The 60,948-nt window shown below is 40.3% G+C and overlaps 7 protein-coding genes across 10 annotated transcripts; 3 read left to right on the top strand and 4 right to left on the bottom strand.

Annotated features, from left to right (window-relative positions):
- Positions 1 to 550: 550 nt before the first annotated feature.
- On the bottom strand, positions 551 to 4,675 carry LOC129782306 (uncharacterized protein K02A2.6-like). The gene has a single exon (XM_055789589.1). The coding sequence runs from the start codon at positions 4,673 to 4,675 to the stop codon at positions 551 to 553; it is 4,125 nt and encodes a 1,374-aa protein (XP_055645564.1).
- Positions 4,676 to 6,998: 2,323 nt separating this feature from the next.
- LOC129782290 (uncharacterized) lies at positions 6,999 to 11,345 on the bottom strand. Its single transcript, XM_055789588.1, has one exon. It carries the CDS (start codon positions 11,343 to 11,345, stop codon positions 6,999 to 7,001), a length of 4,347 nt encoding a protein of 1,448 aa, XP_055645563.1.
- A 7,038-nt stretch (positions 11,346 to 18,383) lies between these two features.
- Positions 18,384 to 20,000, top strand: LOC129782274 (uncharacterized protein K02A2.6-like). The gene has a single exon (XM_055789587.1). The coding sequence runs from the start codon at positions 18,384 to 18,386 to the stop codon at positions 19,998 to 20,000; it is 1,617 nt and encodes a 538-aa protein (XP_055645562.1).
- Positions 20,001 to 24,904: 4,904 nt separating this feature from the next.
- Positions 24,905 to 38,767, bottom strand: LOC129762315 (BMP-2-inducible protein kinase). The gene is made up of 2 exons (XM_055760482.1): positions 34,980 to 38,767; positions 24,905 to 25,767 (listed from the first exon to the last, which is right to left on the bottom strand). Exon 1 carries the CDS (start codon positions 38,101 to 38,103, stop codon positions 35,074 to 35,076), a length of 3,030 nt encoding a protein of 1,009 aa, XP_055616457.1. The 5' UTR covers positions 38,104 to 38,767; the 3' UTR covers positions 24,905 to 25,767; positions 34,980 to 35,073.
- LOC129782243 (uncharacterized protein K02A2.6-like) lies at positions 27,856 to 31,728 on the top strand. Its single transcript, XM_055789586.1, has 3 exons — positions 27,856 to 27,926; positions 27,976 to 29,289; positions 29,565 to 31,728. Exons 1-3 carry the CDS (start codon positions 27,856 to 27,858, stop codon positions 31,726 to 31,728), a joined length of 3,549 nt encoding a protein of 1,182 aa, XP_055645561.1.
- Positions 38,768 to 56,103: 17,336 nt separating the features above from the next.
- LOC129762317 (uncharacterized) lies at positions 56,104 to 57,483 on the top strand. 2 transcript variants are annotated; one of them, XM_055760486.1, is made up of 3 exons: positions 56,104 to 56,395; positions 56,449 to 57,244; positions 57,303 to 57,438. In XM_055760486.1, the coding sequence occupies exons 1-3, from the start codon at positions 56,228 to 56,230 to the stop codon at positions 57,308 to 57,310; spliced, it is 972 nt and encodes a 323-aa protein (XP_055616461.1). In that variant the 5' UTR covers positions 56,104 to 56,227; the 3' UTR covers positions 57,311 to 57,438. The 2 variants fall into 2 exon arrangements, with proteins under 2 accessions (XP_055616461.1, XP_055616460.1); XM_055760485.1 differs by having other exon boundaries at positions 56,449 to 57,483.
- On the bottom strand, positions 57,286 to 59,073 carry LOC129762319 (CCR4-NOT transcription complex subunit 11). 3 transcript variants are annotated; one of them, XM_055760490.1, is made up of 5 exons: positions 58,976 to 59,073; positions 58,525 to 58,614; positions 58,383 to 58,414; positions 57,993 to 58,322; positions 57,286 to 57,932 (listed from the first exon to the last, which is right to left on the bottom strand). In XM_055760490.1, the coding sequence occupies exons 2-5, from the start codon at positions 58,589 to 58,591 to the stop codon at positions 57,501 to 57,503; spliced, it is 861 nt and encodes a 286-aa protein (XP_055616465.1). In that variant the 5' UTR covers positions 58,592 to 58,614; positions 58,976 to 59,073; the 3' UTR covers positions 57,286 to 57,500. The 3 variants fall into 3 exon arrangements, with proteins under 3 accessions (XP_055616465.1, XP_055616464.1, XP_055616466.1); XM_055760489.1 differs by lacking the exon at positions 58,976 to 59,073 and having other exon boundaries at positions 57,287 to 57,932; positions 58,525 to 58,732; XM_055760491.1 differs by lacking the exon at positions 58,976 to 59,073 and having other exon boundaries at positions 57,460 to 57,932; positions 58,407 to 58,681.
- Between the last annotated feature and the right edge of the window lie 1,875 nt (positions 59,074 to 60,948).

Below are 60,948 nucleotides of genomic sequence, written 5' to 3'. Positions count from 1 at the left end.
TATTCGATAAAAATATATGCGAAAGGACAAAATCTACCAAAATCGGTTGAAATTTATGGAATTAAAGCTCGTTGTGAACCATATGTGTTTCCACTAAGAATTTGTTTCAAGTGTTGGAGGTACGGGCACACACAACATCATTGTAAGGCTAGTTCAGTGAAATGTTGTAAATGTGGTTCAGAACATGAAGAAAAAGAATGTAAAACAACAATATTGAAATGTATTAATTGTGGGGAAACACACAAGGCGTCAGACAGGGATTGTCCAGAAAGAAATAGACAGGATAAGATCAGTGCTATAACCAAACACTTCGCGCTAGAAATTCCGGATTGGTGATGAACAAAGTAAAACGCGTGTTACTTATTCGCTTGCTTACAACTTAGTGACAGTTTATTTCGTTTGCTCTCTTCTTGTACATCAATGACAATTAATGCTGGTAGACAGGTTGTGAAAATAGTATTGTGCTTTATGGGTTAAATCCCAACAGCTTTCCCCCTCTAGCAGGGTTGTGCCCTAACATGAACGAATGAATTGGTAGTTACATTGATCATTACAAATCAAGACGTTTTGGTGGCTTCCTAATTCTAGATGATCTACGGGGTGTTTCGTTTTTGTCTTGTGCGGGCCTGTCTATATATTCAGTCCCTGTCCGCGTTTCGCTCTGAACCCTTTCGATAACCTGACTTGAATGTGCCATAGGATTTACTGAAACTGGTGTTGGTGGAACGCTCGACGTTTGAAGATTCGTTGTTTGTTGACGGATAACAGAGCTATTACTTTCAACAACCGACTGGCTAGGGTGATAAGATACTGTATCAATGCGTGGTCTATCGAAAAACTCCATCCAGGAATCGTTTTCGTTATTCTGCTTCTTGGGTCCTGGTCTCATCTGGTCCACATGCCGCTTCCAGATTCTGCCGTCGTCTAACTCGATCATATAGTGGAGCTTACCCAATCGTTCAGTTACTGTCCCGAACTGCCATTTGGAAGATCCCAAGAAATCTCGCGCAGCAATTCTCTCGTTGATCGCAAAACGTCGTACACTCTCTCCTTCCTCGCGGATTGAATTCTCCTGGGCGCTAACAGGAACCAATAAATCAAGCCTGGACTTCATCTGTCTCCCAAACACTAGCATAGATGGTGACTTTCCAGTTGTTGGGTGTACTGTCCTTCGGTATGCCATCAAGATTTTGTAGAGTTCAAACTGTACGTCTTTTCGCTCGCATTTCAAAGCCTTCAGTTTATCTTTGAAGGTCAGAACGAACCGTTCGGCCTGGCCATTTGTAGCTGGGTGGTAAGGTGCTCCCATTTTGTGCACGATGTTGTTTCGTTTTAGGAATGCTTGGAATTGATCTGAAGTAAATTGAACTCCTCGATCACTGACGACAATTGACGGAACTCCATAAGTCACGAAGTACTCTCGCAGACGGTCGATGGTGGTATCTGTCGTCATATCGGGAATTATCTTAACCTCTGGCCACTTCGTATATGAATCTACTATCACAAAAAAGTATAGTCCTAGAAAAGGCCCAGCAAAGTCAATATGGATTCGCTGGAACGGCTCTGAAGCTCGTTCCCAGCAATGCGGCGCAACTTTCACGGGATTTTTCCGTACTCTGGCACACTCACAACAATCTCTTGACAATTCTTCTATGTCACGGTCAATGGTTTCCCACCAGCAATACGATCGGGCCAATGATTTCATTCTGGATACACCAAAATGTCCTGTGTGCAATTCTTCCAGTACTCGTCGTCGCAGCTTGGGCGGAATGTAAACTCGTATGCCTCTCATTAGGCAACCTTTCTGGATCGAGAACTCGCTCTGGTCGATTCCAAATCTGTCTCGCCCTTCAACGTTTCTACCAACTTTCAGACTTTGTAGCAATGTTTTCACATTAGAATCCTGCTTGGTGTATTCCGCCAACTCTTCTGCTGTAACAGGTAACGTTTCGATTTGATTCACCTCAATGAGATCTACTTCTTCAATCAGGCGCTGATTATTTTCATCGTGGATCGGTAATCTAGACATTCCGTCCGCATTTGCATTCTCCTTCGAAGACCGAAACCTTATTTCATAATCGAATGACTCGAGAAAAACAGCGTAATGTTGCATCCGTAAAGCACTCAGGGCTGGAAGTCCTTTGTGAGGCGCCAAAATTTGTGCAACAGCCTTGTTGTCAGTTACGAGAATGAATTTACGCCCATAGAGGTATTGGTAAAACTTTTTAACCCCAAATATAATTGCATACGCCTCTTTATCAACTTGAATGTAATTTTGTTGCGATTTATTCAATGTTTGAGACGCACAATGAATTGGCCTTTCTGTTCCATCCGGATACAGGTGGCTCAGCACTGCGCCAACACCATATGGTGAAGCATCGGTTGCCAAAACGAGCGGAAGTTTTGGATCATAGTGTACTAAAAATCTGTCGGATTGCATCTCCTTTCTAACCCACAGGAACGCCTTTTCACAATCTTCATTCCATTGAAATGAAACGTTCTCCTTCAGCAGGTTGTTGATTGGATAGATTCGTGTGCTCAAATTCTTCATAAATCGGCCATAATAATTTATTAACCCTACAAACGCTCTGACTTGTTCTCGGTTGCGTGGTCTTGGCATCTTCTGGATAGCGTCAACTTTGGTTTTCATCTTCCGTATACCTTCTCTATTAATAACGAACCCGCAGTATTCAATGCAGTCCGCGAAGAATTCACATTTCTCCACGTTCAATCGCATGCCGTGCTCGTCCAACCGTTGCAGAACTGTTCTCAGCCGTTGCAAGTGGGTTTCGTCATCCGCACCAGTCACCTTGATGTCGTCCAAGAATACTGAAACTCCGGGGATGTCCCCAAGCAGCTGCGAAATCTCACGTTGAAAAATCGCTGGCGCAGATGCCACGCCGTACATTAGGCGAGATGGTTGGTAGAGCCCAAGATGTGTGTTCAAGGTCAATATTTCACGGTCTTGCTCGCGAACTTCCATTTGTAAGTAAGCCTGCGCCAGGTCTAACTTCGTAAATTTCTGACCACCGGCCATGTTCGAAAACAACTCATCGATAGTCGGCAAAGGATGTTCATCAACCAAGAGACATTTGTTCACCGTTACCTTGTAGTCTCCGCACAAACGCACTCGATCCACTGACTTCATAACAGGTACCACTGGAGTAGCCCATGCACTACGCTCTACTTTCTTTAGTATACCGCTCTCCACCATGCTTCTTATTTCACGCTCTACGGTGTCACGAATTGCAAAAGGAATGGTACGCGCTTTTATGAAAACCGGTTTGCTGTTCGGCTTCAAATGTAGCGCAGCCTTAACGCCCTGAATCGTACCCACCGATGGATCAAACACCCGTGGAAAATATTCAATAAGTTTTCTCACGGACCTGGACAATATTTTTGTAGGGGGACGGGACATGATAGCTCCCACGCAAAAATCTGGGTTTCGTATTACTTCATTCCAGTCGACGTTCAACTCCCGCATCCACTCACGGCCCAGCAAAGGATGACGGCCTGCCTTCACAACAAACATCCGCAAATAATTCGTATCACCGTTATGCTGTACCTTCGTTTTCATGTAACCACAAACTTCTATCTTGTTTCCGCAATAGCTAATCAACTCTACGCCAGTCTTATACAGCGGCAGCTCGTTCAGGTAAAGTTTCTTGTCGTTAAGACTCATGAGCGAAACGGGAGACCCACAATCAACTTCGAATTTGATTACTCTTTCGTTTACATTCAACGGTAGAATAACTTTTGATAATGACTTTGACTCATCAACTTTGCAAATTTCGAGAGTAAGAACCTCATCTGCTCCTGACTCTTCATCTTCTTCCCTATAATCATCACTACTATTTCCATGATTTATCAAATTAGCATGCATTTTCTTTTTCATTTTCATTTTTCTGTTATCTTTGTTCTCCGAATGTTCTCCCTGCGATTTAAACTTAAGGCATACCCGCTGCAGATGCCCTACCTTCTTACAGAAACTGCAAATAGTTTCCTTGTGATGACATGTACTCGCCAAGTGTGCCTCTTTTCCACAACGATAACATTTCTTCTTAGTAGTGCTATTTACCTTCAATGGTCGTTTCTCCGTGTAGTTTACCTCGTGTGATCGCTTCTCGAAAATCTCTGCACCCTCTCCGGATGCTTCCATCGAGAGCGCTACTTCCAACGCCTTCTCGAACGTCAAGTCCTTTTCCTCAATAAGTCTCGACCGAATCCGTTTCGACCGCAATCCGAATACCAACTGATTTCGTAGTTCCTTCCTCAGGTAGTCACCGAATTTGCAAAACTTCGCAGCACGTTGCAGCTCTGTCACGAAATCCTTAACAATTTCTCCTTCCTTTTGCTTCCGGGTGCGGAACTTCCACACCTCAACCATCTCGAGTGGTTCTGGCTCGAAAAATGTGCCCAACGTAGAAACAATCTCGGCATAAGTTTTCGTCTCAGGCTCGACTGGGCCAATATGGTCGCATAGCAAATCGTACGTCGTGATCCCCATGTAGTGTAAGAGGTAGTCCTTCTGACGATTTTCCGGTACATTGAACATTCGAAAACTTCCTTCTAAGCGCTTCACCCATCTCGTCCACTTGCCTTTATCTTTGTCAAACGGTTCGATCGCGAAATTGGGCGCGACTGACGCAACAGCTTCTTCTATTGGCACACTCATTTTTCCGTGTAAGTGAGAACTAGCTCAAAAACAAAGTAGTCGTCACTGGTGAAACGGCAGCATTTATTTTTCTCTACACTCAACAAGAGTAAAGTGGGACGCCTCTCGTCCACACAACAGCAACCATCCGATTGTACACGCACTCTGACTTCTCGTATATGTAAATGTACATGTGTTGTATATGAATCAAACCACACCGTCGGCGGCCCCTTTTCGTAGCGCTAACAAGGTTATGAATAGCTTCTTTCCTTCTGCAAGCGGAATTCTCTTCTAGAATCTACTTCCTCGATGAAATTTCTTCTCCGGTACAGCAACTTTCGTTTCCGGTTATCTCCTTCGTATCCGCGTAGGTTTTTTCCGTATCGTCGCCAAACTGCTATAACCAAACACTTCGCGCTAGAAATTCCGGATTGGTGATGAACAAAGTAAAACGCGTGTTACTTATTCGCTTGCTTACAACTTAGTGACAGTTTATTTCGTTTGCTCTCTTCTTGTACATCAATGACAATTAATGCTGGTAGACAGGTTGTGAAAATAGTATTGTGCTTTATGGGTTAAATCCCAACAATCAGAGTGGAAGTGGCAATGAATAAAACATCTTTTTACGAAGCACAGCAAAAATATCCTAAAGGACAGAAACAGTACAAAGCAGAATAGACTCGATGAGGGGTTTTCCGAACCTACCGGATACAGATAACGATAGCGCAGACGCAGATAGCATCAATAAACACAATGGGGCTTGGGGATCCACTCGAGCTCACTCTTGGAGTAACAAAGTCAAGAATACTGAATACATTCAGAGAACGCACGATAGCCACACTCACGTGAAATCTAAACCACACCCACATAAATTCCCTCGTCTAGAACAACATGACGAAGAAACTCATGTTTTCAGCCCAAATCCATATAAAACCACTGAAATAGAAAGACTGACGCACCAAATTAAAAAGGAACTAATTACACAATTCTATTTGACAGGAATAGTAGAAAAAATTCAGGCTATTCAAAATTCTATCATAAATAACACAGACAAAACGGATACAATAGAACAAGATTTATTATTGATCAATATAAGTAATCAACTAGAATCAATAGTTAATCCGGAAATTTTCTATGAAACGGACACAGTATCAATCCCAAACTCAAATTATGCATCAGAATAAACACAGAAAGTTAACAATAATCCAGAATAATGTTAGTAGTATACGCCCTATGGACACACGAGAATTAATAAAAAAATTCCTCCACAATGAAATAGTTGACATTGCAATATTAAGCGAAATATGGCTTAAACCAGGGGAAAACTTTAATTTTCCAGGGTATAAGTTCTTGAAAGAAGTCAGGCCTAATGGTTACGGAGGAGTTGGCTTCCTTATTAAAAATGTTATAGCAATTAAGGAATTTAAATTACCTTTGCTTCATCCAATTGAAGCAATTGCAATAGAAACATTAAATACAACTCCCAATATGTTTATACTGTCAGTATACATACCACCATCGCCTATAAACAATAATGATATTAATAATGATATACCGTCTTAAAAAACTCTTAAAATAGAACAACGCAACAAACCCACAATATTAGCAGGAGACTTTAATGCTCACAACAAATTATGGAATCCGTGGCACTCTAATTGCCCAAGATAAGAATTGTTAGAACACTTGCTGGAAAGTAGAGACTTAACGTTGTTGAATGATGGAACAAGCACATTGATTAAACCGCCCGATACAATTTGTGGGAAATTTTTCGCTGTTTCCGATTTTATAACTTTATTATAATGCGTCGTTAAAAAATCCCTAGAATACACAGATACACATCATTACAATCATTACATTCAATACATTCATTCATGTTACTACATAGATTACATAATTCACTTCATATTCATTGTCTTCATCACAATAAGCTGTATCAGATAAGTTTCAATTTTTCAGGATCGCTATGTCTCAGGTAAGTATCTATTTTCTAGTATTATTGATCATGATAATCAAACATGTATTCAAACAATTCTTTCTTTTCAGGTTTATTCCTTGTCTTTGTTATGCAAAATAGTCTACTACTCACGTTTAATCTCTCGCTAAAATTCCCCAATTTATGCAGGCTGGGCTTCTAAGATTTTTGTTACCTATAAAAGCTTTCCTTTAGAGAGTTTGAATAATGTATAGATTTATACCTGTTACCTTTTTGGAAGGCTAAAATTGGCTCAATTTATATTTGATTATTGTATTCAATTCACTCTAACTTGTATTTCTTTCTATCGATGTTTTGTTATTCTTATGCTTCTCTTGTGACAATTCGCGATGCAATGTTATTCAAGTGAGGTTAGCCACACTTCGCAGGGGTGTGACACTCCCCCCCAGTACGACGCTGGTGCTGAAGCGGCTTACTCTCCTTAGAACTCACGTCCAGTACAGCGATCATGACCGCCGGTCTTTCCAAAAGGCCGTGCATAGTTTGCACTGTAACTCGACGAACCTGATTGTTATCTACCACAACAACAAGATCTCCTTCTTCAATTGGTTTCGTTGATTGGAACCACTTCGTCCTTCGTGTTAAAGTCGGCAAGTAATCCTTCACCCACTTCCTCCAAAACATGTCGGCGTACTGTTGCGACATCTTCCATGATTGCTTCAGGACGGTGGCTTTGTCATCAAATGCGATCGGGGGCTTACTTCCGTTTGAGCAACCCAATAGGAAATGGTTGGGTGTCAATGGTGACTCAGTATCAGTATCTAGTGGTACGTGAGTGAGCGGTCTTGAATTGATGATCATTTCGATTTCCATCAGCATTGACCGCAATATCTCGTCGGTTGGTAATCGTGGTGGGTTGAACTCATTTAATATTCTTTTTACGGATTGCACTAGTCGCTCCCAACAGCCTCCGAAGTGTGGAGCGGCCGGTGGGTTGAATATCCACTTCGTGTTTGGCTGGACGATCTCCGTCATAAGTCTACACATGTCTACCTGTTTCAGAGCTTCCCGTAATTCTTTTGAGGCACCGACGATATTTGTTCCATTATCGCTGATAATTTCGAGTGGAGCACCTCTTCTTGCGATGAAATTTCTCAGTGCCAGAATGCAAGAATCCGTGGTTAGTGTGTGTGCGATCTCGATGTGGATACCTCTTGTCCCCAGAGCTCCCCATCTTTTCTCTACATGTCTCCCCACTACAACCATTATTGGCCCAAAATAATCAATTCCGGTGTATGAAAATGGTCGTTGAAATGCCGCCAAGCGTGCAAGTGGAAGGTTTCCCATAGCAGGGGGTTTCGGAATCGCATGTCGGATTTTGCAATGCTGGCAATTTTTTCGAACGCGGTTATACTCCGATCTGAGCCGCGGAATGTGGTATTTGAGCCGTATCTCATTCATCACGGTCTGATGATTTAGATGACGGTACGCGTCGTGATAATGTGCGATCACTAAATCGGTCACATGATTCCGTCTTGGGAGAATGATCGGATGCTTAACGGATTCATCTACCCATTCACAAGCTGCAATACGTCCCTGCATTCGGAGAACTCCAAAATTGTCGATAGTCGGACACAAGGTGTACAATGAACTGGACTTCGGTAAAATACGCTCCCATGGCTGTGTTCCTGGAGCGATGTTATTCAGTATTTCGAATTCGTCAGAGTAGACTTGTCTTTGGGTTTGAGAATATATAATCTGCTCTGCACGATCTAATTCCTTTTGCTCGAGAGGTCTTTGTTTAGATGGCATGCGATTGACACTCTTCCGGAGATTTGTAATGAATCTATACACATATGCAACAGTTCTTAACAGTCGCTTCCATTTGGAGAAACGTTCGAAACACATCAATGGTGAAATGATATGGTGATGGAAAACGCTAGAACGTATCTCTTCTGCAGTCGTTCCTAGTTCACCAGAATCGCCTGGCCATTCACTGTCGGGCTTCCACAAAAAGGTCGGTCCATGAAACCAGCGACTTGTGGGTTGTAGGTCGGGCAACCTTTGCCACTTTGTCCCTTCATCAGCCACGTTCGCTCTTGTAGGAAGCCATCTCCACTCATCTACTACTGTTGTCTCGAGCAATTCACTGATCCTGAACGCTACAAATTGGTGATAACGTCGGTGATCAGATCGTAACCAGCATACCACATCACGGGAATCAGTCCAGAAAACGCGGCGTGAGATCTTTATTCTATGCGACCGTGTGATCCCATCTGCCATGCGCGCTCCGATGACTGCAGCTTGCAATTCCAACCGAGGGATCGAAAGAAATTTCAGAAGGGCTACACGGGTTTTTGATCCAACCATTGCACACTCTATCGTTTCATTTTGTTGGAATCTGAAGTATGCCACAGCAGCTACCCCGCTTTCGCTTGCATCGCAGAATATGTGCAGCTGCACCTCCGTGGAAGCATCAGAAGACGTTATCTGGCGATAACATCGAGGAACGCTCACTTTCCGGACTTCAGGGAGAACTTCGATCCAAACTCTCCATTTTTCGGCATGTTTTCCAGAAATTTGTTCATCCCAATCACAACCACTACGCCAGATTTCTTGCAAAAGGATTTTTAGATACATCAAGTAATTGGCGATGAGCCCCATGGGATCATACACCGCCATCAACGTTCTCAATACCTCTCGTTTCGTGGGCATTCTTGCTCCTGACAACAGATCTGCATCGTGCTTTGATGAGATTCTAAATGTGAACGCATCAGTTGCCGTATTCCACCACATTCCCAGAACCTTCTCTGTCGCCATCTCTATGTTCAAATTCTTCTCCGTTCTTTCTCCGATACACTCTGTAACCTTGGGTGAATTCGATAACCAATTTCGGATCTCGAATCCTCCTTGAGAATGCACGAAGCGCACTTCTTTGGCCAGCTTCAATGCCTCCTCTTCAGTCTCCACACTGGCTAACATATCATCGACGTAATGTTCGTATTTAATACAGTCGACCGCCCGGGGATACTGATCCGCAAATCTTTCGGCGTTCTGGTTTTTAATGAAGTGGGCACTACTCGGGGAACATGCTGCACCAAACGTCATGACGGTCACCACATACACGTCCGGATCTTCAATGGGACGTTCACCTCTCCATAGGATCATCTGACTACGCTGGTCTTGCGGTTTCATCATCACTTGGAAGAACATTTCGCGAATATCTCCGACAACCGCGATACGAAATTCACGAAACTTATGGAGAACTGCGAGCAACGATACCAGTTGATCTGGACCCGTGAGCAGAAAAGAATTCAGGGAAACTCCATTCACTTTCGCGGCCGCGTCAAATACGATCCGCATTTTCCCCGGTTTATTTGGGTTAACAATCGGGAATATTGGTAAATACCAGTCGTTCGGAAGCCTTTTCGTTTTCTCGGCAGGTGTAAGTCGCCGGATGTAACCTTTTGTCACATATTCAGACATTTTAGTGGCCATTTCCGTGGCTAACGCTGGCTCCCGCCTCAATCTTTTCTCTAGACAAGCATTGCGCTTCAACGCCATTGCTTTGTTGTCGGGCAACCGCACCTGATCGTACCGCCATAATAGACCTGTCTCATAACGATTTCCCTTTAAACGGGTCTCATCTGAGAGAATTTTTAGCGCACGTTCTTCGTCCTTGGATAGGATTTGTTTAGACGACCCCGTAATCCCCAATGAATCTACCATAAAATACTCTTTCAAAGCCACATTCAGCTCTTTATCTACTTCTTTATTACACTGACAGATGTGGAAACTATGGACACCACTGAAGCCTGCTTTCAATGGTCTAGATGTCATCGAGCAGGGCACGTACACGATCCAACCCAGGCGGGTCTTGGATGCTACTGGTTCATCATCGGTTCCTTCAGCGCTTCTGATCGTACGGCCAAGGCGACAGTTATCCATACCTATTAACAGTCTTGGTGACACGTTACTATAGGACTCAAGCGGTAGTCCTTTTAGGTAGGGGTATTTAGCTACTAACTGAACTACTGACAAGGACTGCTTTGGGAGCGCCAGGCTTCGAACTGTGTGGACCTTCGGTAACTCGTATACTTCACTAACGTCGCAATTGCCAGAAATCTTCACTCTCAGCTTCATCGACTCGTTTTCTTCCCTTTGTTGACCCCCGGTCCAATTCAGACACAGTGGATGCGATGTTCCTGTAAGATTCAGTTCCTTCATCAAGCTGTGCTCCATAAAGGTAGCTGACGAACCGTCGTCGAGAAAGGCGAAAGTCTTAATCGTTCGTCCTTTACCATAAAGAGTCACGGGTGCGTACCGAAACAGAATATTTCCAACCATACTGGAATGGATATGGCAATTCTGCGTTGTCGTGCGTCCACCCGAGGACGTCGATGGTTCTACCGCTTGATCGTTATATCTATGGTCGTCGTGCAGTAATTTGTTGTGCATAAACGAACAACCGTTCTTGCCGCATGGAGCTCTAATATGGCAGGCCCCGAAATGCTTCCGTAGACACTTCCTACATAGTCTCCAATCTTTGACAATCGCCCACCGTGAACCGATGTTCATGTTGAGAAACTCGTGACACGTTTCCAGGCTACTGCATTCTCCCTGACACACGAAACAATCTCGCGAACCGCCTTCTGCTCGAGTCTTCGGGGTGTGTTCTTCGACAGGGTTAACATCCGAATGGATATTTATGTAATTGTCGTCCCTTCGACCCCTTCGCTCTGGTTTCGGAACTACCATGGATGGAATAGTGACAACGCTGGCTGCTTCCACCAATTTCCCCAGCCAATCTCCAAGGTCAGACAAGGTTACTCTTTCTAGAGTTTGTCGATGATATGCCCAGTTCAATCTAATCGAGGGAGGTAATCGCTCCACCAACTCGTAGAGCTACGTTACACAAATACTCATCAAGACCGGACGCATTGATAGTAGCACAAACGTTTTGAACGGCTACTCCAAAATCGATTAACGTTTGTAGCTTCTCTGCTTTCGGTAGCGGCATTTCCCTGATCTTGTTAATAAGTGAATGCACGATCACCTCTGGTCTACCAAACAATGTTCTCAACGTGGCGATGGTTCCCGAAAGGTTTGTCGGATACAACAGACGGCAACGTACCGCTTCCAAGGCTTTCCCCTTAAGACTTCGTTGAAGACGCAATAAATTTTCTTCGTCGCTGTACCCGCAAATTCTAGTCGAGTTCTCATAGCTTGCAATGAAGAGCGGCCATTCTTCAGGGTTGCCGGAGAACGTCGGTAATTCTCGACTAATACATTGTCGTGCCGAAATTTGGCTTTCACTGAGCGTGGAAGCGCAAAACAAACTGCTGGGATTAATCGGTTGAGACCCACTCGCCTGAGGATTCAAATCTGCCGCATTTCCGTCTTGCACGCCAAATCGCAGCAATAGCTGCCTTCGCTCCTCCAAATGCCTTTTCTCTAATGATTGCCTCTCCTCCAAAAGCTGCAACTCCCTTGACAATAAGTCTCGCGCCTCCCTATCCTCGTTCGCAATACTCTGAGAGGGACGAAACCTCGTTGAATTTGCCGTTGGTTCACCGCAAAATGAGCCCAAGCCACGCTGAATAGCCTCCGCAGGCCCGTGCACTCGACGTTCCGTAAGTAGTTGACGTTCGTATATTTGCCGCTGGTCTGAGAGGGCCTTCCGATGTTGATCATCTTTTTCCATCATGATCTTCTCGAAGTTTTTCATCTGGCTGTTCAACTTCTCCTGCATTTCTGTTAATTGCATCTGTATATCCCGAACTGATGTAGGCTGTCCATCGTTTGTTGACATAGCCGTAGCACCTGTAGCGGTTGGCGTTGAAGTACCGGTTGGGATCTGAGCTGCCGCTCTAACCCAGCAAACATTAAATCGTATAATTTTGCACGTGCCAAGTCTTACAAGAAATCCGAATAAATCATAAAATATCAATCAAAGTATGTGTCGTGTATATTTGAAATCGCATAAAATGCAAAAACTCGATTTTATATACCATTATCAAATTAAGTCGCAATTCGGTATAACAAACAGCAGATTTATGATGTACATTGTCGTAAAATATATTTAATCCGCATTATATGCGTATATTACGCTGATGCAGTTTGTGTGTCGCATAAGCGTATAATTTAAATCGATTCAGTACTGCAGTAAATCGTGTTGCATGCTGAAGAAAATCATGAAACAGTAAATCATATTAAATCCTAATAAAGAACATATTACATCATATTGAAATGTCATTGAAATGCTGATGCACTCGAAAGTTTTAACCGTTTAACCGTTGAATTAAATTTCAGATAGCCGCGCGAGATAGCTGGTGGATGATAATCCAGACGACCGGAGTTCGAACCCACATAGGAGCAGTTTTCACCAAACATCATTCTGTGGCATTTTAAACATATTCCACTCCCAACACAAGTCAATCAAACAATTATTATTTCTACGAACATAAATACTCATATGTAAAAATGGCGATTCGTGAGGTTGTAATAAACGTTTCACGAAAATATTTTGCGCCATTAGTTTTTTTCTATGTCTGTAATAAATCGTATATAAGTATGGCAAAAGTCGTATTTGGTGCTTTGACAATTCATGAATATATTCATATTAGATCGCAATTCAATTCCAACATAATCGCTATTATAGCCGGTCAAAGTTGCATATTCATCCAAACAAATTCGGTAAGCATTTGCCATGTATGTATATGGCCTCCACTTTTGCATGCATATGCCAGTTAGGCGCATTATATGCCAACCAAATTTTAGGGCATATGATGTTATATATACGCTTGTTATGCGATTTAATGTTTGCTGGGAAGGCATTTCTCGCAGCTCCAATCACGATCCTGTATACTCGCATCCACACCAACGCACACGAAATGATACCACCGCTCGCACACATCACAAGCAACCATCCGACTATCATCTGGATTTCCGCAACATCCGCAGCTTATCTGCTGAGATTGATTTACAGGAGAAGTTTCCCGCCTTTGTACATCATTCATTTTAGACATAATGACTTTGCCTCCCGATCGCATAAACGGATTTTTTAAAATGTGGGAAATTTTTCGCTGTTTCCGATTTTATAACTTTATTATAATGCGTCGTTAAAAAATCCCTAGAATACACAGATACACATCATTACAATCATTACATTCACATCACTACATTCAATACATTCATTCATGTTACTACATAGATTACATAATTCACTTCATATTCATTGTCTTCATCACAATAAGCTGTATCAGATAAGTTTCAATTTTTCAGGATCGCTATGTCTCAGGTAAGTATCTATTTTCTAGTATTATTGATCATGATAATCAAACATGTATTCAAACAATTCTTTCTTTTCAGGTTTATTCCTTGTCTTTGTTATGCAAAATAGTCTACTACTCACGTTTAATCTCTCGCTAAAATTCCCCAATTTATGCGGGCTGGGCTTCTAAGATTTTTGTTACCTATAAAAGCTTTCCTTTAGAGAGTTTGAATAATGTATAGATTTATACCTGTTACCTTTTTGGAAGGCTAAAATTGGCTCAATTTATATTTGATTATTGTATTCAATTCACTCTAACTTGTATTTCTTTCTATCGATGTTTTGTTATTCTTATGCTTCTCTTGTGACAATTCGCGATGCAATGTTATTCAAGTGAGGTTAGCCACACTTCGCAGGGGTGTGACACAATTCCTTCGGCCATAGACCTCACTTTCGTATCACCCATACTAGCTTGTAAATCAGAATGGACAGCATTAAATCAAGATTTCTTCAGCAACCACAAAATAATCAAGATAGAAATACAAAACACGGCTTACAGTAGCAATTTAAATTTTGAATTCTTCAACAAGCCGTAGAAAAAATCAATATGCTCCAGCCACAAATGTTTTATACCATGGACAGACATACAACTGTACTAGCGCTGTACGTGTACAGCGTTGTACAGGTACCACGATAGCATGACACACATACTTTGGTTGTACATTGTACCGCATGTCAGACTGACAATCAGAAGTTTGAATTTATTGCATTGTATTTTCACCAATATTTCAATGAAAAAGGTTTTTATTTAGCGTCTAAACTATCGAACACAACAAATATGTTTCCAATCTGAGTTATTAACTCAAGAGAAAGTCAATGAAATGATTGTATACCAAATGTTTTGATTCGTTTTGTTCATGCTACCCACCACTAATCGTCTATGGCGCTGCGCCATGTACAGCGGTAAAATAGGTCGGTACAGGTACAGCGATTGTACCGAGTTGCTTGCATGGTTCTAGCGCTGTACATGGTGACAGACATACAATTTTCGAAGTACAACGCAAGTACAGCTGTATGTCTGTCATAAGTATTATACTCCAGAAGATATTTCTCTAATTATAACAGAACAAATAAATTCATCAACATATGGTTTAAAACAGGGAAATGTAAAAAGAATACCTAAACCTTGGTGGACCAAAGAGATTGAGGATTTATTAGAATCAAAAAATAATAGATTGAAAGAGTTCTACAAAAATCAAACATTCAGGAACTTCAAAGAATTCAAGAAAGAGAGGGCAAATCTAAAGAGGAAAATTAGAAGAGAAAAAAGAAAATGCTGGAATGAATTAATTAACTCGATAAATCCAGATATGTCCCCAAAAAAATTGTGGAATACAATAAGAATAATAGGGGGTGGACGTCCAGCTAAAAACAATTCAATCCTACTGAATGACCAACCACTAGCAACGCAATGACTTTAAATCGTACAGACCGTTATCCATGATGAACGTGCTATTAAAATTGATAAACTGTGTAGTAAAGAAGGAATTGACAAATTATATAACAAATAACGATATTCTGGCAGAAAACTCCTTTGGGTTCAAGAAAAATGTATCTGCCATTAATTGCGTCAATAACTTAGTTTCAATGGTTCAACAAACAAAAAGAGAAGGTCTGGTTATGATTGCTACTTTCATAGACTTGTCAAATGCCTTTGACAAAGTTGACATAAGGAAATTATTAGAAACGTTAAAAAAGGAAAAAATTCCAGATCACATAACAAATTGGATATTCCAATACCTGAAAAAAAGAAAAATAATTCTGAAAATAAATAACGGTACTATTATAACTCAAACAACAAACAATGGACTCCCTCAAGGTTGTTCATTGTCACCCATTTTGTTTAATCTTTGCACAAAAGTTGTACATCGAATAACTCAGGAAGATGAAATGTTAATACAGTTCGCAGACGACTTCACTGCAACTATTACAGCATTCAGTGTAACAGTTGCGGCTCATAAAATGAACATCTTTTTGACAAAACTAACAGTTGAATTCAAAAAACTAGGTTTTGAACTCAATCCAGATAAATCAGCCACACTGATATTCACAAACAAATTCAACCCGAATATCGATATTCGAATAAACAACCGATTAGTGCCAATAACACGAAGTCATAAGTTTTTAGGAATACACATAGATCACAAGCTACTATACAAAACACATATTGAATATACGAGTGTCAAAGTCAAGAACAAAATAAATATACTCAAAATGATATCAAAGAAACGAAGTGGAGCACATCCCGAGCAAATGCTTAGAATAACAAAAGCAATAATCAGACCACACTTAGATTATGGAATCACAATAGTAGCTGCAGCCTCCAAAACCAATTTCGAAAAACTAGAAACAGTCCATCTCCTGGCATTGAGAACTTCAATGGGATTATTGAAAACGAAGCCAAACCACGTAGTATTGTACGTGTCAGGTGAAATCCCATTAAAACTAAGAGCAGAAATTCTGGCATCAAAAGAAATATCTAAAACAGTATATTTCAGAAATAGTCCAATAACTAAAAATCTTACTGAATTGATGAAAATTAACTACCTTCCTAGACACCTTTTTTCCAACTAGCAAACAATATTAAATTAAAAAATATATACACCCTTGGAAGTAAACTTAAAGTGAATGACACAATAAATAACCTGAAGAAGTCTAATCTATCTATCACAACACAGAAACAATTAGTGACAGAGTTGATTAACACAAAATACAAAAACACTTATCAAATATATACAGATGGTTCATTGATAAACTCCATTCCTGGCTTTGATTTCTATGATTCTGTAGGGACCTACTACTACTAAGATATCAAAATAGAGTACTTACCTGAACGGGAGAGATCTTGGCTGGCGATGAGAGAGGCAATAGTGATGAAAAAGATAGATGGGATTATGAGGAGTACAGTGATACGCGAAGGTTGTGAATTAAAGAGTGGTGTAATAAAAGAGTCTATTACCGAGTTATAATTGATTAATTAATTTTTAATTTGAGTGTCCGAACGAGTCGATACATTTGGCGACGAGGTGAAGTAAAAAAGGGTATGTAGGATACAATTTTTTTTTAATTGGAAATTTACATGGTTTTTCGTTCGGCGACGAATTCAAGATGGCTGACAGAAAAGCGAACGAAAAAAGAAAATATATTTGTGGAATGTGCTAGAACGTATGCCGTTATAAACCTAACGGATGTCTTATAATGAAGTGTGTGTGTATGTGTGTTATTCATTGGAGGAATGAGAACATTGGGAACGGAACAGATGACAGTTCGGGAAAACAAAACAATTAATATGAATGTCTTCAAAATTAGTATTTTTCCAGTGATGAGAGAAGAAAATGTGTCTCAATGAGTTTATACAGGTAAGCTGAACAATTCTGTTAACTTTGTATTAGAGCGTGATACCGCTACTTTATTATGAAAAGGAACCATCGTGTTAAGAAAGATGATGATCGGTGTACTGTCTGATGGAAATCAGCTAACGGTGAATTGAATTTCTGATTTGGGAATCAGCTAACGGTGATCGGAGTGTCTGATTTGGGAATCAGCCTGTGGTGAGAAAAGTATCTGATTTGGGAATCAGCTAGCGGTGAATAGAATGTCTGATTTGGGAATCAGCTAACGGTGAATAGAATGCCTGATTTGGGAATCAGCTTGGGGTGAGCCGAAAGTCTGATTTGGGAATCAGTTATTGGTGCGTTTAGTGTATCATTTGAGAATCAGATGATATGGTGATATACAGTGAAATGATGCAATCGACGGTTTAACTAGATGCTCCTGCGTATGAGAAGCAGGCTCATGTTCCGATTTGGGAATCGGTATTCGAGTTGACTGGTCGGTGTGGAAAGAAATTTTAAAACAATAGTCAGCATTATATCATGTGTACCGGTTTGGGAATCGGTTATCCTCGAAGGATGAGATGTTTTATATTCAGATAATGGGTTGTATTGATATAATTGTTGTTTTTAATGCACTGTTTTATTAATTATTGATGTATAGGTGATACCTGAATACACACAAACACCCACTTATTTGGAATCACAAATGAATTGAATTGATGGAAAAGATAAATTATGTTTATTGGATTTAACAATATTGTTATGGTGTTTTATTTATTCTGTTCATCATACTTATATTGTTTTCAGATGGATTCGTCAAGGGTCATTCCGTCATTTAGATGCAATGAAATTGAAAAAACAAAATTGCATAAAGAATGGCAAATCTGGAAGCGATCATTGGATTATTATTTTGAAGCTGAGGACATAACTGACCAAAAACGAAAGCGTGCTAAACTTCTTCACCTTGGAGGTTCACAGCTGCAAGCGATATTTCAATCGTTACCTGACAGTGAAAAATTTGCGGTGGTATCTTAAGAGAAGGCTTATTATGATGTGGCGATTCAAGCATTGGACGATTTTTTTCAACCGGATCGGCAAGATGTACTCGAGCGCCATAACTTACGAAGAATGAAGCAACAAGAAGGCGAGAGGTTTGCGGAATTTGTTATCAGGATTAGACAACAAATTAGTGAATGTGGCGTCGATAAATATGAACAGAGCGTTTGTAAGATTCTTACAGACATCATGCTGACAGATACTATAATAGAGGGCTATATATCAGATGAACTACGGAAGCAGATTCTGCAGAAAGATCGATCAGTAGAAGAAATCGAAGAAATCGGAAAATCACTGGAAGGAGTTCAGAAACAAATGAAAGATTTTGGATCAAACCGCGAGGAGTTTAGGCAACATGAGCGCGTTTATGGTATTCAAACCAAACGACGGTATCAGCCATTGAAGCAGAAAGAAGACTTTCTACAGAAATTCAAAAATCCGGAGATGAACTGTTTCAAATGCGGGCTTTTCGGACACATTTCGAGTGACACACGATGTCCGGCCAGAGGAAAATGGTGCAAGCGATGCAAGAAAATAGGACATTTTGAAGCCCGATGTCGGATGCAAGTCAGACCTTTCTCACGTTGGAAGGAAGAAACAGTAGGAGCCAAGAAGATTCGAGCTGTAAAACGTACTGCTGCACAGGACCAGAAAGTCCAAGAATTAAATGTAATTGAGGCTACAGAACCGTCGTCGGATAATTCATCGAAAACATATTACGCTTTCTATTCTGGAAACGAGTCAAATACGGTAAAATGTGTGATCGGAGGTGTTTCTCACTCGATGTTGGTTGACTCAGGAGCAGAGGCAAATTTGATTACTAGTGATGCTTGGAAGGAATTTAAATCTGCGGGAATCGAAGTAATCAGCTGTAACAAAGGGAGCGATCGTATACTGAAAAGCTACGCCAACGACACTCCTCTCACGGTATTGGGCACGTTTACATCAGTTGTCCGGGCTGGAATAAGATCCGTAGAAGCCGAGTTTTTCGTGATCCAAGGAGGTCAACGGTGTCTGTTGGGAGATGCTACGTCCAAACAATTGGGAATATTAAAAATTGGCCTGGAGATCGATCGTATTTCAGAAAATATAGAGCAACTTTCAAAGATTGCTGGCGTTAGTGTTCATATTCATTTGGATCCAGATGCTAAACCGATTTTTCAACCTATGAGGAGAGTTCCCGTAGCACTGGAGGAAGCTGTGAACAGGAAACTTGAAGAGCTAATTGCGAGAGATATTATCGAGGAGAAAAAAGGTCCGGTGAGCTGGGTATCTCCATTGGTAGTAGTTGGAAAGGCGAACGGCGAACCTAGGATTTGTCTGGATCTAAGGAGAGTTAACGAAGCTGTACTGAGAGAAAGACATCCAATGCCAATGATCGATGACTTCCTAGCCAGAGTTGGACCGAATATGATACGTAGCAAATTGGACGTCAAAGATTCCTTCTTGCAACTCGAGTTGAATGAGTCTTCAAGAGATGCAATGGTATTCCTTACATCAAAAAGAAAGTACCGGTTCAAGCGCATGCCCTTCGGACTAGTGTCGGCTCCTGAAATTTTTCAAAAAACCATGGACGCAATATTGGCAGGTACTGAGGGCACTTGGTGGTACATCGATGATGTGTATATAGAAGGAAAGGACAAGGAGGAACATGATCAACGTGTAAAGAAGGTAGTAAAAATTATGTAATTCTATCATGGTTTTTTTTTCTTCCTTTTTCTATGCTTGGTTGCTTGAGATCATCTTATACACAAATAAAATTGAGTAAAAATAATTTTTTTTTTATATCTGATGATGATCCAGGTGCTAGCTAAATTGAAAGCAAGGAATATGCAGCTCAACTGGGATAAATGTATTTTTGGGGCCGCAGAGCTCGAGTTCCTAGGTCATAAAATAACTAGAACTGGAATAATACCATCGGATGCCAAAGTGGAAGCTCTAGTCTCTTTTCGACGACCTGAGAATGCTAATGAAGTGCGGAGTTTACTTGGGCTGGCCAACTACTTGAATCGGTTCATACCAAACTTGGCAACAGTAGATGCGCCACTAAGAGACATGATGAAGAAAGGAGTCTCTTTCAGTTGGCTGGTCGAACATGAAAAAGCCTTCCGCGAGATCAAGACAAAATTGGCTGATTCATCTACGTTGGGTTTTTATCAGAAGGGAGATAGAACATTGGTAATGGCTGATGCCAGTCCAATAGGATTAGTAGGCTTACTGATTCAAGTAGATAAGCATGGAAAACATCGAATTATAAGCTATGCGTCCAAATCATTAACTGAAACGGAAAAACGATATTGCCATACTGAAAAAGAGGCATTGGCACTTGTGTGGTGTGTTAAAAAGTTCTACATTTATTTGTATGGGATTGTCTTTGAGATTTTGACCGATTGCAAAGCACTTATCTATTTGTTTACACCGCGATCGAGACCTTGTGCTCGGATCGAAAGATGGGTTTTACGGCTCCAAGGATTTGATTACTTAGTAACGCATATTCCAGGGGAACAAAATCAGGCCGACGTTTTATCGAGATTGTCAACATTAAAACCTGTAGCTTTTGACCAGCGGGAAGAAATCATGATTAAGGAAATTGTAGACTTTGCTGCAAACGCGGTAGCTATTCCATGGGAAGAAATGGTGGAAGCAAGCAAATCGGATGTGGAAATACAAACTGTTCTAGAAATAATTGGAAGCGGTAAACGTGATGAACTACCAATCGAATTTCGGGTTTTTGGTAATGAACTATGTCGAGTAGGATACCTTCTGTTACGCGGGGATCGTATAGTTGTTCCACGTGCATTACGGTCTCGTGTTCTTCAAATTTCTCATGAAGGTCATCTAGGAACTTCAATGATGAAGTCATCATTGCGTATATCAGTGTGGTGGCCTAAAATGGATAGAGAAGTGGAGCACTTTGTAAAGAATTGCCGTGGCTGTATACTGGTATCAGCACCTGATGTACCAGTTCCTATGGCGAGAAAATTGTTGCCAGCTAGTCCTTGGCAGGAGATAGCTGTTGATTTCATGGGACCACTGCCAGAGGGTCAGTGGCTTTTTGTAGTAGTTGACTATTACAGTCGATTTGTAGAAGTTGTAGAAATGAAGAACGTTACTGTGGCCGACACAATAAGAGAGTTATCAACGATATTCGGCCGTTTTGGAGTTCCTATTACGATGAAAGCCGATAATGGACCGCAACTGAGCGGTGAGTGTAAAGAACTTAAGCAGTTCTGTGAGGAATTCAACATTGAATTGGTTAACACGATTCCGTACTGGCCGCAGGCGAATGGTGAAGTAGAGCGTCAAAACAGAAATATCTTGAAGCGGTTACGAATAGCGCAGGAATTAGGCAAGGATTGGCGTTTAGAATTGAGAAAATTTTTACTCGCATACCATTCGACAATTCACTCGACGACTGGGAAGTCTCCATCGGAGCTGATGTTTGGGCGCAGGATCAGGAATAAGCTGCCTTCAATTCCGGAGCACAAGGAAGATGAAGAGGTTAGGGATCGGGACAAAATTGTCAAAGAAAAAGGGAAGGGATACTCAGACAACAAACGTAGGGCTTATAGTAATGATGTTACGGAGGGGGATTTAGTATACATGAAACGACAAAGGAAAGAGCATAAGCTAGTCACAGATTTTTCTTCGGAGTTATTCAAGGTCATCAAACGAGTGGGATCGGAAGTTACTGTTAAGTCATTGAGATCAGGAAATGAATACAAACGCTATGTCTCACATCTTAAGAAAGCAGAAGATCGTGTTCAGGATAGAGACGTTCAAGAAGAATCATTAGAACAAGAGGAGGTTGGCAGCGAAAATAGATCAGAAGGCTCAGAAGGTCCTCAACATAATAATGATGAGAATATTGTTGTACCTGAGAAACGAAAATGTTTAGCTCCCAAGAAGTTTCAAGACTATGTGCCTTTTGGAAAATTAAAAACAAGGTGGGATGTAGGGACCTACTACTACTAAGATATCAAAATAGAGTACTTACCTGAACGGGAGAGATCTTGGCTGGCGATGAGAGAGGCAATAGTGAGGAAAAAGATAGATGGGATTACGAGGAGTACAGTGATACGCGAAGGTTGTGAATTAAAGAGTGGTGTAATAAAAGAGTCTATTACCGAGTTGTAATTGATTAATTAATTTTTAATTTGAGTGTCCGAACGAGTCGATACAGATTCAACAGAAAAATTTTCTGTCAGTCATAGATTGAAAACAGGATTTACAATCATGAACACAGAAATAGTCGCGATTATCAAAGCAATAGAATATGCGTAATCGAAATCTGTAAAGAAATTGACTATCTTAACAGACTCTAAAAGTGCTTGCACTCTGCTAAACAACTCCAAACAAACAGAAAACTATTTGATAAATTTATTAATCAACACAGTTGAGGAATCAGCAATAGAAATAGTTTATATACAATGGATTCCAGGTCACATTAATCTGGTAGGAAATGACAGAGCAGATAACGCAGCAAAGCTAGGAACCACAAGAAACGCCATACAACAGGTAAATTATACAATACAGGATCTAATGAACATATTTAAAACTGAAACTGAGAAAATATGGCAAGACAAATACTCACTGATTTCAAGTGACAAAGGAAAATTTCATTTTGAGCATGCAAGAAAAATTACTTGAAACCTTGGTTCAGAAATATGCAGCTCGAAACATTAGACACGATCATGCTATCCCGCATTAGATCTGGCCACACGGCTACAAAAGACAGACTGGCATTATGGAACTTAATACCCAATGACATTTGTGAACAATGCATAGTAACGGAAAACTTACAACATCTGTTGTTCGACTGTCCAATTTATCACCCAATCAGGTCTAAGTTTCCAAATTTAATGAATAAAACACCCATTAAAATAATTCTAGCTAAAAGGAATGAATCAGAATATACAGCATTAGCTTTGTATCTGAAAACAATAAAAAAAGATGTTTGATTTTTAAAGATCAAATCGATCACAATTCAATAATGAGATGTTAGCGGTAAATTATAAAAAAAAAAAAAACACTACTATAAAACACTTTTGGGGTATCAATTTCGTGTTCGATTAATTCAAACAAATTGGCAACACTATATCACAAGACTTGGCTTTATGACTTTATGGATCGATAGGTCTGAGCCAAGATGCTGAACTATAGTACAACGCCTTGGTCTGAGCCAGATGACATTTGGAGAAAAAAAAATATGGGAAATATTAATGTGTGCTTTTCATACAGTAAGTTACCTCTAATTCGACATACCAACGCACCACTCAGTGTCGCATTAGAATTGATTGTGATTTTAAAATGTCCCATGGTAGTTACGTTTCTGATGCAATTGTGTGAACAATCGAAAAATTCAACTCAGCTAAAGAGCTGTTCCAAATAATCACTCCATTTGTACGAGTTGAACGGCTCTGGGCCGCTCAACATGATGAGCCCATCTCTAATGAAAACCACTAGGAGATAAGGAGCACGCACGTCTGGTCTACGCGAACGTCAAACCCGAACCTGTATTTTCCACGAATTGGCCAACTGATGGATTCCGATAAATTTGCTAATAACACATTCAATTCCTCCGCGGGGAACAGGTTCCTGGAAATCATAACTGGGGTTGGTTGATCTTTCTGGCTGAATGAGTTTCAGTTATTCCCTACCTTAAGGAATGTTCGGAGTACAAAAATAATCCTGCGTTTTGCTCAAATAATTTATTATCCATACATATTGAGAATTGGTATCATAGCTGGTGTAGACTTTGTTTGCAGTTTTATAGTATTTTTCATTTTTTTAGAATTACTTCTACTTGCATGTTATCTTTCTCTGACAGCTCTGAATCGACTCAGAGATAAAGCGACTTCGTCTCCAACGTATTGCATTCGATAGTTCTCGCCTAGTTCGTTTATTGCGCTCAGACTTTTGCCATAGAAGCTTTGATTAGGATTAATCTTTGTAAAGATAATTTGGTTGCTATTTAAATTTCAAGCAATACAAGTGGGGATTAGCCAATCATTCCCTCATGGTGTGATAACTCGTTTTGGATTTTGTTAGATAGATTCCAATGATAGGTTCACGTTAGTGTTAGGAAATAGTAATTAACAAAGGCGGTTCAAAAGGTTACCATTATAATTACTTATAGTTGATACGATACAATGCAAATATTTGATGAATGAGTCGATTCACACCTGCGAACTTCAGCATAACATATTTCCATCGGTTTGTTTTATTGAGCTTTTTTAGTTTTGCAAAAAATATATAAATATATTCATGCAAAAACATGTTGCTGGTATGAGATGTTATAGTTAGAGCAGTAAAGAATTGTGACCATCAATACATAGTTAAAGAATGTAGTGATTGAACAAAATGCCTTGACTTCTTTAGAACAAATATTGGGAACAGACTACTTGTAAGAGACTAGATAAGAAGGGGATGATAAGATAAAGATGAATTACAAACAGAATTGCACAACGCTACTTCTCTAATCGTTGTTTTTTTTTCAAATGAAGTTATCCGATCATTGTTCGAGAAAGATAACTGAGCAACACTTGATTGCGGTCGATACGTGCTGAAAAAAATACAAAAGAAAATACAAATGCTCTTCGCATGAACATATATCTTTATTACTCCAATAACAATGAATTTGAGTTTGGACGATCCTTGTTGTAGACTTTTCATTTTGACACTTAAGAAAAACTTTTATGAACTTCGATAAAATGGTCTTTGATAATTTGTTATATGCTTGTATATTGATTTTGCTTACTAATATTTTATTATTAGAGAGAGGGGTAAAACAGGAACAACGAATATTTAAATACGTGTAAATATAATTTATGTTTCTTGCTGGAAATGGTGATATAAACGCCTATATACAACTATACTTTGTTCATTTTTTACTAATAAAAAATAATCATTATATTTTACAATCACTCATGTCACAGAATAATTTCCCTATATTGAAAAAAGTGATAAGAATTCCTATTAGAATACAAATTGAAATTCTTCGCTAGTGTTCTCTAAACTATTTAGGCGTGATCGGTCTCTCGTGTAAGGGTTCGTTTTGCTTTCGTGAGTCTAATCTGCGTGATCAATTACTGCTAGCAATTTGAAAACAACCACAAAAAGCACACAGATGCTTTCCACTCATTGCAGTTCCACCGCATGTTGTTCAACATAATCCGATCATTTCGTTGGACAGTTATAATTTTTTTCAAATTAAATTCGACACAAAATTATTTGTTTGCCGTGCAGTAATAACATTAGGTTTAGCTTAACCGTTTAGTGAAGCGGTACCTACCAGTTGCTAAATAATGTTTTTTCATTCTTCATTATGCGTTGTTGTCGTGTGTCAGCGGTCTATCGTATATACCCCAACTTGTACCATCGCTAGAGGGTTCGAATTTGACTATCATGCACTCGTGATTCGTAGTATTGTCAACTTGCAAACAATAGCAGGTGCCTGTAAGGAGATATGAACTTTATTTATCATGTATACATGGAAAGCACATATATTTGCTGAGACAGTTTTAACCTTTTGCGGTCGTATAAAATTTGGGCATGGGTGTCGTTGGAATGGTCGGATTTTTTTCCTTGAAAAAGCAGTAATATATTCAAGATTATGAGGAGATAATGAAAAATAAACATTTTTTTGTGAACTATATATATAGATTAACTTAACAATTTGTTTTAATGTGATGTTTTTATATAAAAATTATATTTTATACTAGCTGACCCGGCAAACTTCGTCCCACCCACAATTGCATTTCTAATTAATATAATTTCGAACACTCACGTTCCCGGAAATTATTTTTCTGTTCGCGATCTATATTCGCAGTATATAATTTCTTTTTCGACATATACACCTGACGCAGACTGAGACGGATCAATCCTAATACTGACTGTTCAAATCCGTTGCTCCGTTTTTGAGTTAAATCGTGAGTAACGGACACCAAATCATTCTTATTTATATAGATATACAAAACTTACCAAAAAATTACTTTCCAACTTTTTTCAACTTTCCGAATGGTTTTCATAATTTTCTTAGCATATAAACCTGACGCAGACTGAGACACTTCAATTCTGATACTGACTGTTCAAATTCGTTGCTCCGTTCTTGAGTTAAATCGTGAGGAACGGACACCAAATAATTTTTATTTATATAGATTTTGTCTTCGTGTGAAATCTTTCGAAACAGTCTCCAAAAGTAAATCATATGAAGTATAATCAATACATTATTATATTTTTATTATCCGTTGAATATGAAACACTTTTGCCATCGATGCAATAAATGTGTAATTATTGTTAGCAAATTGTATCCGAAAAGATCAGCCCTTTTCACTTTCAACAAACAAAATTTCTTTACAGATTTGAGATTATTCAGATGGTATAAGACACTTATGCAACTAATTATTCTGCTCTTTGAAAACAACTACTTCAACAAAATTTAAACCAGTAGTTACTCAAAAATGATTTCTGCTTATCCGAAATGATCAGAACTTTGCAGCAGCCTTTTTCAGATTACTTCCTGTCCAGATGATGAAGAAGAGCGAGGAGTGAGTGGACGAATGGATTGCTTCGAAACCAACATTTATTTGTCGCGATGGTATGGTCCAGCTGCAAGGAGGATGGGAAAGTATTTGAAAATACTTTCATAGGACCACATTGTAGGATTTTTTCTGTAATGAATAATTGTTCTCTGCATTTTCGAGCGGAAATTATGTTGAGGCCATAATACATCGTGGATGATTCGTCATTTGATGAACGCCATCATCAAATCTTGCTCTCATCCATAATCACGGATGTAAATCTATTTCAACGAGCTGCCAATTACCGGAGCAACAATTCTGACGTGTTGTAATATTCAATTTTATCTCATCACAGAAACCATTTAACGAAACATGGAACCTACTGCCAGAAGTATGGCGGATCTCGACACCGCCTCAGCTCACTTCCCTGAATAAACCTGATGCATCTAAGGGTGGGTTTAGACTAGTGATATATTCATGTGAAGAAATATGATGAGATTTATAAAAATCGCATCAACCGTTTACACTAGCGTGAACTTCTATAATGAATATATTCATATATTAGGTGAATTTATTCACCTGAAGTAGAACTGCATCCAACTTCAGTGATTTCTCACCAGTGAGAATTCACAAGCGTTTACATATGCTGAATTTATTCAAGTTATATATACCTCGTGTTGGGAACATGGACATCCCTAACAACCGGTATCAACATCAACACTGCTGAGCTCACTGGTGGCAGCTAAGCTGTCACCCGTAGATGCGCGCAACAGCATAATAAAGAGTGCAAGTCCGTCATCGTTCAATGTATATAGTATGTTTTTAGTCCGTTCAGTAATATAGTTTTAATTTGTTATGTTTACGTTCGTGCGTGTTTTATTTGTACATCATGTACACGGCCACCCCGAAACCGCGAACGTAAAACTGGCGACGAGGAAAACGGAAAAAAATTGAGAACATTTTGCGCGAGTGAGTGAGGGTTTTTCACTATAGGGAAGAGGAGGAAAATTACCGACGACGGTATGTTTTCGCCCGAGAGGGACCTGCAACAACAGTCAGTGTCGGGAAATGGATTGCAACAGGATCCAGCAGTGTAAAATAAGCAACAGCAGCCGCAGCTACCGACATTGATTCGTCCACAGATGTTTCCGCCAACACAACCTCTACCTAACCTCCCGCAACAGCAGCAGCAACAACAACAAAATTTCACGTCGATCGACCCCAACGATGTTGCAATTTTTGCAACAAATGCAACAGCAAATGCAGCAGCAGATGCAACAGTCATTGCAACAGCAGATGCAGCAACAATTTCAAGCGCAGGTACAGCAGCAGCAAGCATTTTTGAAGCAGCAAGAGCAGATGTTTCGAGCGGTGATGTCGGCCATCAATGTTCAGGTGCCGACGAACCCGGAGCAGATTCTTGATTCGCTGGCGAGCAATATCATCGAATTCCGGTACGATCCGGATCAACACATCACATTTGCTGGATGGTACGTGCGATACCAGGATTTGTTTGCGAAAGATGCCGTTCGACTCGACGATGAAGCAAACGTGAGATTGCTGCTGAGAAAACTGGGGCCGTCAGAGCACGAGCGATATACCAGCTATATCCTACCGAAAAGCCCCAACGAAGTGAAGTTCGACGACACGGTGAGTAAGCTGAAGAGTTTATTCGGCATCCCAGAATCCGTGATCAGCAAACGGTATCGGTGCTTGCAAGTCACGAAGCAAGCCACCGAAGACTACAAAACGTTCGCATGCCGGGTGAACAAACTGTGTGTCGAATTTGAACTGGGGAAGCTTTCGGAGGACCAGTTCAAATGCCTCGTGTTTGTATGTGGACTGAAGGCAGAAAGCGATGCGGAAGTCAGGACCAGGTTGCTGAGCAGAATCGAGGAGCGGAACGACATTACGTTGGAGCAGATTTCCGATGAATGTCAACGTCTTCTGAACCTTAGGCACGATACGGCGATGATAGAGGCAGCGTCTTCGTCGACAGCAGTGCAGGCAGTTAGACGAAAGCAGTTCGATGGGAAGCATTCCCGCGCAGGACGGGGATCGCCAGAGTCAAGATCTTCAAATCAGCGGGGTGCCGGTCCAGCAGCGCTTTGTTGGAACTGTGGTGCAATGCATTATTCGAGAGACTGTTCTTTCATCAGACATCGGTGCAAAGATTGCGGTCAAGTGGGCCACAAAGATGGGTACTGCGCTAGTGCCAAGAAGGTGAAGTCTCCAGGCAAGCGCCACCCATCCAAGCAGATCGTAATGAGAAGTGTGCAAGTAAAGAACGTTCGAAAGCGAAGGAGATTTGTGAAGGCGGAAGTAAACGGCCGGCAGATCAGTCTTCAACTCGACACTGCCTCGGACATCAGCGTCATTTCCGAACAGACATGGAGGCAGATTGGAATGCCAACAATGCGACAGGAATGCGACAGTCCAAGCTGCCACAGCCTCGGGCAAGCCCTTGAAGCTAGAATTCGAATGCTTATGTGAAGTTGTGATCAAGGGGGAGAGGCGTCATGGTCGATTCTTTGTGGTTAAGCAGAAACTCAATCTGCTTGGACTGGATCTAATCGACACGTTCAACCTCGGATCGTTGCCTATGGATCAGTTTTGTAATCAAATCAACATCTATCCAACATCAATCAGCGCGCTCCAAGCAGCTTTTCCAACGGTATTCAGCGACGATCCAGGGTTGTGCTCGAAGGTGAAAATGAAGTTCACGTTGAAGGAAATCCCCAGTGTTTCGACCGAAGCGACCAGTGGCTTATGCCATTTGCAACACAGTCGACACAGAGTTGGATCGACTTGAACGAGCCAACATCATTACACCGGTCGATTTCTCGGAGTGGGCAGCCCCAATCGTCGTTGTTCGCAAGGCAAGTGGCGCGATCCGTATATGTGGGGACTACTCTACAGGCCTCAATGACGCTCTGCAGCCGCATCAGTACCCACTTCCTCTGCCGCAGGACATTTTCGCTAGGCTGGCGAACTACAACGTCTACAGCCAGATCGACCTCTCAGATGCGTTCTTGCAGGTGGAGGTGGACGAAAGTTGTCGCGAGTTGCTCACAATCAACACACATCGAGGTCTTTATCGGTACAATAGGCTTCCACCAGGTGTCAAGGCGGCACCTGGAGCTTTTCAGCAGCTCGTAGATACGATGCTAGCTGAACAAAGCTGCACGTCTGGATATCTCGACGATGCTCTCGTTAGCGGGGTCGACGAAGCGGATCATTGGCGCAATCTTCAAGCCGTCCTTCGTCGAATCCAGGAGTTCGGATTCACCATTAAAGCGGAAAAGTGCTCGTTCGGTCAACATCAGATCAAATATCTGGGACATCTCATCGACGGGCAAGGTCTGCGTCCGGATCCGGCAAAAGTCGAAGCAATCTGCAACATGCCGGCCCCAAAAGATGTCACTGGAGTTCGATCGTTTCTGGGAGCGATAAATTACTACGGGAAGTTCGTCCCGAGTATGCGTACGCTGCGATATCCGCTAGATGAGCTCCTAAAAACCGACAAAAAGTTCGTCTGGTCATCGGAGTGCGACAAGGCCTTCTCCACGTTCAAGCAGATTCTCACCTCAGATTTGCTTCTGACGCACTATAACCCACAACGCGAGATGGTGGTAGCAGCGGATGCGTCATCGGTTGGAGTTGGAGCGACCATCAGCCACAAGTTTCCAGATGGGTCGATGAAAGTTGTTCAACACGCTTCCAGAGCACTAACAGCCGCTGAACAAGCCTACAGTCAGCCAGATCGTGAAGGACTGGCGATTATCTTCGCTGTTACCAAGTTCCACAAGATGTTGTTTGGACGGAAGTTCACACTGCAAACCGATCACGCTCCACTTCTTCGGATCTTCGGTTTGAAAAACGGCATCCCAGTTTACACGGCAAACCGGCTACAACGCTGGGCACTCCAGTTACTGTTATACGACTTCAATATCGTCTACATAAACGCAACGAAATTTGGTAACGCCGATATTCTGTCACGGTTGATCAATCAACACGTCAAGCCGGAAGAAGATTTTGTAGTAGCCAGCATCATAACTGAAAACGACGAAAGATCAATTGCATTAGATGCAGTTACCGCTCTTCCTCTCAAATTCAGAACAATACAGCACGCCACCCGTTCCGATCCTTTTCTTAGCAAGGTCTATCGTTTCGTCCAGCAAGGATGGCCGCAGTCAAAAACGGCCATTCGAGATCGTTCACTTCAACAGTTTTTCGATCGGAGTGGTTCACTGTCTACGGTTCAATGGTGCGTGATGTTTGCTGAACGTTTAGTGATCCCGAGCGAGTTTCGGGCGCGTTGCCTACAACATCTTCATCGAGGTCATCCTGGCATCCAGCGCATGAAGGCGATCGCGCGCAGCTTCGTCTACTGGCCGTCGATCGATTCGGATATCGCTGCGCATGTCAAAGCGTGTCGTAACTTCGCAGCTGCAGCCAAGAGTCCACCCAAAGTACCGCCGCTGTCGTGGCCCAAGTCAACGCATCCGTGGCAGCGCGTTCACATTGACTACGCAGGGCCTATCGAAGGAGACTATTTCTTGCTCAGCGTCGATTCATACTCCAAGTGGGTCGAAATCATCAGAACGAAGTCGATCACAGCATCTGCAACGATCGGAATTCTACAAAGTCTCTTCGCTCGCCTCGGTATGCCAGAAACGCTTGTAAGCGACAACGGTACGCAATTCACTAGTGCCGAGTTTGCACAGTTTTGTCTTGAGAACGGTGTCGACCACGTGACAACCGCACCGTTTCATCCGCAATCCAACGGGCAAGCTGAACGGTTCGTAGACACATTCAAGAGAGCGATCAAGAAGATTCGAGAGGGAAGAGGACCAATCCAGAACGCTTTGGATATTTTTCTGTTGACTTATTGAACAACACCAAACGTGTCAGCACCAGGATGCAAATCTCCGTCCGAAGTTATGTTTGGGTGCAGAATTCGTACCAGTTTGGACTTACTTCGTCCACCAGCTGTTCGGGAAACAATTAGTGAAACTGTTCCGAGGTCGTTCAAGAAAGGTGATGCGATCTACGCCAAGGTGCACTCCAAGAACTCATGGAGATGGGCACCAGGGGTCATTCTAGAGCGGGTTGGACAGGTGATGTTCAACGTGTGGATTGAGAGTAGCCGGATGATTCGTTCGCATATCAACCAGCTTCGAAGCCGAACAGAATCTGGCGCCAAAACTTCTAGCTCGATGCCTTCCAAGGTGGATACATGTCAGTTGCCTCTGGACATCATCATGGAACCTGCACAAGCCGAGCCAATCACAATCAACGGGTCCGTCTACACCACCAGTACCATTGCCGCAAGCCGCGCCGGTTGCATCAACGCCGTCCATGCTCACAACTCCGGCTGAACATTCAACACCATTGAAGAGCTTGCCATCCACGCCAACTTCACCAAGCTTAGTCTGGGTTACACCAGAATCAACAACAGATAGTCGTCAGCCTTCTTCCACCATGCCTACATCCAAATCTGTAGTTCCTTTGTCCCCTGCAACGACTGCTCTATCATCCAGACCTACTGAAGTGGAAACAGCTGTACAGGTACCTCGTCGCTCTTCACGTCTACGAAGACCGCCGAATTTCATCTAAAAGGAAATAAGTTCCTGAAAATGACAGAGGTAAGTACCGTTTTGAATTTCTTTCGTCGTATGATGCCATTTCGTTGAATGTTTTAGATCAGGGGTTCTCAAACTATTTTGGGCAAGAGACCCCTTTTCCAGAATGAAGTCCTTCCCCAGACCCCTATAGACAAATTTCTTTGAATATCCTATCTTTAGTTTTATTTTCTTACTGAATAACTATCAATTTAAAAAACATTGCAGTTGGTTAAATGAGTAAACTTTACATTATTTTCTCACGGAGGCGATCTGGCGTAGTGGTACCTCTCATGCAAAAGCTTACGAGTTTTATTCACACTCTCGACATTCTTCCAAAAATGGAAATGATATTACAAACCACCCAAAAGTGCTGTGAATATCAGGTGTAATTAATAATTATTAATGCGAATTACATACAAACTATAAAAACTTTCAAATGGCAAATCAAACTAAAAACAAGATGATTTTTTCAGCAATGTCCCACATCGCAGGATACCGTGTTTATTCCAGAACTTATGGCAACCTTGGTTGCACTCCTGCTTTAACTCCTCATCTGTGCTGATGATAATCAACTTTTCTTGCATTATCACCTTGGCTCATTCCATGGTTGTGATAGAGTACGGATTTATTATCCGCTGAGGAATTTGAAAATTTTGAAGATCCTTAAAAATCTTAGTAAAATCCTTGTGTAATGCGTCCAAGTGAGTGTCATATGATATAACATAACATGGTCTTGAAATTTTGTGATAATTTTGACAAATTCGGAAACTTTGAATATTCTTTTCTGCTTTTATATTGTTTTTAATATTTTGTCAGAAGGGCTAAATTATTGATATTGTTCGAATCAAGTTGAAATCGTCACCCTGCAGCTGAAACACAAATTCAAAAAAGCAGAAAGCTAATATGCCTCTTGCAATTCCACTTTTTTTGAAAGACGGTCCGGGAAAATCCAGTTTGGAGAAATGAAATCGAATGAAATTTACAATTGAAAGCAGTCATCGTCCTTTCACATTTTAAACTAAAAGCTACAGCCCATTCAAATGATAATGAATAGGACTATTTCAATTGTCAAGTGGAAGTGCCTGCTTTCAAATTCAAAAGAAATGACAGAAGAACGAGATAGGAAATTGAAGAACCGATGTTTCAGCATGCGTAGTAAATATACACAATCGAAATTAAAATTGACTGAAGAGAAATAAAAAATGTAAAAAAAATAATTTTAATATTTTAATTTCGAAATTGTCAAACCCTGATCTCAAGTTTTCTAAATAATTGAAAAAAAAATTTACGCCATACACATTGGAAACCAAGCATTTTGTAAATTCTTTTTTGAGCACATTATTTTAGTTCACATTTATTCAGTTATGTAAACATGTTGTAATCTCTTGAATTAATTTAAAAGATAAGTGTATTATTATTCAAGCTCCAACGTATTTCAGAACGCAAATGGACTTGCAACCTAAGGACAAGCTTGTTATACAGTAAAATATCAGAAGCAGGTTTGGACATCAATTTGAGAATGACTTCCTTCGTGTTAAAAATTGTCAAATTTTTCATCTTGTACTTTTTTCTTTTCATCTTGCGCACACTCATCGTCTTTTTGAGTTTTGAAATGTACAGCAATAATACTTTCTACTAAAATATTAGTCTTTCTTATAACAGAGTGGTTCACGTAATACAACTTATGCAGCATCTTGAATACTTCAAATAAGAACTTGTGTTATTTTATAGGGGTCGAATTAAAGACCTCGTCGACCTTCCACGTCAATTTTCGTTTATGCCGACCCCTAGGAAACTGAAATCGAGCCCAGTGGTCGATATCGACCACTTTGAGAAAGCTCGGCCGAACTTAGTGTTGCGTTACTTGTAAGCAATAATTTCAGTCGTGGGAACAAAAGTTATGCTTTAGCCACGTATGTCTTACGAGACGATCATTTTACCACCTGATATTTCTGGGAATACAACTCCTTGAATGATGGAATGTATTATTTTTTCCATTTCTACAGCTGAAATAAAACTTGCTGTTTTGGCTAGTATTCACTACGGCGTTATTAGCATCAGCAGTGCTCAGCTAGTTTAATGCCAAGAGGATCTACATTCATCGGGAAATCGGATGTTAGTTTCAGCATTGCATCTGCTTGCAGTTAACGTTAGCGTCCCTTGATTCTCTAAGTTATACTTTGAGATTCGCCATCCTAAATTTTCGAAGTGCTTCTGCTTGAACACAGTGTATCACCAGTAACGGTTAAATAGCGCTGCCTGCCGTTTTCTGGCTGTTTATATTTAATCGAGACCCATAATTAAAGTGTAGACGTGTACAAAATAAATATCAACAAATAGAAAATAGTGTCCGTTTACACTTCTACCAACTTGGATTGTTGTTGATACTAGGTATGAAAATACTGGAAACTGAAATTGTTCGCAGAAAAAGACGTTGTTTCCAACGAGCAACCAATTGAGGTTGGAAGCAAAAGTTACTAATGAAGCATGAAATAAGACAAATAAAAATAACAACCTACCCTTAGCAATTCAAACGGAACTGAACATTTCTCATCACAGCATTTCAACCGCTTCGCAACTGTTGTCGTCGTCGTCACTACCGGTGGCCGAATTCTAGGTACTGCGACCGCTGTATAGCCCTATCACTGTCTTCTTGATTCGTTTGATGTCTCTTGCATTGGTTCGACAACATCCGCCTACAAACCTAGCGCCCAGTTCAATCCACTGCGGAACATAAGTTTCCAGAGGAACGCAATCCTCCTGACCCGTCCACGATCCCGACTCCCACAGTTCACCCGAGTTGGGGTAAACGATCAGTGGTATCTTATCGTCATCTGGTCTTCTCTCGTTGACAGCCTTGAGGAGTTGGATAGCGTGCAGCGGATGGACGCAATTAACCCCCACTGCAAGAAGATTGGGATTTTTATAAGATCTCGCTTTCTTCCACAGAGCTGTAGCTGTTTCGGCAAAATTCTCGCCGTGCGCTGTATTGAAACCGTCCTTGCACTGAAACGATATCCAGAAACGTACCGATGGATACTCGGCAGTCATTAGTTCCAGTAAAGCATCCGCTTCCATCCGGCAAGGAATGGTTTCGATAGCTAACGCATCCACTCCGGCCTCTATCACAGCATTGATTCTTTGACGATGCCATTTCTGGATGCGTGCGAGTGGCAGCGTATCTGCGTAGCTGCCAGTGTACTCTGATCCGTCGTGAAGATGCGCCCCATAAGGACCAATCGATCCCACAACCCAAGGAATTTTGTGTGATTTGTTTTCCACCTTCTCTGCCAAATACTGCGCACGTGCTTTTTTAGCTAGCTCAACCGTAGCTTTGATCAGTTTCAAACTCTCCTCCTCATTCAGATTGAGGAAGTCCATGTAACCCTCGATAGATGCCTGGTACGTGTTGGTGAGAATGCAATCTGCGCCCGCTCTGAGAAATGACATGTGCGTCTCGATAACTGCATTGGGATTAGTAACATTATATCGAGAGCTCCAGAGGGGGTCCTTATCCGACGTTTGACCGACATGTATCTCCAGCTGCGTGGAGAATCCACCGTCGATGACGATGACTTTTTTCGAACCTAATTTAAGAGGTCGTGTCTTGTCCCGCACTGGCAAAGTAAAGGGGGCGGAACTGAACGGGTCGTCCTCAGGAGTATCTTCGGTAATATTTTCCGGAGAAAAAGGAGCCTGCGGAAGGGTGCTAGCAGATTGGAAAGACAGCACCTGTGGCAGCGACGGATGCCGTGATGTTAATTCCGGAGGGGTTTTCAGACTTCCTTGGGAGCCCTGCTTCCGGATTTTGTCAAATTCTTCTCCAAATATGTGATCTTCGGTCATTTGACTAAATGGTGTTGGATCGCCGAATGGATTCCAAGGCTGCTGTTGTTGATTGTGGACAGGGTTCAATTGGGGATTCGATGAACGTGACTCGAATGTCGAAGGAATGGAATGAAGGTTTTGCTCGGAGCCGGCATTTTCGGGGGATGTTCCTGAGGGCTGGTAATTGTTGGATGATACATCGTATGGCGCAAGAAACTGTGAAGTCTCTGTGGTGTACGCCTTGTTGAACGCTGAAGTATCACTCATGTTGCGCCGATGACCAACGACGAGTTGTTTAGGCAGTGCAAATGCTCCAGCAACATTAGAACCACTACCGGCGCCATGCAATGTCCCGGAATGTGACGATCCTGAAGCATGACTAGGGGATTGTATAATCGATGAAGATGACGAAGAATCAAGCGTTGTTGTGCCAGAATGCGTTACATCCACGTTTGTATGCGAAGTAACCTCCGATACACTGTCGGCTTCCCGAAATGGATCCGGATAGGTTGTTTGAAATAGGTTGGTTCCAAGCGCATCTTGTGCCGGAGGAGGAAAATTGGCGGTGAACTTAGCCACAAACGGTTCTGGTTGCGTAGGCTGTTCATGGGGAGCCGGTGGTGCGGATCCTGGGGTCGGCGATGACAGATTATTTTTTGGGGATGGATTGGGTGGTAGTCCTAGCGAAAAACTCGTATTGGCTGCGGTTGCCTGGGAGGCTTTAGGACGTTGACGTGGTGCAACCGAAGTTCCCCCTTCCAATGCCACGACGTTTGCTTTTGTTGTTTTGGAATTCGTTACCGTGGCCGATGGGATACGCTTAGTTTCGCTCTCCATCGGTGGAATGGCTAATGATTCCAAAGCAGGAACAGACGATTTGGTTAGATTTCTCACAGGATTCGTCTTCCCCGCAATTCTAAATGCCACATCACATACTTGATATATATTGGGACGATCTTCAATGCTTGGTTCCAGCATATAACGGATAAGTTGGTGTATCTCTTTGGAATACTTTGAGTTATCAGGAATACTGAATTGACCGCTTTGTATAGCAAGTGCACTCTCTCCGAAAGGAAGCGTAAAAAAGCATAATTTGTAGAGCAAACAACCGAGTGCCCAAATGTCTGCCTTGACGGTGATGTCCTGGCCCGAAAACAAATCAATCATCTCTGGAGCACGATAAGAGAGAGTTGTATACTTCTGAATTTCTTCCTCGACCACTGTTCGTCCGTGGGTATTCGGATTGAGAACCCGGGATGTTGCAGATCCGAAATCACACAGCACAAAATTGCCTATATCATTCTGTAGTATATTCTCTATCTTTAGATCACGATGTATAATTGGAGTTTGACATTGGTGTAGCCTAGCGACTGCCTCCGCAACATCACAGAATATTTGCAAAACATCTGATTCGTTGAATCCATTCGGTAATCTAGTATTCATCAGCATCAACAAATTTGTCTTGCAGTAAGGCATTAGCAGCAATATTTCATGCACTCCATTCCCTTTAGGATTGATACTATGGTCTACGTAGCCGATTATGTTTTTGTGGCCGCTCAGGTTACTGGCGATGGTTATTTCCCGCTTGCAAACACCCAGATCATGTTCGTTGTTAACATATAAACGTTTCAGAGCATATCTTTGTCCACTTTGCGTCTTGACTAGAAACACTATTGCAAAACCACCCTCAGCTAACACTTCCTCCACAGTTACATTCTCCCGGCTTAGTTTGAACGTTTTGCCAACGAAACTGTTAGTTTCTTTGCCTGGTGTAGCTTCATTTTTATTCTCGAATTTGGAGATAAACTTTTTCATTGCTGTTTTTTATATTGCGACTGTTTATTCTAACACCCTCCCCCCAAAGCGGCCACTGCGTCTTTGTCAAAATCAATCTCCGTTTGTGATTGCCCAGGCGGCTTGTTTCTCTTTTCCCAGTTTTCTGTTATTATTATTCTCCTGCTTTCAATTCAGCTGACCTTCTTTCTGTGGAATGGCAATCACTCGAACCTACTTTTGCACGGAGATATGTAGTGCGATACACTTTTTCTGCAATTCTATAGATTAGTTTTTTCCGTAACACTCAGTTATTCCGATGCATTCTTGCGATTTTTGTAAGTTGCACAAATTGCTAAAATTCGATACTGTGACAAATCCGAGAAGAAAATGAGTCACTTTTCAATATTTTTTTTCTGCTTTATCCTGACAAATTGTGTTTTCCGATGAATTTCGACAGCGGATTATCGTTGGAGTAACTCGTATTCTCAAGGCAATTCGCGATCTTGCAACCTGTATCACAACACAGGTACCGATTACTCGGACGTTTCCGAAAGTAGAGTAGCAAACAGTTTTCAGACTTTTTGTCTTTCAAATGCTTCGTGATAACACGGAATGGCAATCGCGAACAAGAGAGAGGAAAAAAAAAGCTAATAGAATATATTCAGCAGGGATACTGATATCTGAGTTATTGGAATGACAGCTTGTAATCTTCGAGCATTGGGTGACAGGGTGACAGTTTTCACGGACGATTCCGACAAAAATTATATGTTGCCATCTCAAGAAAAAAAATCTGAAAATGATACAGCAAGTTACCTCTAATTCGGCCGACTGAGGCACCTGTAATTAGAGATATGCCATCCGCTCATGAGGTGTTCATCCGAATCCTTTCATCAAATGAGCGGATTCTGATCGGCTCGCAATAAAAAAACGCAGCTCTTCAGCTCACATTGGAGCCGCAGAGCTGTTGAGCTGTTGAGATGCTGAGTGGCAGAGCGGCAGAGCTGCAGAGAGTGTGGTTGAGCACATAGTGAACGCGATGCGATGCGGGCGCGGGCGCGAGCTCGTTTGCGGAAAAGCTCATTCGTTCACGAATGCGGAAATCAAATGCAAACCGTCCGGACCTGACATCGTAAACGCGATGGGAACGCGATTTCAATGCGGCGACACTGTGTGGAGTGTTTTTCCGCGAGTGACGGTTGCCAGACGATTTATCTATAAATATCTTTACAACTAAACTCATCGAATAGAAATGAAAAATGAGTTGTTGAGAGAAAAAATAACCAAATGCCACTGACAAAAAATGTTTTTTTTGCCATATGCTGTACTTTCAATTTAGATTTTTGGTTAAGGTTTTTTTGAGAAAAATACAATTTATTATCAAATTAAATATTAAATATTAAAATTACAATTCAACAATGAAGATGTGTTATCATATCTGGCATCCTTATGCTGGGTTGTTTACACGGGGAATGGAGTGGAATGAAACATCGAAAAAGTTGATGGGTCTTAACCTAGGGGCACGGACGGGATCTTGACATAGGACTGTGATTGTGAGTAGTAATTGCATTTAAATTGCGTTTTTCATTGTTCAAAATGTGCATTTTTTTCTGATACATACATTGATACAAAAAATGGATGCCCTGGAAAATCCTTTTCCTGTATGTACGTGTATTCTTCAAACGGGTTAGATGACATAATGCGGTAGAATTCGGTACCGCACTCTGTTCAAAAATGTACACAAAAATACCATTAAAGCCATTACTATCCTTTTCATCTGTTTTTTCAATCATGCAGAAGAAGACAAAGAGTCATCATGTATCATTTTAAAAACAAGTCTAAATAATTGGTATACCTTTTCGATCTTCTAAATCAGCAGCCATTTAAATTCATTTATTGCATTTTCACATAACCAAACAACATACTCGATATTACGACATTCTGGACCAAATTGTCAACATACAATATAATATAAAATTAATGCCTATTATCGGTAAATGGAGAATAATTCATTTTACGCATCAAATCACGATAGATAGCGCAATCGAAAGAAAACATACCCAATTAAATCGTCAAATTGCTTACTTTTTTTTGACGTAGGATTACGTCTTTCGGGAACATATTGGGGTACAAATTGAAAAATGAAAATCGATCGCATCGTGAAAAATGTCCAATTTCAAACGCTTGTTACTCATTCATTTCATGATGGATTGATGAGATTTTTGCATCAAACGATTACGGCACTCCATAACAATTTTTCACATTGAATAAAATAGTATATATCATATAACTAACTATCGAACAATTGAAAAAATTCAACCCCTATCCAAACAGTGATACCCAGTCCTGATTGGTCGAAATTGACGTCATTTCTTTTTCGCGCCCGATTCGTTCTCTCACCGGCAAGCTGCATGGCAATCGAGTAGGAGGCGCCTACATCACACATACCAAATGATATAAAAGCAAGGAGCATTCGTGGATCTCATTCATTCTTACAACGGACGTGGAACGGACAACAACAAGTGGAGAGCAGCAGCAGTGAAAGCGGCTAATATATAGGCGAGCATAGAAGTTGAGCAGTCAAAATGCGAGCTGTGTCTCACATCGAGCTTCTATGGCAGCATAAGCAGCGGCAAACAGTAGCAACGGTTGTTGAAACCGGTCTACTACTAGTGGCAGCAGCAAGCATCACGAGCGGATCGTTTCAGGCACGCTCTCTCCGTCAGAAGTGCGAGAACGTTTCTTGGCATCGTGAAAGTGCAGCATCGAATCTGAGCGGCCAACAATTGAGCTGTGTCTCACATAAGGGGCTGTCCACATACCACGTGGACAGAAAAATCGTGTTTTTGAACCCCCCCTCCCCCTCCGTGGACAAACGTGGACATTTACTATACCCCTCCCCCTGTTGTCCACGTGGACATTACACCAATTATTTCTAAAAAAATCCAAATAAAATTGAACCTCTCTTAAATTTCATTTTGGGATTGATTCTATTTTGTGTTCTATAGTTTTATGGATAACAATGTTAGCTTAAATAATAATAGCGGTTTATTTTAAATTCGTTTATTCTCTATCCAGCATTCTCCGGGAAGTTATTTGTATCGCTCTTTAGTTTCTTCTAAATTCCATTTATGCTGTCAGGTTGTTTTTACCGCTGAAATCCATATAAAAAAATCACTTGAGAATCTATTCTCGGGAATTCTTTTTTTCTTATTCTTATTATCATTCTTTATAATCATATACAATTATTTGCCAATTTTATTTATTTGGTTGAGCTGTAACAGTTCGGCTGAAAAATTCATAAGGTTGACGTCTAGATGGAACCGCTTGCAAAAATATACTTGACAATCACAAAGCACCATCATGGATACGTGTCAAAATTTGACAGCAATCGGTCGATTGGTTCGTGAGTTACAGCATTGAGAGTGAAGCAACTTTTATTATTGTGAAAAAATTGAAAAATCACAAACGAATGAAAACTATGGCAACATTGCATGAATTGGGCTTCGAATTGCTTCCGCATCCACCGTATTCTACAGATCTGGCCCCCAGCGACTATTTTCTGTTCGCAGACCTGAAGAGAATGTACGCTGGCAAGAAACTTAAGACCGATGATGAAGTGATTACCGAAACCGAGGCCTATTTTGAGGAAAAACCGAAAGATTACTATAAAAATGGTATCGAAAAGTTGCAAATCGTTTTACTGTGTTACTTTTCAGCCGAACTGTTATATGTTTTCAAAAAAAAAATCAGACAATGAAATCTAGGGCTTCATTACGAAATCGTTATTGGAATCGCAAGACAAAGCAGCAGTGATAAAAAATCGATATCGGTATCATCATGATGTTCAAGTTATAAGAATGTCGTGTTAAATTATGTAGTGTTAGTTTGTTTAACACACAAATGGCGGCTCAAATGAACAATAAACCTGTATCGTGATCGCTGGCTTCATCTACCAATGATTTTTCTGTTCAACCTCGTAAGACTTGGAAAATATTAGGTTGTTCCCGAATTCGTGCCGACTTTAAGGGAAAAAAATCCAAAGTATCATTCTTACAAACACACAATTATTCGAATGTATTGGGTCATTTAAAAAGTATTCGCGTTTTTCTGTTTAATTTCTGAATGTTCTTTTTTTATGTAGGACTACGTCTAAAAATTTCGGACGCTTATATCTCGATCATTTCTTAATAGATCGCAATTATGTTTGCAAAGTCTGGGATAAACCATGGATGCATCAAAAATTCCCAACTAATCGCCCTAATTTTTTGGAGCGTCATCAAAAATTTATGTGACACTTTTCTGTTGATCGATTCTGGTGGTTTCTTCCATAATCGCCTCGTGAAATCTATCCAGTTGTGAACCGTACAACACGGAATTAACCTTTTGGTCATGTAACTCCTCATAATCGGAGATTCGCTTCCAGTTCCACCATACACACCGCGTCCCTTTTTGTGTAATCCTGGCTTTGAAGTTATTTGCAGTGGTTTGTCTTGCTTATCCCATGATCTTTGCAAACAATATCGTATTTTACCCATTTCTATACATCGTGATCGATTTTCTGATGAAAATTCAGTCCAAAATTTACAAAATGTAGCAAAAATTTACTATAATTCATGTGGCTTCCAAACATCGAGTTTCTTTACGAAGTTTTTTTTAATATTGATTGGTTAATTCTTATGCCTAGTTTACACAGTGTAAGGTATTGCTGAATCGATCCTTCCGCAATTTCAAAACCCAACCTCCCAACACTTGTTTGGTTTCTCGTAAAAAAAACTGGACAAGGTTCTTTTCCATGCTACCCAATGGGCCGAAATTATTGCGCTCAAGAAAAGTGGCCTGAAAAATTGATAACCGGAAAGTGCAATATCTGGTGATGATGGCGGGTGAAATAGCCCTTCTCAGGCAAACCTAACATTTTCGGCCAGGTTGTCAAAGAGAAGGAAGATTGACATTGTCCTGATGGATGTGATATGACGATGGATATGACGTCTATTTTATTGGCTAATTATGTTAGTTTATTCTGGACTTTAGTTTCGTTTAGTTATAAGCAGTTCTTGTTAGAATCTATCGAAGCTCTGTAGAAGCACATTAAACGGAATTCCTTTCCAATCTCACCAGACACAAGACGCAAAAGTATGGAACCGATATATTGTAGATTTATAGAAATCGCATCAACCGTTTACACTAGCGTGAACTTCTATAATGAATATATTCATATTTTCGGTGAATTTATTCACCTGAAGTAGAACTGCATCCAACTTTAGTGATTTCTCTCCAGTGAGAAATTCACAAGCGTTTACATATGGTGAATTTATTCAAGTTATATATACCTCGAATAAGTGTATCATATTTATTCTCATCTGTTTACACCTTTTTTCACGTGAATAAATTCATCTATAGCTATAGATCTCCCTAATGTAAATCCGTCATAACATACTTTAGTGGTATCTTCGTCCTGGCGGAATGTATGATCCTCTTCTGCCAATGTAAATAAATCCATCACTCTCAGTTCATGTGCGTTACTCTCAAAATACACATTTCAGCGAAACAGTTCAACAATATGAAAAAATATGGTCTCTTATTGATAAATACGGAGTACTCGCAAGGGGCGGCAAGATTGAAATTTGATAAAAATGCAGAGCAGATTTTATTCTTTATTGATTATGGATATTAATGTATTTTCAAAAATATTCATTTTATGTATCCACGTGGACATTATCTGAACCCCCTCCTCCCTCTCCATGGACAATCGTGGACATTTTCGTACCCCCTACCCCCCCTAAAGTTGTCCACGTGGTATGTGGACAGCCCCTAAGTGGCAGTAGCAGCAGCAGCGGCGGTAAACATCGAGGCTGAACCTCAACAATCGAGCTGTGTCTCGCATCGGTCCACTACTGTTGGCAACAACAAATATCATGAGTAGGGAGTTTCAGGCATTCTCTCTTTCTCTACTGCTGCTGCTACTCAGTCAGATTTCTCATTCTTGTTGGACGCTCAGATCGATAAACATATGTGTTTCTAGAGTGCATTGCTGGTACTCCTGTTCACATCAACCAATACCATTGGATGCGGTTATGGAGGTAAAGGAGACAAAGGACCCGGTTAAGGAATAGTGTATCGCAAGGTTCCACATGGCAACATCCAGTGTATCAAACCCGCTCTCCGTTGTTTAGCTCACCGTGATGGTGTCAACGAAACCCTTGCAAACCGACGCACAGAAGCCGAAGATGCCAAAGCCAAGGAAAGCAGCAGCGACTCCGAAAAAACTACCGCTGCCAAAAAGTTAACAACTACTACATCCGACTTAAACCTCATTACATTAGCACGCAGCAGATTCCATACAACCCATTTAACCATTCCAGTTCTTTTCTGGACTTTCGATATTGCTTTGAAAAGAAAGAGTTTAATTTATTGTTTTCCACTTATCATAAAAATGATATAAAACTACGATCAAAAATACTGTTTACTTTTACATTTTCTTTGATCATGTGCAACTAACAGGAAACTTATCACGTCAGAAACATACTTTCCATCAACCAACCTGACTGTATGCGGTAAGGGTGGCGAATGACATATGTATGCATATATATATAGCGAAACGGCTCCGGTCATACACAGCACGTTTCAGACAAATGCCTCAAGGAATGTTCTAAAATAATATTTTGCCGATGCCTTTGCGCGAACTACACAGGCGAGTAGCACCATAATAGCAAATCAAATGTCGAAGTTCGTGATATGGGTGCGTTCATCGCTATTCGGTTCGGCGTCGGTTTAACCCTTTCATTACGGCAGTGTGCTCCGCCGAAGTGCTACCCCTGTACGAAGCACTGCGCCGAAAAGTATGCACATCGCGCTGGTGTGATCGAAGAGCAGTATGAATTTCATGTCGTCTAAAGACGACGCTCGTACACACAGCTCGTCGCGTGGATGTCGTCTATAGACGACATTCGTTAACCATCAATAACTACGCTTGGCAACATTGACATCTGGCAATTTTCATATGAGATTTTTTCCCCGCATGTTAAAAGTGGTTTTTCATGTACATAAAAGCGCAGCGTAGTATGTCAACTGCTTCCCGGTTAGAAAATAAATGATCGTTAGAAAATAAATGAGCGACCCGTCCAATTTCAAACGCTTATTGCTCATTCATTTCATGATGGATTGATTAGATGTTTGCATCATACGTTGTCGGCACTCCATAATAATTTTTCACATTGAATAAAATAATATATATCATGTAACTAACAATCGAACGATTAAAAAATCTCAACCACTATCCAAACAGAAGATACCTAGGCCTGATTGATCGAAATTGACGTCATTTCTTTTTCGCGCCCGATACGTTCGTTCACCGGCAAGCTGCATGACAATCGAGGAGGAGGCGCCTACTTCACACATACCAAATGATATAAAAGGATGGAGCGTTCGTGGATTTTATTCATTTTTACAACGGACGTGGAACGGACAACAGTGGAGAGCAGCAGCAGTGGACGCGGCTAATATATAGACGAGCATCGAAGCTGTGTGGTCAATAGGCTAGCTGTGCCTCACATAAAGCTTCTATGGCAGTATAAGCAGCGACAAACTACTACTACTCTACTAGTGGCAGCAGCAAGCATCGCGAGCGGAGCATTTCGGGCACGCTCTCTCCATCAGAAGTGCGAGCACACGCTTCTTGGAATCGTGAAAGTGCAGCAGTGAACTTCAAGACGAGCATCGAATCTGAGCGGCCAACAATTGAGCTGTGTCTCATATCGAACTCAAGTGGCAGTAGCAGCAGCAGCGGCGGTAAACATCGAGGCCTAACATCAACAATCGAGCTGTGTCCCGCATCGGTCCAGTACTGATGGCAACAGCAAACATCATGAGCAGAAAGTTTCAGGCATGTTCTCTCTTTTTGCTGATGCTGCTGCTCAGTCAGATTTCTCATTTTGTTCGCGACGCTCAGGTCGGTAAACATATATGTTTTTAGTGTTTTAAGTGTGGTCACATCAGATCAACATCAACCAACATGACTTCATGCGGCAAGGAAGGCAAAGGAGGATCGAAGCGTATCGCAAGGTTCTACATGACAATATCCAGTGTATCAAATTCGCTATTCGCCGTTTAGCTCGACGTGGCGTGTCAACGAAAACCACCAAAATAAAAACAGAAATAAGCAGCAGCGGCTCCGAAAAAGCTACCGCTGCCAAAAAACAACAGAAGTGAATTGTTGTTTTTGTTGCTCCATAAAGTTTTACGCGAGTAAATATGTCGGAATATATGTTCACGCAATATGAGCGCCAATCTCGTAAACGTGCATCGGAGCTGAAACAACTTTCTATCACTGATACCGAAAGCTCGATTGTAACACTGGTGAAATGAACAAAAAATACCCAACAACCAAATCAAACGGCCTTTTTCAGGGCCATCAGATCATTATCAAAGAGTTTAACAATATCTTTTTTCAAACATCCAAAATCAGCATGCGACAGATAGCCTAACGTAATCCTACGTCAACTATGCGGTCGTGTCTCGGACACAACCTTCTGTGACTTTTTTACTATATTCTCTGTTCATGTTTCAAGCAAAAAAAAAGACTGGATAAATTTCCTGTCTTATGATATATGTATAACACATCATATGTCGCAATAACCATTTTGAGTAATATGCGTTTCAAAACTCTTAATAAATCGTTACATTTTTCGTAGAGTGACCGCCCTTGCTAGAAATCAAAGACATAGTCCTATGTCAAAACGCGCGATCTGAAACGATCAGTATGTCATAGCACGCGATGAACTCCAATTCATTGCTCCGCATCGCATCGCATCTCACCACACCGCGTTTACTATGTCCTCAGCCTGTGAGTTATGAGATGCGAGAGAATCAATTATTAAAGAATAATCTGTCTCCCTCTCTTGGTGATATGACGTCAGTTTGTTTCCATTTGTCTCTCTCCGTTCTTTAGCTGTAGCAGAGATGCCAGATAGGAAAAAGATTTCAATTTGAAAATATTATATCGCTCGTTTTTTTAATTATATTTTCTGAATGACGCATTACAAAAAAAAATATATCAATTGGCGATCTAACGTACAAATGTACACCTAGACGGCGCTGCGGTGAAAGTGATGATGGTTTTAAATTTTGCAATGTGAGCTTCTGGAAGGTTTGTAGTTCTTTCCATAAATTACAATGTTATAGTCATAAAAGATTATTTGATTGCGATTAGTTTGGAAGAAAATTAATTCTGCGCAATTTTCTATATAACATGTTATTTTCATTCCTCTTTCAGTAGTGAAAACTGTATAAATGTTGGCAATGGTTGAATAAAAAAAGGAAATTCGAGAGCACCATCAAAAACAAGTTGAAAAATGCATGGTTCCTGCATGTGAGAACTGCCTTGGAAAGTCCGTAAGTAAAATATACGTGATTTGTTTTTGAGTTTTAGGTTACATTATCATCATTTTCTTAATTCAAAAACAAAATCCAGATGTCTCACCGATCGTTTACGTTTTGCGTTAGATCGCCAATAACTGTTTGCAAATGAAATTAATATATTACAGTAATTTACATTTAATGCGACATTTTGCTAATTGGACAGACCTGTAATGTGGCATGTTTATTTGGACATTTTTACCTCTAATTGGACTTTTTTTTTGTAAACATTGAGTTTGGCGCCCAAATTATGACCCCACATTGAAAGTCGCCAGCTGAATGGTGCGCAGCGAATAGAATGACCTTAAATCCATCCAAATGTTCGGCTATTAAGTTTTCTCGAAAGCGCACATTGATAAGCTTTGAATATAGACTGCACGGTGAAATTTTGAGATGTGTGGACATTATCAAATACCTTGGAGTTATGTTAGACTCTAAAGTAACCTTTCGTGATCATATAGCTTACATTACTTCTAAAGTGTCCAAAGCCCTCCCCAGCAAACATTAAATCGTATAATTTTGCACGTGCCAAGTCTTACAAGAAATCAGAATAAATCATAATCGCATATAATATTAATCAAAGTATGTATCGTGTATATTTGAAATCGCATAAAATGTAAAAACTCAATTTTATATGCCATTATCGAATTAAGTCGCAATTCGGTATAATAAACATCAATTTTATGATGTACATTGTCGTAAAATATATTTAATCCACATCAAATGCGTATCCCAGCAAACATTAAATCGCATAACAAGCGTATATATAACATCATATGCCCTAAAATTTGGTTTTCATATAATGCGCCTAACTGGTATATGCATGCAAAAGTGGAGGTCATATACATACATGGCAAATACTTACCGAATTTGTTTGGATGAATATGCAACTTTGACCGGCTATAATAGTGATTATGTTGAAATTGAATTGCGATCTAATATGATTATATTCATGAATTGTCAAAGCACCAAATACGACTTTTGCCATACTCATATACGATTTATTGCAGACATAAAAAAAACAAATGGCGCAAAATATTTTCGTGAAATGTTCATTATAGTCTCACGAATCGCCATTTTTATATGAGTATTTATGTTTTTAGAAAGAATAATTGTTTGATTGACTTGTGTTGGGAGTGGAATATGAATGTTTAAAATGGCACAGATTGATGTTTGGTGAAAACTGCTCCGATGTGGGTTCGAACTCCGATCGTCTCCGGATCATCCACCAGCTATCTCGCGCGGCTGTCTGAAATTTAATTCAACAGCGGTTAAAACTTTCGAGTGCATCAGCATTTCATTCACATTTCAATATGATGTAATATGTTCTTTATTAGGATCAGGGATGGTAAAAATTCACATTCAACGATCGATGAATAAGTATATCCCTCTAGTCGGATGTTTTTAAATCACCCCCAGCAGGCGAGGCTCTTTTATTCTTCATATGTACACAGAGAGAATACTTGGAACGGTGAGCTACCAAGATCTCAAAAAAGCAATATGAGAGCGGAATCCCCACTGCTTGCACTCTCGAAGCATTACTTCTACTACTCAAGTTTTATCGTGAGTGCAAGCCACAAACGATTAATCCCATTCCATAGAGCAGATGATGAGTTCTTGATCGTAAAGAGTAACAAGAGACGATCAACTGAAATCTTACGACACTCATCGAGGGATTTTTTATTCTCTATTGCACAGACCGCAGTGAGTGGCTGACTCAGTCTCGTGTCGATTTTATTTTGCTGTCGTCTCCCGCCCGATAAACAGCAGACGGGTAATGGATGCAATTGATTAATTTTATTACCAGCAGATTTGGGCGAATCTCATCCCGCCCAAAATCGTTTTTAGATTCCAATAGTTCTGAACATTCACATTTCTCTCCAAATAATTTTTCCAATAGTAATTCAATTAATGACTTCACGAAACACCTTTCGAATTCAATTGAATTTCAGACCCTTTTTTATTTTGTAGATAAAACGATTCACATATTTGATTCTGTGTGGTTACGTTCTTCGTTGCGAATAAATGTAATGAAATAGTATGGACGTATGATATTCATGTATCGTGGACTTCCGACATATGTGGCAGTAGATTTATCGAATGACTAATGTTTTTTTTTATATCCCTTCATACTTGTTGCATCTCTCAAGTGTACATACTGTTTTGACCGCAGATTTGCATGGTTGAATCTGGTTAATTTCAGGTATTCAGTCTTCATATTGTCGAATGAATACTTTTGGAACAATATGTATCGCAGCAAATGATTATCAACATCCTACCTTATCATCAAACGGTATACGAATAATTTCAGTGAACTGACGGCATTGGAATATATGCTTTGTGAGGACCACACAATTACTATCAGAGCGAATAAACGCCCGACTGGAAGTCATGAACTTCAATTCAATGTGCCCAAGATAAATTTATCCTTTGAAGGTCATTAACCTTTCTAAAGATGATCAGATGGAATATATTCCAATTTCGTCTGGAATAACCTGTCCAACACCTTATGATCGTAATATTGTTTTTGCTATTATTCTGATGTTTCATAACACGGCACTCTATTGATTATTCGCCGAAAATGAATAAAAAATATCCTTGAAGTTAGCCTACGGTTTTAGTAGCAGTACAATATGATGAGCCAGTCTCAGGATAAGAAAACATTTAAAAATAAAGCTTTTTTTTTAATGAATCAATAGTAAAACAAAACGTCAAAAAATTTCTCAGCTTTGTGATACAGATAATCATTATCCATTTGAGTTGTATGAGTATTCCATCCCCCCACAAACTGTGGATAGTCTATCTGCATACAAATTATGTAGAGTTCCACAATCCAAAAAAATTATGAGCAAATATTTACGTGCTTACACAAAAAAAAAACACATGTTGACATATTTGCGCTAATTTATGTTTTTTGATTAATTCAAGGTAATCAAGGTCTTTTCTAGACACCAGTTTACTCGGCTCCGAAAAAAGTGGTCTGTATTTGGGCAGGCGGAAAAATATATCTCGCAAGACTACGTGTTCGATGTCGTAATAGCCTTGGCCAATAACGCATTTACATTAACTCATAAAATTAGTGATTTGAGTGGGATTATTGTTTGTAGTCTCTTGATTTAATCACATTTAAACACCATCTGAGAAATCCTCTGTGAAACATGGAACATTAAAGTCGTCCTATCTGCTGTAGCGCATTTTTTTATTTTACCCAGTTTCATCGAAGTAAACGCGCTCGGAAAGGAAAATTGAACGCCCGGACGAGAGAGCGAGAATCGTACATCATAGAGACACTCATTCCCATGGAGCAAATTCTTGTTAGGAGTTGAAAACAAAACGAGGAAGGAGAGTAACTCAATTATTCGAACTAGTTTCAGTCTAGCAATGCTTTGGTCAACTCAGAGTTACCAAGAGAAAATCATTTGGTTATGATGGGTGAGGATTAATAGTTAGTCGCAGTTTGCACAGATTGTGATCTGTGCAGTTTGCGATTAATCGTAAATCAGATCATGCTCCCTTGTTTTCCATCCTTGATTAGGATCTAATATGATTTACTGTTTCATGATTTTCTTCAGCATGCAACACGATTTACTACAGTACTGAATTGATTTAAATTATACGCTTATACGACACACAAACTGCATCAGCGTAATATACGTAATATATGATGCGGATTAAATATATTTTACGACAATGTACATCATAAAATTGATGTTTATTATACCGAACTGCGACTTAATTTGATAATGATAAATAAAATCGAGTTTTTACATTTTATGCGATTTCAAATATACACGATACATACTTTGATTGATATTATATGCGATTATGGTTTATTCGGATTTCTTGTAAGACTTGGCACGTGCAAAACTATACGATTTAATGTTTGCTGGAATATTACGCTGATACAGTTTGTGTGTCGTAGAAGCGTATAATTTAAATCGATTCAGTACTGTAGTAAATCGTGTTGCATGTTGAAGAAAATCATGAAACAGTAAATTATATTAGATCCTAATAAAATATGTTCTTTATACATCATATTGAAATGTCAATGAAATGCTGATACACTCGAAAGTTTTAACTGCTGTTGAATTAAATTTCAGATAGCTGGTGGATGATAATCCAGACGACCGGAGTTTGAACCCACATCGCAGCAGTTTTCACCAAACATCAATCTGTGCCATTTTAAACATTCATATTCCACTCCCAACATAAGTCAATCAAACAATTGTTATTTCTACAAATATAAATACTCATATATAAAAATGGCGATTCGTGAGGCTATAACATACATTTCACGAAAATATTTTGAGCCTTTTTTTTTCTATGTCTGTAATAAATCGTATATGAGTATGGCAAAAGTCGTATTTGGTGCTTTGACAATTCATGATTATATTCATATTAGATCGCAGTTCAATTCAACATAATCGCTATTATAGCAGGTCAAAGTTGCATATTCATCTAAACAAATTCGGTAAGCATTTGCCATGTATGTATATGGCCTCCATTTTTGCATGCATATGCCAGTTAGGCGCATTATATGCCATCCAAATTTTAGGGCATATGATGTTATATATACGCTTGTTTTGCGATTTAATGTTTGCTGGGCAGTCGCCTAGTGTGTACCCAGCAAACATTAAGTCGTATGAATAGCTATAATTGGAGGCGATATACATACAACCAAGACACATTTGTATGATATATGATGCAGATAACTTGCATATACACACAAAAGTGGAGGCGATATACGAATATGCCATATTTTGTACGCATATAAAGCCGCATATAACGATATGCGATGCTTTTTGGACTGATATGCGATTTGATACGACAACGATACCACTCAATCCATCGATGACATGGAAAATCGTGTTTTTGCATTTTATGCGATTTTAGATATATATGATCGATATTTTGATTCATATTTTATGCGATTGTGATTTGATACGAAATTATATGTAACTTATCATGTGCAAAGTTATACGATTTAATGTTTGTTGGGTATGCACCCATTTGATTATTCATGCTCTCAACTTTCTTGCGATATTCGTTAAGTTGATTTCCAACTTAGGTTGCCTAGTGTGTAGATGGCCTGAGTCGTCGGAAAGCGCTGGGAATATATCCTGCCTACTTCGTTCCTTCAGTTTTGATATTTTTCTAAAGTATACAAAAAGGAATAACAACAAACCCGTATTTAGACGTTGTGAGTTACTCGGTAGCGAGTAAACGTCAATCGATCCGAAAAATTACTAACGCACCCTTACCACGAAATTTGACATTTGATTTGTATGTATGGAGCTACTCGCTCGTTCAAAAACAAAAAAAAACTTTGAAGTAGCTCGGTTGTGAGTAGCCCCATACATGCAATTCAAATGTAAAATTTCGTGGTATGGGTGCGTTCGTAATTCTTCGGATCGATTGACGTTTACTCGCTACCGAATAATAGCGAATTCGTTTTCGTTCAGTTCCTGCCGTTCACACTAACTGCCGTCAAAACGTTTTTTTATTCACTCAGTTTCAACCTAGTTTCGCACTAGGTACACCCCGAAGCTGTTAGCTTTACACTGAGATGTTTCACGGGTTCGCACTCGGGTTCCCCAATACAACTATACTGAACTGTCAAGTTTCGAGTATTGTTTTGGAAAATCTAAAAAAAAGACTATGAATATGGAAAACCTGCTGCTTTTGCTTTTTTATTATTGGAATCGTAATCCTATTCGGATTCTGATTTTGATGAGTATATTCGCGTAGACGGCAATATGCTTCGTGTGCTTTCATTGGAAGGCGAACATAATGATGGATGGAATAAACATGCTTTCAAAATCAAAATTATGAATGAAAATATATTTTAACGTATCGAATATTTATTTTATGTGATGAAATAAGAGGTTTTTTTCCCGAAATTGCAAGAATATATTGAACGAAAACTGTGTCTGATGATGATTATAAAATCATCATCAGAGTCAGTTTTCGTCATTATTTGTGGAACAAACAGGAATGCATCGACAAATTATTAAGTGAGTGTCAGGACTACATGTGTTAGGTAATCAAACAATATGAAGCAGAAATTTTCATTCATACTTTTATATTTTTACACTACACTTGGACCTTCTGTTTTGATACAGAATAATTTACCTCCCAATCACTAATATCGCCACCAGACGTCGATACTGTAGATTTGTCATCGCAAATATAAACAAATCAGACTATATAACGCACACCAACAAACCACCGCATTCGTGAAACTGAAAACGTTTTTTTATTACAGAGTCAGTTTGGCACTAACTCAGTTTCAAAAACGAATTTGCTATAACTCACAACGTCTTTTTTTTATTTATTTTTTATTTATAATGATACTACATCCCATTGAGAGATTAGATCTTCTTCACAATTTTTCGCCAATAGTCCCGATCCATGGCTGCAGTTCTCCAACTCCCGGCTGCACCGATTCTTGCCAAATCCTGCTCCACCTGGTCCAACCACCTCGCTCGCTGGGCTCCTCTCCTTCTTGTTCCTACCGGATTCGATGCGAACACCATCTTTGCAGGGCTGCTGTCCGGCATTCTTGCAACATGCCCTGCCCATCGCACTCGTCCAGCCTTGGCGACTTTCTGAATGCTGGGTTCGCCGTAGAGTTGCGCCAGTTCGTGGTTCATTCTCCTTCTCCATACTCCGCTTTCCTGTACACCACCGTATATTGTTCTGAGCACTCGGCGTTCGAAAACTCCAAGCGCTTGTGAGTCCTCTTCAAGCATCGTCCATGCTTCGTGCCCATAGAGAACAACCGGTCGAATTAGGGATTTGTACATGGTACACTTCGTACGGGGTCGGAGTTTGTTGGACCTCAAGGATTTGCGGAGCCCATAGTAGGCACTAATTGCTGATTTTAAGGAGTTCCAGCATTCATCGAGGGGAACAGCATCCAGTTCGTCTACCCCCGGTAACGCAGCTTCAAGACGCTGCGAATATGTTGCAGCAACGTTCGGCTCCTGTAGTCGTCGTAGGTGGTACCGTGGTGAGCGCTGGTGTCTTATGTTATTGACGACTGACAGTTTAGAACGCAGTTTGACCATCACCAGGTAGTGGTCTGAATCGATGTTAGCGCCACGATAGGTTCTGACGTCGATGATATCCGAGAAGTGCCGACCGTCGATCAAAACGTGGTCAATTTGTGTTTCTGTTTGCTGTGGTGATCTCCAGGTGTAACGGTATTGGAGGCTGTGCTGGAAGAAGGTGCTACGTATGGCCATGTTCTTGGAGGCAGCGAAGTCGATAAGTCTTAGGCCGTTTTCGTTGGTTCGCTGATGGGCGCTGAACCTACCAATTACCGGTTTGAATTCCTCCTCCTGGTCGACCTGAGCGTTCAAATCACCGATGACGATTTTGATGTCGTGTTTTGGGCAGCGATCGTATTCACGCTCTAGCTGCGCGTAGAATTCTTCTTTATCGTCATCGGTGCTAGCTAGATGGGGGCTGTGGACGTTGATAATGCTGATATTGAAGAAGTGGCCTCTCATCCTCAATCTGCACATTCTTTCATTGATCGGCCACCAACCAATCACCCGTTTTTGCATCTCCCCCATCACGATGAAAGCTGTACCCAGCTCGTGTGTGTTGCCGCAGCTCTGATAGATGGTATATCCACCATGGAACGATCGCACCATCGAACCTTTCCAGCACACCTCCTGCAGCGCTACGATGTTGAAGTTGCGGGCTCTCAATATTTCCGAAAGAATTCGGGTACTCGCAAGAAAATTGAGAGACTTGCAGTTCCATGTTCCGAGTTTCCAATCTCTAGTCCGTGTTCTTTGCGTAGGTCTAGTCCGATTGTCCTGTCTCGAATTTCTTTGTGAATTTTCCTGTGCGTTTTATTTTTACGGATGGCTTGCAGGGCCTGCACCAACCCCCTGTCTCGCCGGAGGACCGTCGTGCACAGCTCTTTTTAGAGTCCCCGCTGGCACGAAGACAGTGATCAGCCGCCCCTAACATGGGGATCAGACGCTGTTTTGAGCCGCACCTCCATGGTGAACAGACGCTCGGATAGGCCCCCTTCCCTGTCAGCATACGACCAAGATCCCACCGGGGTTGGTTACCCGATCTTCACTATGGTTACTCGTACCCCAGCCGATACCACGGGGAGGTAGGGATAGGAGTTACTGGACAGGAAGCTAAGGACCACGAATGGGGTCTATTTTATGCCTGCAGGTACGCGAAGTACCGATGGTACGCTTAGTCCAGTCATTTACCAACCATTTACCACCCACTCACAACGTCTAAATCCGGCTTAACATTGAGGAAACACCACATAAAACCTTACCTGCTATGTAAAAACTTCAATAATACTAAAATTTCAGTTGCTGCTTAAATTGTCAGTTGGGCCTTTATAATTTTGAACGCTAGCATTGATTTAAGAAAAAACACTAGTTCGTTTATTTCATCTGATTATTTTCACTTTTATAACAATACTTTTTCTATGTACTGGACTATAACAAGAAAAGTAACGTACATAAACAAAATCTGTGACGTTACAGATTTAAAAATTTTCCCATCTTACATTTTCCATCTCGGGTCAAAATTACCTACCACCACACATGAACAAAGCAGGTAGTATTATACCTGATATTTAATTACATTCATTGCGGATAGAAAAAAAAACAAAGCGATAACATCTCTTCACTCAAGAATTGCAAATTCTAATAAATATAACTATTTTATTCAAAAGTCTTTGATTTGAAATAATTGAACTGACGGAATGAACAAATCATGGAAGAGGTTCGACATGTTAACGCCAACACCTATTCGTACTAGAAAAGATATTAGGAGACATAACAGTGAAAATAAAGTGTTTCGATCATCCCGCAAAACAGTCAATCATATCAAGCGCATCAATTCCAGGAAAGCATTGTTCAATTCTCATCAGGTATTTTAGTAGGTTTAATATCGAAGTTATTGAAAACAAAAAAACAATTTCAGGGAACACCGTTTGGCGAAGAATCGAAAATAGAAGATGCATCTGATGAAGATACCCCACGTGAGAGTATCGTTGGAAATGTTTTATTACATTTCTCAGAATACAAAGAAGTTCTGAATTATGAATCAGACATTGAAGACGTATCAGAAAATGACGATTTTGACAGGAACGAAAACATCGATGAAACGGACGGGTCGGACTGCGAATCTATTCACTGTAAACGAATTAACATAAGCAGGCTTGATTTCATCAACTCTCGAAGTCCAGGAAGCGCTCGGAAGTTAAGTGATGATTTGTTCATGGTGTCAACCGTAACCGATTCAAAGGTAGATAGGGAACATTCATCAACTATAATAAAACCAATCAACGCCACAGAAGCTACACACGAAACGCCGAATGCAGTTTCAATGGGGGCACGTAACAACTGGAACATGTTGAATAACACGTTCAATACTGACAAGAGCTTAAGAAGCGTCCGTAATAATTTTTCCAGCCGATCGTGGAAAGAATTCGATGAGTCTTTCGAGCCTATTTCAAGCGAGGAAGTTGATTGTGCTGATACTGAAACAAGCACTATTCTATCGAACACTGAGGAGAATACAATCATTGAAAACATTCCGGATGATGATTTTTCCTATATTGAGTCGAATGCAACCTGTAAATTTCTACATATACAGCATTCCGTACGATTGAAATGTATCAAAAATTCACCCTTGAATTGTCTGCGAAACGCTTTGCACTGGAAAATGTCAAGGCGAGCATTTTGGCTGCACGAACGCCAAATGGGTTTGGTGGCTGGTAAAAAACCTGTGAGAGTTGATTCCATTCAAAATATTTTTAATCGAGTTGCTATCAGTTATCTAGATGATGATGATCCTGGGGTAAAGCACATATTCTACCTTGATCCTACTGAGAGACTGCTTAGATCGTTGACTGCAGGTTCCCTAATTGAAGTTGAGTACAATATTGAGCCACATAAAATTTTTCGCCGAACATTGATACACTTAGGTGTATTCAAAATAAAAGTAATTGATTGACATTTATGTGTAGTGTTTTATTTTATTTTGTTAGTTGAACTGCTTGAATCAGACTCGAGTTGTTTGAGCAGACGGTACAAGGCTGCTGCCTCTCGTATGCGACTGAACTCAACACAGAATGCTTCCAACTCGATGCATAATTCGCTCGTCTCTATTATATGGTTCCGGATTAGGCTCTGCAGGAATACACAAACAAGTCGCACCAAACGGTTCTGTAGGTAACGATCTTTGATCGCTTCGCACGATGAAATGCAGTTGCTGATGTACAGATGAACAAACTCCGTGGGAAGCTCAACAGAAGTAGTCAGCCTGTTTACCACTTCCATTGAATGCAGAGACATTTCCATGTTTACAAGCACGCTAAAATATTCCGTAATTTGTGAGGAATCAATCAATTTCAAAAGGATCTCAATTGCTACGAGGGGATTATACTCCACTAGATCAGGGAGCTGAAACATATTATCATTGATATTTTGCATTTCTAAAGAATCAAATCAAACGGTGCTTACTTTATCTGGAGTCAATCCAACGTTGTACACCATTTCTGGGTCTTTCTCCAGTTCTCGTAGAAGATCATTCTGATCTTGTATGCTCAAGGCTTGACGAAAGGATTGCATTATGAGATTCTTGGCATCCTTTCCGGTGGTCTTCGATTCATTTATAGCGCTGTTGTAAACTGGCTTATGATAGGCTGGGTTCGTCATATTCAACCAAATTAACTCATCCTCGCATTTTAACAGTGGTGGTGCGATAGTCATAAACTGGGTTCCAAAGCCGTTGTTGGCATGATTAACACCATCTGGTCGTTTGGTGATTCCACCCTCCATTGGATATTCGAGCTAGAAATTCGTCAGCGTATTTCGTTTATAGTTGATTCTATTAATAATAACACAACTTACGAGATTGGAACGATTGGAACATACACTATCCACTTGATTTTTGATATGAAAATAAAAACACGATGAAACAAATATATGGTGTTATATTTCAGAATTATAACGAATTATTATCGCTCTTATCAAAAAGCACGGAAACCATTACTGTTAAACGAAGTACGGAGAGCAGCAGGAGCGTAGTAGATGATTTGATCCGATGTTTTATGTTTCATTCATGCCTTGAAACCATTTTATCCTGAGAAATACAGTGATTTTCGATTAATGACGTCATATGTTTACACTCGACGAGTAGTTTAATTTCGGGTTTATTCTGGTGTATCCGCGTTGCCGACATTGAGCCTCGTATTACGAAATGGGGGAGTAGGCATGACAATATTGGTTTGCAGAAGAAATTAGCACACTTTTAAAATAAAAATTATGAATGAAAATTATTTTTACCAAACCAAATTAGTACTCTATGTAAATGAAAATCACCTTTGCTTGCAAGTAGTGAAAAAATATCATACAAAAATTACTTTATATTATAATGGTAAGTTTTGGTGAGAATATCTGAAAATTCATAGAAAATAGTTTAAATTAGGAACAGAACAACGTACTTCTAGTAGGTAAATAACGCCAAGAAAAAAATTTCATACAAATTTTAGCAATATAAAACTGCCTTAGGATCGACTAATCTGATAGAGAATAGTTGGCCTCATACAAACTAATATCGTATCCAGATGTCGAAACCATTCCGCCGTCAACGCGAATTGTATGACGACTTTTTTTCAACCATGGCGTCTAGACTACTGGTGGGTTCATTCGTTGTGAGTAAAACCAAACTTAAGGGGGTATTCTACTGAAGAGGCACGAATTTCGTACGTTTTTTCGAGCTTTGAAAAAAATAAACAATGTATATTTTTTACTATCCATTGTACTATTTTTTGTTTATCTATCTTGTAACAATATTAAATTATACGCAAAAAATATTCATAATTAGAATAGTTACAAGCTGATGAAGTGAGGGGGTTCAAACCAAAGTTGTGCCATGGCGCACACGATTCCAGCCGTTCTTGTTATGCCGACGCTATACGATGCTACGAAAAACCCCGAATGTTGGACGCTTGATGGTTCGACGCATCGTGTAGTCGATGGACGAGCTACGAACCTCCAATGTCGAGTGTCGAATATTCGCGTTGGAAGGTAATCCTTTCGTTGTGGATTACCTTCCAACGCGAGTGGCACGGGTCAAAGAATTTTTGTCATTCGTTGATTCGACACTTGATGATATTCGATACAACGCTACACAATTACTCCGCATCTATCTTTGACAGATGGGTTTGTTTACAAGTTGTAGATGAAGGAACTATAAAATTGATTAATAAAATTCAAAATATTCGGCAAAATATTGCAGTTTAATAATGTTGATTTCAAGCATTTTTAATTTACAGCCCAGTATGATTGCTACGGCAGCAAAACATTCGAATGAAACGTTGGACGAATCGTGTAGTGCCCGCATTATCTGAAACAAAAACAACAGTGGTTATTCTAATAGCGAATTCGTTTTTGTTCAGTTTCAACCCAAGCGCCACACTAACTGCTGTCAAAACAATTTTTTATTCACTCAGTTTCAACCTAGTTTCGCACTAGGTTCAACCTGAAACCTGTTATAGCGAATTCGTTTTTAAAACTTAGTCAGTGCCACACTGACTCTGTAATAAAAAAACGTTTTCAGTTTCACGAATGCGGTGGTTTGTTGGTGTGCGTTATATAGTCTGATTTGTTTATATTTGCGACGACAAATGTACAGTGTCGACGTCTGGTGGCGATATTAGTGCTTGGGAGGTAAATTATTCTCTATCAGATAAGAAGGGCCAAGTGCAGTGTAAAAATATAAAAGTTTGAATGACATTTTTTACTTCATATTGTTTGATTACCTAACACATGTAGTCCTGACCAAGATAAGTGAAGATGAAGGTAAAACGTAATGTCAGAATTACCGTTCGGACGTATCTCGTAAGTTTGAACTTATTTACATAGATGGTATCCAAACAACACGAAACATTGACTACAGTTTCGCCGGAACGGTTGATTGTCGTTATGAACCAGCACAAAAAACAAAGCTGCAAATTATGCGCCAGTGGCGGTACCACGATCAAAGCACTCCCTGAATCACATTAGCCGGTTACTAAAAGGTTACTAGGTTACAATTTTCAACGACAACTGTTTATTTATTATACTGCTTCAAATACCTTCGACGAAATCAAATGTAACCATATCGACGTAAGTAATAACATAAACAAATCCAAACTTTTCGTCTTGCCATTCCTCATACGTCTTTTCTAAATAGTGTAAATTACGAGCCACCTGTTAACTCCACCATCTTGGTCCTGACACTCACTTAACCATTTGTCGATGCATTTCCTGTTTGTTCCACAAATAATTACTATTATAATATAAAATCATCGTTAGACACAGTTTTCGTTCAATGTTTCTGCTATATCGGAAAAAACCCTCTTATGTCATCACATAAAATAAATATTCGATACGTTAAAGTAAATTTTCATTCATAATTTTGATTTTGAGAGCA

This window comes from Toxorhynchites rutilus, chromosome 1 (assembly GCF_029784135.1).
Source record: "Toxorhynchites rutilus septentrionalis strain SRP chromosome 1, ASM2978413v1, whole genome shotgun sequence".
In the NCBI taxonomy this organism is placed as follows: Eukaryota; Metazoa; Arthropoda; class Insecta; order Diptera; family Culicidae; genus Toxorhynchites; species Toxorhynchites rutilus.
This window is presented reverse-complemented; position numbering and strand designations above follow the sequence as displayed.

Coding starts and splice junctions, on each gene's coding strand:
- LOC129782306 (XM_055789589.1), bottom strand. CDS start 4,675: ATGAGTGTGCCAATAGAAGAAGCTGTTGCGTCAGTCGCGCCCAATTTC.
- LOC129782290 (XM_055789588.1), bottom strand. CDS start 11,345: ATGGTAGTTCCGAAACCAGAGCGAAGGGGTCGAAGGGACGACAATTAC.
- LOC129782274 (XM_055789587.1), top strand. CDS start 18,384: ATGAAGCAACAAGAAGGCGAGAGGTTTGCGGAATTTGTTATCAGGATT.
- LOC129782243 (XM_055789586.1), top strand. CDS start 27,856: ATGTTTTCGCCCGAGAGGGACCTGCAACAACAGTCAGTGTCGGGAAAT. Junction 27,927..27,975: donor TTGCAACAGGATCCAGCAGT/GTAAAATAAGCA, acceptor ATTCGTCCACAG/ATGTTTCCGCCAACACAACC. Junction 29,290..29,564: donor CCAAGCTGCCACAGCCTCGG/GCAAGCCCTTGA, acceptor TTCACGTTGAAG/GAAATCCCCAGTGTTTCGAC.
- LOC129762315 (XM_055760482.1), bottom strand. CDS start 38,103: ATGAAAAAGTTTATCTCCAAATTCGAGAATAAAAATGAAGCTACACCA.
- LOC129762317 (XM_055760485.1), top strand. CDS start 56,228: ATGAACAAATCATGGAAGAGGTTCGACATGTTAACGCCAACACCTATT. Junction 56,396..56,448: donor CATTGTTCAATTCTCATCAG/GTATTTTAGTAG, acceptor AAACAATTTCAG/GGAACACCGTTTGGCGAAGA.
- LOC129762319 (XM_055760490.1), bottom strand. CDS start 58,591: ATGAAACATAAAACATCGGATCAAATCATCTACTACGCTCCTGCTGCT. Junction 58,415..58,524: donor TCTCCGTACTTCGTTTAACA/GTAATGGTTTCC, acceptor TCAAAAATCAAG/TGGATAGTGTATGTTCCAAT. Junction 58,323..58,382: donor GTTCCAATCGTTCCAATCTC/GTAAGTTGTGTT, acceptor ACGAATTTCTAG/CTCGAATATCCAATGGAGGG.